Source organism: Carcharodon carcharias, chromosome 8 (genome assembly GCF_017639515.1).
Source record: "Carcharodon carcharias isolate sCarCar2 chromosome 8, sCarCar2.pri, whole genome shotgun sequence".
In the NCBI taxonomy this organism is placed as follows: domain Eukaryota; kingdom Metazoa; phylum Chordata; class Chondrichthyes; order Lamniformes; family Lamnidae; genus Carcharodon; species Carcharodon carcharias.
The window spans coordinates 125,366,516-125,438,604 of NC_054474.1; positions in this window are offsets into that span (position 1 = coordinate 125,366,516).

The following is a 72,089-nucleotide window of genomic DNA, read 5'->3' on the forward strand; positions in this document are numbered from 1 at the left end:
GCTTCGTGCCACATGCCCAAAGTATTTCAATGTTCATCTATCCGCCACTGATAACAATCTGCCTGTGTTGTCAACTCCCATGTGTTGTAATACTCACTTGTTTAAACATCTATCAGTCCATTTCACCCTGAGCTTTCTTCAGAAACATCAAAATTCAAAAGAACTGATCTTTTTCTTGTGATCTAACATTCTGCTCCATACGTGGCAATAGGAAATGTCAGTGCCTTAAGAAGTTTAAGCTTAGTCGTTCTCCTGATAGATTTATCTTTCCAAAGATTAGTTAGTCCAGTCATTGCTTGCTTGGTCATTCTGATTCTGCATTGAATTTCTTTACTATTATTCAATTGATCAATGACATTACCGCCCAGTGGGTAATATCAGCAACTACTTCTATGTCCTCACTGTCAACACTTATTTTTTCATTATTATGTGTCTCTTTTTTACTCAAATCATTTTGGTCTTTTTAACATTTAGGCCAAGATTTACACTCCTGGGTCAGATGTGCAAAGACAGAAGAATTCTCTGCTCTGGGAACCCAGCCTTTAAAAATGGCTGCCCACAAGTCGGATTTTTGTTCCGGGCAGGTGGGCTGAATTGGAAGTCAGGCCTGCCGCCTCTGGAACTGTTGGCTATGGAGGTGAGCTGCATGGAAGGCAGTGCTCCATGCTGTGTTGAATTAAATAAAAAAAAACCCAAAAACAACCCTCCGGCTCTCAGCCCTCACCCATGCCCCATCTATGCCAACCTATGCCACCCCACACACCCCCCACACCCCCATAACCCCTCATATCTCCTATGCCAACCCATGACCCTCCACCCACCCCATAGCCCCTGATTCCCTCTATGCCAACCTAAGCTCTCCACCCATTCCCATGGCCCCCTCATGTCCCCATGCTGCCACATTCCCATGGCATTTTATAGCCCCTATGCCAACTTAATGCCAATTCATGCCAACCCATGCTCCCCACCTACCAACCTCAACAACCCCAAAGGGTAACTTACCTCCCCCAAAGTGCATCTTACCTCTCCCAAAGGTGTCCGAGTTCCAGATCAAAAGGGGTACCTTACCTTTCCAAAGGGGTACCCTAGCTGAAACGGCGGGTTTGCATACAGGATCATCCACTTTTCAGCTCATTATATATGCATGCACATGATCCACATTGGATTTTGTGGCAGGGCAGGCTGCGATTCATCCGTCCCATTGTGGCCTCATCGGACCATCTTTCCAGGTGTCAAGGATGAGATCATGAGTGCCTCATATATATCAGACCATGCATCTCTTGAACCTTTCACAGTCCATTGAGAGGTGAGTTTAACTGGTGTGTTGCATCCATCATTGAGAGTTACAGATGACAGAGTCGTGAGGGTGACTGTAACACTGAGGACTAAGTAGGATGAAGAGACCTGAGCACTTGTCTTGCAGGAGTGATTGCCTGTGTAGAGAAACGGCAGGGCGGATTCACAATGTACCTGAGACTTAAAGTACATAGCCAATGAGTGATGAGTATTGTCCTTGAGGAGCCTTGCATGAATGCAGGAATGCTGCCATGAGAGCTATGAGGATTACTGTGCTACTCATTCCTCTTGAAGGCTGCCATGGGCAGTGGAATGCTGCTGGGATGTTTGCAAAGACTGCACTATCTGAATGTTTCGAGTCCGTATGACTTCTTCAGAACATACAGACTCGAAACCTTAACTCTGTTTCTCTCTCCAGACTTGCTGCTAGACCTGCTGAGTTTTTGCAGCATTCTCTGTTTTTATTTCAGATTTCCAGCATCCGCAGTATTTTGCTTTTATCTGCACTACCTGAAGTCTACTCACCAAATGCCCCGTGGCAGTTATTATCCCATGACAGAAAGGCCACATATTTCCGAGGCTGCATTGCCTTCCAAGAATGAGGCCATTGTGACGCTAGTGTAAAGACTTATTCAGAGATTAATGTGCTGCATTCACATGATGAGGATCACAACAAAAGTGGTTACGTGGAGTCAGCATGGAGGGCACAAATCAAAGAGCCTACAATTGGCTAATGTCCTCCTCCTCCTGGAACCTGATAGCTATAAGCATGTCACGTGCACACCTACCATGTCTGGCTCATGCTATGGCCTCTTCCTCTGGAGCCAAAGCTTCCTCATCCTCATCCAGATCAGCCCTCTCGGTGTCCTCCTCATTGGAGGAGATTGCAGCTCATCCATCTCCTTTTCTGGCAAGCCATTTCCCGCTTTGGAGCTCTAGGTTGTGTGCAGCACAGCAAGCTACTATGATGCATAAGACCCTCTGGGAGAATACTGTAGTGCACCGCCTGACCTGTCCAAATATCAAAAACGCATCTTCAGGATATCAATAGTCTGCTCAATCATACAAACATATGAAATAGGAGAAGAAGTAGGCCATTCAGCCCCTCAGGCCTGCTCTGCCATTTGACAAGATCAAGGCTGATCTGTTTGTGCTTCAAATTCCACATTCCCATCTACCCCCAATAACCTTTGATTCCCTTGCCTAACAAGAATCCATTTACTTACACCGTAAAAATATTCAATGAACCTACCTCCATCGCCTTCTGAGGCAGAGAGTTCCAAAGTTGCACAACCCTCTGAGAGAAAAAAAATTCTCCTCATCTGTGTCCTAAAAGGGTGACCCTTAATTTTAAAACAGTGTCCCCTATGTTTGAACTCACCCACAGGAGGAAATATCCTTTCCACATGCACCTTGTCGAGACCATTCAGGATCTTCAATCAAGTCACACTACATTCTTCTAAAGTCCAGTGGAAACAAGCCCAGTCTTACCAACCTTTCCTCATAAGACAACCCATTCATTCAATCTAATGAACCTCCTCTGACCTGCCTTCAATGCATTTACATCCTTCCTTAAAGGAGGAGACCAAAACTGTACACAATATTCGAGATGTGGTCTCACCAATGTCCTATATGAGTGAAGCATCACATCCTTATTTTTATGTTCAATTCCTTTCGTAATAAAGGATAACATTCCATTAGCCTTCTTAATCACTAACTTTTTGTGACTCATGCATGAGAACACCTAGATCCTTTTGCACCTCGGAATTTTGCAGTCTTTCTCCGTTTAAGTAACCTATGTTTTTTTTAATTCTTCCTGCCAAAGTGAACAATTTCACATTTTCCCACATTATACCCCATCTGCCATATTTTTGTCTACTCACTCAACCTATTCATATCCTTATGCAACCTCATTATGTCCTCTTCACAACCTACTTTCCTACCTATCTTTGTGTCATCACAAATTTAGCTATCATGCTTTTGCTCCCCTCATCTAAATCATTGATATAAATTGTAAAAAGTTGAGACCCCAGTACAGACCCCTGTGGGACTCCACTCATCACATCCTGCTGATCAGAAAAAGACCCTTTTATGCATACTCCCTGTTTTCTGTCAGCCAGCCAATCTTCTATCCCTGCCAGTATGTTACCGCCTACACCATGAGCTTTTATTTTCTGCAATAACCTTTGATGTGGCACCTTATCAATGCTCTCTAGAAATGCAAGTGCAATACATTTACAGGCTCCCCTTAATCCACTGTGCTTGTTACTCCTTAAAAGAACTCTAATAAATTGGTTAAACATGATTTCCCTTTTAGAAAACCATGCTGACTCTTCCTGATTACCTTGAGTTTTTCTAAGTGCCCAGCTATGATTTCCTTAAATATCAATTCTAATACCTTCCCCACAACAGATGTCAAACTAACTGGCCTATAGTTTTCCTGTTTTCTGCCTCCCCCACTTCTTGAATAGAGGGGTGAAATTTGCTACCTTCCAGTCCGATGGAATCTTTCCAGAATCTAGCGATTTTTGGAAAATTAACACCAACTACTGCCTCATTATTAGCCACCTCTTTTAAGAGCCTAGGATGAAGTCCATCAGGACCCATAGACTTGTCAGCCCGCAGCTCCATCAGTTTGCTTAGTACTGCTTCCTCCGTGATTGTAATTTCACCAAGTTCCTCTCTCCTTTCCACCTCCTGATTTACAATGAGCATGTTGCAACATGGAAAGCAATGTACTGCTTCTCAGAGGCACTTTGTTGGTGCTGAACGGGTGCCATCAGCCAGGTCTTTAATGGGTAGCTTTTGTCACTGAGGAGCCAACCTTGGAAGCACTGAGGGCCCTCAAATATTTGTGGCAGCTGGGAATGACACAATATGAACAAGTTGTGAGACCTTCCAGGTTATCTCAAACAGACCTGCACAATCTGCTTCTGGTGGTGCAGACCAGCTGCACATTTGGTGAGTGGAACCCCTTCTTGTTAATGAATTGTAGTGGCTGCTGCCAGGGAGCTCTTAAAGCCACATGAGTGTAATTTATGGCACCATGTACCTGTGGGAATCCAGAGATAGCTGCAAATCCCCCTGTTCTTGCAGCTTAGCTGGCTTCATAGAACCATAGAAAAGTTACAGCACAGAAGGAGGCCATTTGGCCCATCTTGTCCATGCCAGCCCGAGGACACCCGGGTGCCGTTCCTAATCCCACTTTCCTGTACCTGGCCCATAGACCTGCAGCTTACAGAACTTAAGGTACAGATCCAGGCTACCCGACTCACCATGAAAGTAGGGAACAGACAAACACAAACTTTTTTACGCCAGTGGTAAACTGACTTTTGACCCTCCTCCACATTTTCCCATCATGCCGGTCGTGACACTCGCCATCGATGGGACCGCAAAATCCCACCCTCAGTTTCAAACCTTTGTTTTTTTCCTGCATTGCTTACTTTGTTCATAATTTTTTCTAGCTCTTTCAGGCTTCCAGTAATGTCCAACCAAAAGAGTTAAATTCACCCCCGTAAGATATAGGACGGAAAGATACCAATGTAGCCCTATTCCTTACAATGTTTGGGCCCTTAATGAGGTGCTTAAATTATGAAATCTATATGTACTTCAATGCCTGTAATGTAGGAATGGTATATTGGTTTGTAACTGAAATATGATTCTAATTCAATATTCATTCATTTAATATACAGTCCACCGCTTGCCTTATAGAACCATAGAAAAGTTACAGCACAGAAGGAAGCCATTCAGCCCATTTTGTCCATGCCAGCCCAAGGACACCCAGGTGCCCTTTCTAATCCCATCCTCTTACACCCGGCCCATAGCCCTGCAGCTTACAGCACTTAAGGTGCAGATCCAGGTACTTTTTAAAAGAGCTTAGAGTTTCTACCTATACCACCAACTTGGTTAGCGAATTCCAGACACCCACTGCCCTCTGTGTGAAAAAGTTCTTCCTCATGTATCCCCTACACCTTCTGCCACTTATCTTGAATCTATGTCCCCTGGTTCTAGAATTCTCCACCAAGGGAAACAATTTTATCCTGTCCACTCTATCTATTCCCCTCATAATTTTGTACACCTCAATCAAGTCACCTATCAGCCTTCTGTGTCCTAAGGAAAATAACCCCAAACTATCCAATCTCTCCTTGTAGCTACACTTTCCTAACCCTGGCAACGTGCTTGTAAACCTCCTCTGCACTCTCTCCAGAGCTATTACATCCTTCCTCTAATGTGGTGACCAGAACTGCACACAATACTCCAGTTGTGGCCTCACCAGTGTTTTATACAATTCCAACATTATATCCTTCATTTTATATTTTATACCTCTGCCAATGAAGGAGAGCATTCCATATGCCTTCTTTACAACCTTGTCTACTTGAACTGCTGCCTTCAGGGACCTGTGTACTCATATGCCAGGATCTCTCACATCATCTACTGAATTTGTTTGTCTATTTTTATTACTAGCTGATTGTCATGTTTCCATGTTTTTTACTTTGAATACTTAGTCTATATATGAATTGTATGAATTTTGTGATGTAAGTTATGCTGCAATTCAACCTTTGGCTGCAAATGTGTTTCTTGAATAAGATATTATTATTATTATTATTATTAATAATTGTTCTGGATGTTCACACTTGAGAAATAGTTTTTCTTTATCTCCCCTATCAACTTAATTAATCATTAATGGAATAAGTCTTCATTCCCAGTTCATCATGGTACAATAGCTCTCCATCCATTCTTCCTTAAGCCTGTATTTGGCACTTTTACACAAGCCCTTCTTGCTTGAGGAAGTGTAAGTTGAATGTTCTGAAATCGGGTGAATCTGCATTTTCTGTTTCAGTTTGCATTTTTCTTTTATTAAAGCTGACTTATATTTTATGTTGTATGACCTGCCGGGGTAGATTTTAACTTTCGTGATTGGAGGTGATGTGACAATGGGAGGGACAGAACTGGTGGTAGCAGATTGGCCTCATTGATTCTCTCTGAGCAACTTTCCTTTCCAATGATTCCAGATTGGGCAGGTATATATAAGGTGCGTATGATCTGCTACCAATAGTGTTCCACCAAGTGGTGAAAATTAAAATCGGCTCCACAGTCTGCTCAAGTGTTCAGCCTTCCACTTCTCATACACCAGGAGAGCAGGAGAAGGCTGGAGTCAATTCAGCCAACATACCACAGGCTTCTGTTTGAGCCTGTACTACATAGTAATTCCAGGTACAATGTGTAGAGATGCACAACAGGTGTCGTCTTGGCACAAATCATGAGAGAATTATTTGGCATAGAACCTAAACCCATAACTCTGATCAATCACACCGCCACTGCACATGTGCTGGTGTGGACTGAGACCCATCATGAGATAGTAACATTGTTTTAATTCCCAATTTAATTAAATTCTAAGATAGACAACAGTATGCACACTCAACCTGGGCTTGGCTGGAGCTGTTGTGACTTGATGACAGATGAGTGCTGAGAACTCGGTGTTATCATATTGAGGGATTTACAAAATGAGGTGATGTAAAAATATGTAAGTTTGCTGAAGGGAATCATAAGGCAACAGGAATCCTTTTAAATTATATCAGGTAACAAGGAGGTTAGTGACAATTGTAAGGTTGATAATACAGTAGAGGACTAAGCTGAACATGAAAAGTGCAGAGGAAAAGAAGCAACAAAGCGGGCTAAAGAGAGAGTATGAAAATAGACTAGCAGTTAATATAATAGGGGCCCCAAAGTCTTCTATAAACATTTACATACAGTAGTAAAAGGTTAGTCAAAAGAAGAGTGGGATTGATTGGGGATTGGAAAGGAGACATTATTGTGGAGGCAGAGAGCATGGCTGATGTGCTAAATTAATACATTCATCTGTCTTCACTAGAGAACACAGTGTTGCCAATGCAGCAGTAAAAGAGGAGGTAATGGAAACATTGCATAGGATAAATATAGGTAAAGGTTAGTAGACCTCAAAGCAGAAAAGTCGCCACGTCTGGATGGGCTGCATCTGAGGCTACTGAGGGAAGTGAGGTTTTACATTGCAGAGGCTCTGGCCACAATCTTCCAATCTAATGGGACTGGTGCCAGAGAATTAATCCTGCACAAAAGTAATTGCTATTTGGAAAGTGTGGTCTAATAAATAAAAATCAGCAAGGAGTTGTTAAATACAAATTGTGTTTGACTAGCTTGACTGAATTCATTGATAAAGTGACAAAGGGCTGTTGAGGGTATTGCGGTTGATGTTGTGTACTCGGACTTAAAAAAAGCGTTTGACAAAATACCATATATTATATTTGTTTTGTTAGTAAAATTAAAGTCCATGAGATTAAAGGGACAGTAGCAATGTGGATACAAAATAGACAACGGGTCAGAAAGAGTAGTGGTGAAAACCTTTTCAGCAGACTGGAGGGAAGCATGCTCTTTATCATATACCTTAATGAACTGAACTTGGGAACAGAAGGCATAATTTCAAAGTTTACAAATGACACAAACTCAGTAATATAGTGAACAATGAGGAGGATAGTAACAGATTTCAGGAGGTGATAGACAGACTGTTGAAATGGTGCAGACATGTGACTGATGAAATGTAATGTTGAATGTGAATTGATACTCTTTGGCAGGAAGAATCTGAAGAGGCCATACAAACTAAATGACACAATTTTTAAAGAGAGTGCAGGAATGGAGAGACCTAGGGGTGTATGCACACAAATCTTTGAAGGTGGCAGCAGATGCACGGGAACACCACCACATGCAAGTTCTCCAAGTCACTCACCATCCTGACTTGGAACCATATCGCCGTTCCCTCAGTCACTGGGTCAAAATCCTGTAACTTGCTTCCTAACAGCACTATGGATGTACCTGCACCAGATAGACTGCAGAGGTTCAAGAATGTAGCTCACCACCATCATCTCAAGGGCAATGAGGAATGGCCACACCCACACAACATGAAAGAATAAAGAAAACAAGTTGAGAAGGCTGTTCAAGAAGCACATGTGATCTTTGACTGTATTAATAGAGGCATACAGTGCAAAAGCAAGGAAGTTATGTTAAATCTTTATAAAACCAATGATTAAGCCTCACTTGGAACATTGTCTTCAGTTCTGGGCACCATATTTTAGCAAGGATTTCAAGGCCTTAAAGAAGGTGCAGAAGAGGTTTACCAGAATAATGCTAAGGATGAGGTACTGACCTCTACCTCACAGAGGCTGAGCGCCAACTCTCAGACACTTCCTCCTACCTCCCCCTGGACCATGCCCCCATCAACGAACATCAAGCTATTGTTCCCAGGACTGTTACTGACCTCATCTCCACTGGAGATCTTCCCTCCACAGCTTCCAACCTCATAGGCTCCCAACCTCAAACAGCGCGCTTCTACCTCCTCCCCAAAATCCACAAACAAGACTGTCCTGGTAGATTGATCATGTCAGCCTGTTCCTGCCCCACAAAACTAATTTCTTCCTATGTTGACTCCATTCTCTCACCCCTTGTCCAGTCTCTTCCCATCTACATCTGTGATTCCTCTGATGCCCGATGTCATATCAACAATTTCCAGTTCCCTGGCTCCAACCACCTCCGCTTCACCATGGTTGTCCAATCCCTCTATACCTCCATCCCCCAGTGGGATGGCCTGAGGGGTCTCCACTTCTTCCTTGAACAAAGGTCCGAACAATCCCCATCCACCACCACTCTCCTCTGTCTGGCGGAACTAGTTCTCTCACTAAACAATTTCTCCTTTAACTTGTCTCACTTCCTCCAAATGAAAGGTGTGGCTATGGGTACCCACATGGGCCTCAGTTATGCCTGTCTCTTTATGGGGAATGTGGAACATTCCTTGTTCTAGTCCTTCGCAGGCCCCCTCCCACAACTCTTTTTTCGGACATCGATGATTGTTTCGGTGCTGCTTCATGCTCTCATCTGGACCGGGGAAAATTTATCAGTTTTGCTTCCAATTTCCACCCCATCATCATCTTCACATCGTTCATCTCTGGCACTGCCCTTCCCTTCCTTGACCTCTCTGCCTCCATTTCTGTTGATAGACTGTCCACCAATATTCACTACAAGCCCAGTGACTCCCACAGCTACCTCGACTACAGCTCCTCACACTCTGTTTCCTGTAAGGACTCCATCCCATTCTCTTAGTTCCTTTGCCTCCATCGCATCTGTTCCAATGATGCCACTTCGGCCTATCTGCAAGCATGACCAGACCGTCCTGTCACTTGCCATTTCAACAGACCATCCTGCTCTCATGCCCATATGCCCATCCTTGGCCTGCTGCAATGTTCCTGTGAAGCCCAACACAAACTGGAGGAACAGCACCTCATCTTTCAATTAGGCACTTTACAGCCTTCCGGACTTAACATTGAGTTCAACAACTTTAGACCATGAACTCTCTCCTCTATCTTCACCCCATTTTTATCCCTTAGTTCAAAATTCATTTTTATTTTTAAATTTTTACTTTTTATTTTTATCTGCTTTTTTACTTTTATTTATTTTCATTTTTATTCATTGTTTTATCCCCACCTTTTATCCTATTTTTGATCTTTCTTCCCATCATCGTCCCCTCCCCCCAACCCACCTCCACATGGGCCATCTGTCACTTGTTTGTATTGTTCTTTACAGAGTGCTTGCCCTCATCTTGCTATTATCACATTTTGTTTTCTTACCTTAATTCCACTATCAGCACCTCCTTTAGCCTTTACCACTACTATTAACACCCCCTTTGTCCTTTTGTTCATTACAGGGAAGTATAGCAAGAGCTGAACATCCACCTGAGCATACTAGTGTTCCAAAAGACATAGAACTGCTTAGCGGAAAACCCATTCCCAAACAAAAAAGAGAGGAACCGTAAGAATGAATTGCAGGGAAACATTGAACCCTTTACTATCTGAGTAACCAACAGAGAAATTCCAATGAAATTGGACCTCACATTCGCCCAAGTTAATGGAGAATCACAAGGCAACCTGACAATTCTGTCCACTGCATTTAAAACAGCATAGGCAGAATATTACAATCGGCATGCAGGTGCATGCCGACACGCCCAAATGTAAAATGACGCGCGATATCGGGGCATGTGTCTCAAAGTCTTCGCACATTTGTGCAATATTTCATTCGGTGGGTACGCGCCGGAGTCAGCTGCGCACCCGCCGATAATTAAAAGGCCTATTAAGGCCATTAACAATTTAATTAAATTCAAATCTACACCACTGCCTGTCCAACCTTACGTTTGGCAGGAAAGTGAAAAGGCCTTCACATTTTTTAGAAAACCTCATCCACAAGCGGCGTGAGGTTTCCTAAAGCAGATAAATATTAAATAAAAACTTTAGTTTGGAATTAAAAACATGTCCCAACTCATGTGACAAGCAGCATTACCATTGTTAATACACTTTAGACAATACACAATCAGGATTTGAACAGGCACTGAGTTCTGAAAGTAATGTCTCAATTTACACCTGATCTCAAAAGAAAAAGAAAAATTTAGAACTCTAACAGCCTTTTTCAATAAAGATAGATTTTGAATCCAACCTGGTCATCTAAATATTATCCACATCACAGGAAAGGACAATGCCTTTGCTGACACCATTTCCCACTTTTAACTTTAGAAATGCAGCAGGGAACTGGCATTGCCCCTGTTAGCTGTGTGTTTGACTTTCTACAGTGAAGGAGAGAATGACTGCATACCTCTACTTCTTTGTTTTCTTTTGCAAGACTAAATAAAAAATGAAATAGAATTCATTTTTTTCTCTGAGGACTGTTGGGTTCCTATGACATGAGAAAAATTGATTTCCTGCTGAATACCAAAAAGATGGCTGCTACAAGTCACATGACCACAGGCTTGGTCCTTTGTCTGGCTGCTATCTCCCAGGATTTACAAGAATAAAAGAATTCTTTTCTCAGCTGTGGAATCTCACACCTCATTTTACAGACACCTTGGACTCGCAGAACCAAGAGGCTCTCACATCAAAACTCGTTATGCCTACATAGCTGCTAACAGACTCATATAACACTTGGGACTGTCCAGGTCCACTTCAAAATGAAACTACAGGGATGTCATTTGCATCTGATAAGCTCACCTTGCTAATGGAATCAGTGAGTCTGCATTAACAATAGATTCCCAAAAGACTCTCAACATGGATGGTAACTCTTTTGACAACTAATGACTTGCAACATTGTCAGACCAGATACTAAAGCCAATGCCAGACATTGGATAAACATTCTTTTTGAAGTCATTGTGGAGAAGGAAGGTCACATGACTCAAGTGACCATTTTGAAATCTCCATATACTTTTGAAAACTGAGAAATAGTCAGTCTGCTGTTTTAACATCTAACTGGTGATCCACCAAGAAGCAGGCCCCTCCAGGCAGAACAACAGCCTATTCATCAAGCCTGTTTCTGCTGGAAGATTTTGTACCATCTCCTACAGAACAGACTCAGCTTCTGTGTACCTATTTTATCTTGCGCCAACTGAAAAGCAAATACTGCAGCTCCGGTCTTCAGCCAGCTGAACTCGAAATCCTGCATGGAAGAATTCCTAATTGGACTTTGATTTTGGACTCAGGGCATCATGTTAACTAATATCAATTTCTGTGGTTCTTGCACTGTAAAGATTCTTTTTTCTATTTCTGACCCGTGTGTGTGTGTGTGTGTGTGTATGTGTGTGTGTGTGTGTGTGTGTGTGCGTGCATGTGTGTGTGTGTGTGTGTGTGTGTGTGCATGTGTGTGTAAAGTTGCTAATACTCTTCCCCTAGGTTTTGAATGTGAAATAACTTAACCTTCTGAATTAATCCTAACTCAAGTTTGCAGTGGATTATTAATAAATTGGATAACGAAAACTGAAGGCTTGGGAAGTCACGCCACCTCATTGAAAAAAATAATTGAAAACACCTTCTGCTTATGGACAGGTGGTAAAAGGAAATCGGTACAGTTTGCCTGTCTCACTTCAGCTCATAACATTGGGAATTTTCTTCTTTACACAGCGAGTTTTTGTGATCTGGAATTCAGTGTCTGAAAGGGTTGTGGAAGCAGATTACAGAGTAACTTTAATAATGAAAATATGATAAATACTTGAAGGGACAAAATTACAGTGATAAGGGGAAAGAACAGGTGACTGAGAGTAATGGGGTTCCTCTTTCAAAGAGACACATCCATGAATGGCCTACTTCTTTTCTATGAGCCCAAAATTTCCCAAATAAATTCTAAAAGGCATTAAAGAATGTGCCACATAAAAGGTTACTGCACAAGATAAGAGCTCAGGGTCTTGGGGTGATATCACAGAATCACAGAATCTTTACAATGCAGGAGGAGGCCATTCAGCTCATCCAGTCTGTACTGGCTCTCTGAAAGAGCATCCTACCTAGTCCCACCCCCTGCCTTTTCCCCTAAATCTTGAACATTCTTTCTTTGCAGATCCAATTACCTTTTTAAGACCTTGATTGAACCTGCCTCCGCCACCCTCTCAGGAAGTTCCTTCCAGACTTCAACCACCCTCTGGGTAAAAAAGAAATCCCTCACATCACTATTACTCCTTTTGCCAATTATTTTGAATCTGTGCCCTCTAGTTCTTGATGTTCTCTTGAGTGGGGACAGTTTCTCACTATTTATCCTGCCCATACCCCTCAGGATCTTGAGTACCTCTATCAGCCTTCTTTTCTCCAAGGAAAACAATCCCAACCTTTCTCCAATCCATCCTTATAGCTACAGTTCTTTATCCCTGGAGTCATTCTTGTGAATCTCCTCTGTACTCTCTCCAATGCCTTCACATCTTTCCTCAAGTATGGCACCCAGAACTAAATGCAGTACTCCACATGAGGCCTAATTAGTGTCTTATACGAATTCAACATGACCACCTTACTCTTGTACTCGATGCTCCTATTGATAAAGCCTAAGATACTATATGCTTTATTAACTGCTCTTTCAACATGCCCTGCTATCTTCAATGACTTATGTACATATATTAGCATGGATAGAGAATTGGTTAGCTGAAAGGAAACAGAGTCAGGGTAAATGGATCATTTTCAGGTTAGCAAACCGTAATGAGTGGAGTGCCACAGTGATCACTGCTGGGGCCTGACTATTTACAATTTATATTAATGACCTGGATGAAGGGACGAACTGTATTGTAGCCAAATTTGCTGATGATACAAAGGTAGGTAGGAAAGCAAGTTGTGAGGATGATACAAAAAGTCTGCAAACGTACATAGGTGGGTTAAGTAAGAGGGCAAAAATTTGGCAGATGGAGTGTAATGTGGGAAAACATGAGGTTGCCCATTTTCACAGGAAGAGTCAAAAAACAGAATATTATTTAAATGAAGAGAGACTACAGAAGGATCTGGATGTCCTTGTACATAAATCACAAAAAGTTAGCATGCAAGCACAAAAAGTAACTAGGAAGGTGATAGAATGTTGGCCTTTATTACAAGGGGGTGGAGGATAAAAGTAGAGGAGTCTTGCCTCAACTGTACAAGATATTGCTGAGACCACATCTGCATTCGAAGCAATTCATCAGGTTCACAAGGCTGATTCCTGGAATGATGGAGTGGTCTAATGAGGAAAGATTAGGCCTGTTGGACCTATACTCATTTGAGTTTAGAAGAATGAGAGGTGATGTTATTGATATATATAAGATTCTGAGGGGACTCGACAGGGTAGGTGCTGAGAGGATATTTTGCTTTGTGGGGGAATCTAGAACTAGGGGACAAAGTCTAAAAATAAGGGGTGTCCCACTTAAGACAGGGATGAGGAGGATTTTTTATTCTCAGAGGTTCATTAGCCCTTGCAATTTTCTTCCACTTAGAGCAGTGGAGGCTGGGTCATTTAATTAAGGCTGAGTGAGACAGATTTTTGATGTACAAGGGACTCAAAGGTTATGGGGGGCAGGCAGAGAAATTGAGTTAAGGCCACAGTCAGATCAATCATGATCTTATTGAATGGCAAAGCAGGTTTGATGGGCTGAATGGCCTATTCCTGCTTCTATTTCTTATGATCTTATGATTCTTACAATTAGTTGCAAAAGTGTTCTAATATAAGCTTTCTGTCCTGACGTAACTAAAATACTGACTAAACATAATTCATAATATAAACACACAGTGAGTGAAACCGTACCATGTTAGCAGATTCATGTGCATCAAGAACATATGTAGCTTCAGACCTCGATGGTATCTGAGTCCCAGCCTGTCTGCGTGATCTTCCCAAAGGCGGCCAATTAACAGAAGCAGTTTTAAAAATCATTAAAAATGAGTGTGGTCACAGCTGTAAGACCATCATTGTGCCACGAGGCCACCTCCAACCATTTGTTGAGCTTTGGCCTCAGCAGGGGAGACCGGTTTGCAATTTAGAAAATCCTCTTAGTGTGACCATTCTTGGCATTTAATTTCCAAAGTTGGCTACCCACCCCGGTGAACCCACCTCCGGTAGGATTGCTTAGAGTGTGGCAATGGGTCAGACTGACAACCTGATGCACAAGTTTCACAAATTCCCTTCCCTCCCGCCTCCATGCAGCTGATAAGATTCCACCCAATTTATTTTGGTTTGATCTCGCTTTCGTTTCTCCCCTGTTCTTTGGGCTGCATTTTTTTCAATGGTGGAATCTCACCCAGAGGTAGATGACCCATGGGTTGCCACATTCATTTACTGGGGCTGGATGTTGCACGTTTCCTGTTCTTAATGTTATTCATGGGAAGTCTGAGCTGGGATTGGGTGGGGGAATGAATTGATTCAATGAAATGGCCCACATTGGAGTTCTGGGTTACAGATGGAGATATAGGCCTTGTTGCCTCTAAGTCCAGCTCTGGTTGGTGCTATAGGAAAATGAATCCTTTGTTTAAAGCGGAATGGCAGCTGTAGCTTTGAAATTTGTCCTCTGCTTACCATCTGCTTAGATGTGAATTGAATGGGAGGTTGAACTAATAGAACCGTTGTTGTTCAGCTGTTTGCAGACATTCTTTTGTGTGAAATTCAACTTCTGTGAGGAAGCAGAACAGGTGTCCGATCAACTGACCATTCTTCACCCACCTGATTTCCGACTTTCTTTGAGGAACTGAATGAGCTATCCTGCGGGGTCCCCTGGGGCAGCTCACCAGAACATGGGAATTGAAATGGAACGACTTGCCTTACTGGCAAAGGTCCTCAAGTAAAACCTGAGGTTTGGGAGGGCATGGTGGAAGGGAATATGGGGAGGATTGTCAGTCACATCAGTTATTCACAGTGCTGTGGTGCTAGGAAGAGCACCCTGATTCCTTCTAGAGCCACAGAAAGGCAAGGAAAGATAAACAGCTGGTAGGTGTAGCCTGTTAGTTCTGGGATTATCCGTGTAAACCTTTCTTACAACTTCTCCAGTGCCTCCATTTCCTTTATATAATATGAAGACCAGAGCTATACCCTGCACTCCAAATGTGGTCTATCCATGGTTTGGTACCAGTTTAACATCACTTCTTTGTTTTTCAATTTTATTCCTTTCTTTAGTAGCCTGGATGAGGAGTTCTTAGAATGCCTTTGAGATAATTTCTTGAAGCAGCATGTTCTGGAGCCAGCCAGAGAGCAGGTTATATTAGACTTGGTATTGTGTAATGTGACAGGATTCATTAATGACCTCAGAGTAAAAGCATCCCTAGGTAGTAGCGACCACAATATGATTAAATTTTTCATCCAGTTTGAAAGGGAGAATAGTGGGTCTAAGACTAGTATCTTAAACCTAAATAAGGGCAACTGTATGGGAATGAAGGCTGAGCTAGCTGAAGTGAACTAGGAAACTAGGTTAGAGGATAGATCAATAGAGAAGCAGTGGTTGACATTTAAGGGGATATTTCAGAGTATTCAGAATAAGTACATTCCTATTCTAAAGAAAAATTCTAAGGGGAGAACCCACCATTTATGGTTAACTAAAGAAGTTAAGGAAAGCATCAAACTCAAGGAAAAAGCAGACAACTCTGCAAAGATGAGTAGCAGGTCAGATGATTAGTCAGAATATAAAGAATGGGAGAGAATGACTAAAAGGTTAACCAGGAGAAAGAAATTAGAGTGTGAGAAGAAGCTAGCTAGAAATATAAAAACAGATAGCAAGCACTTCTACAGGTATTTAAAAAGGAAAAGTGTAAGTAAAGCAAGTGTTGGTCCTCTAGAGAGTGACGATGGGAAGTTAATAGTAGATAATAAGGAGAATGCGAAAGAAATGAACAAATATTTTGCTTCTGTGTTCACTATAGAGGATACAGAAACAGTCTAATAATAACTGAAAATCAGGAGGTGAAACAAAGAGAGAAACGTGGTGAAAGTGAAATCACTAGGGAAACAGTACTGAGAAAATTGATGGAGCTGCCAGCTAGCAATTCTCCGGGTCTCGATGGACTACGTCCTAGGGTCTTAAAAGAGGTAGCCAATGAGGTAGTCAATACACTGGTGTTAATTTTCCAGAATTCGCTAAATTCTGGAAATGTTCAATCATGCTGGAAAGTAACAGATGTAACCCCTCTATTCAAGAGAGGAGGGAGGCAGGAAACTATAGGCCAGTTAGCTTCATGTCTGTCATGGGAAAGTTATTAGAATCGATCATCAAGGAGGTTATTGCTGGGCACTTAGAAGAGCTCAAGGGAAGAGTCAACATGGTTTTATGAAAGGAAGATCATGTTTAACCAATTTATTGGATTTTTTTGAAGGAGTAACATGCGTAGTGAATAAAGGGGAGTCTTTAGACATACTGCACTTGGATTTCCAGAAGGCATTTTATAAGGTTCCACATCAAAGGTTATTATGGAAAATAAAAGCATGGTGTAGTGGGTAACTTATTAGCATGGTTAAAAGATTGGCTGCCTGGCAGAAAGCAGACAGTATGCATAAATGGGTCTTTTTAAGATTGGCAGGATGTGACGAGTGGAGTCCCAGAGGGCTATGTGCTGGGGCTTCAATATTTTACAATTTATATCAATAATTTAGATGAGGGGAGCGAAGTCATGATAGCTAAATTTGCAGATGACACAAAGATAGGTAGGAAAGTACGTTGTGAAGAGGACATGAGGAAGTTGCAGATGAATATAGATAGGTTGAGTGAGTGGGGAGAGATCTGGCAAATGAAGTTTAATGTGGTAAAATGTGAAGTTGTTCACTTTGGCAGGAAGAACAAAAAAGCAGAGTATTATTTAAATGGAGGATGGCTGCATAATTCTGAGGTGCAGAGGCATCTAGGTGTTCTAGTACGAGCCACAAAAAGTTAGTATGCAGGTCCAGCAAGTAATTAAGAAGGCTAATGGCATTCTATCCTTTATTATGAAAGGGGTTGAACATAAAAGTAAGGATGTGATACTTCAGTTATACAGAGCATTGGTGAGACTGCACCTCGAATACTGTGTGTAGTTTTGGTCTCCTTATTTAAGGAAGGATGTAAATGCATTGGAGGCAGTTCAAAGGAGATTTACTAGATTGATAACTGGAATGAGTGGGTTGCCTTATGAGAAAAGGTTGGACAGACGGGGCTTGTTTCCACTGGAGTTCAGAAGAGTGAGGAGCGATTTGATTGAAGTATACACGATCCTGAACTAGGGGGCACTGTTTTAAAATTAGGGGTCGCCCTTTTGGGACAGAGATGAGAACTTTTTTCTCACAGAGGGTTGAGCGACTTTGGAATTCTCTACCTCAGAAGGTGGTGGAGGCGGGGTCATTGTATGTGTTTAAGGCAGAAGTAGATAGATTCTTGTTAGGCAAGGGAATCAAAGGCTATTGGGTTTAGATGGGAATGTGAAAATTGAAACACAAGAAGATCAGCCATGATCTTATTGAATGGTGGGACAGGCTTGAGGGGCCAAATGGTCTACTCCTGTACCTATTTCTTATGTTCTTATATTCTTTTGAATTTCAAATCTTTGCATGAGATTTTAACAAATTCAAAACCCATCCACTTGTAGAGTTAAACTCCTCTAGAACAGTGGAGTCCACTTTGCCTATGTGCCATTCAGGAGCTGTGAAAAATGTCTCTCCTCATCCCCATTGCTGCAAGTATCTGTGATCTCTGCATTGCTGAAGCTCTGTTGTCAGTTGTCCCCAGGATTTGTTTGCATTGTTACCTGTGTGTGAACAAATCAGGTTCTCCAAAGCAGACTCACATTTAAGGAAAGGTGAAGAAACACTAGACTCAGCAAGTAAGGACCATTGGAGTCCCAACTAAATAAGAAGAATCATAGGCTGATTTTAAACAATGAAGTGGAAGACAGTGAAAGACTCCAATTATTTCATTTTTAGCCTCATGTGTGATCTTCCAACCTTTGTGATTTGCACCTCATCCAAGGATCAGACAGGCCTCTCTATTTAACAGGCCACCTAACAATAAGAGCAAGTGAGGAGGTGACTGGGTCAGCAGAGCCTTGCATAAATACAGGTATCCCTACAACAACAAACAAATGAGAGTATGAGGGAAAGATCAAAACAGAAAGAGTCCGTGTAAAAGCGACAGTGAGAGACGGAAAGATCATCAGAAGACAGATAGAAAAGAGAGTGACAGGTTGTGTTACAGTTGGAGAGACAGAGATGGTACTTGGGATAACTTTTCCCCTTTCTCTTCACCTATCTGCTGCCCACAACAAGATATATGTTTAGAGGGAGTGTTTTGCCTTTTTAAGTGTTTTTTTTAATTCATTCATGGGATGTGGACATCACTGGCTAAGCTAGCATTTATTGCCCATTCCTAATTGTCCTTGAAAAGGTGGCGGTGAGCTGCCGAGTTGAATTGCTGCAGTCCACGTGGTGTAGATATGCACACAGTGCCGTTAGGAAGGGAGTTCCAGGATTTTGACCCAGTGACAGTGAAGCAACCGAATCAGGATGGTCTGTGGCTTGAAGGGGAACTTGAAGGTGGTAGTGTTCCCATCTATCTGCTGCCCTTGTCCTTCTAATGGTAACGGTCGTGGGTTTGAAAGGTGCTGTCCAAGGAGCCTTGGTGAGTTCCTGCTGTGCATCTTGTCAATGGTACAGACTGCTGCTGCTGTGCATCAGTGGTAGAGGGAGTGAATGTTTGTGGATGGGGAGCCAATCAAGAGGACTGCATTATCCTGGATGGTGTTACTACTGGTACCCAGGCAAGGTCCTCCAATTTGTTATGATCCCGGACAAGATACAAATTGTTAACTCCCTGAATGGGTCCCCAATTCTGTTGTGCTCCTGGGTGAGGAGGAATGAGCTGGCTCCTCTTCTTTATTCACAACAAGGTATATTTTAAAAGGGATCCCTGCCCTCGTGGATATCCTTTCCCAGTGCAAATGTATTTATGTTTTAGAAGAAGCCAATTTAACCAGGCTTTCTTGAGTCAATGAGAGAATAAGATTATTAGTTATTAAAAACCTGAGAAAAAAATAATAAAAATACAACACACATACTCACAGATCAGAAATGAGAAGTTGAGTACAAAAATAAAAGTTAAATAAGATATATGAATCAGTCTTTGGCTTGTCCATGAAGAGTAGATGGCGAAATGTTACAGCTATAAAGTTGGGTGACTTTGATAGAGCTGACTTTGGTAGTTGAGGAGTTGATTTGGAGACACTTGGTTCTTCAGGTTAGCTGAAGGAGTTGTCCTATTTCCTTTTTGACTGTAGCTTTGCTGACTTACCTCTAGCCAGAGAGATAGACTTTTCCCCCAAGCTGCAGGATGTCTATTTGATGTTTTTCTGCTGTGATCTTCACAGCACACACTAGCACACCAGAACTAGAACACACAGATCAGGTTCACAGATGGCTTTTTAAACCATTTCCTTGTTTATTCCTGGAAGGGCAAAAACAAACCTGTCTTTGTCCACATTCTGAGATATAACTCAACAGGAGATGGTTTCTGCTGAGAGATGGTAATCAGTTTCCATTGTTTCCACAACCACAGGAGATTAGAATTCAATCTTTTGCATTGCATCTCTTCCTTTCAACTATCTCTGTCTGAAGTAGGCCTTGACACCTTTTTAAGTATGACATTCCATGTTCTTTCTGGACCAGTTGGTAAAGTATAATCCACATAGGAATTTTCCAGAAAGTGGTTACTTTACATTCTCAGACAACTTTTGCTTGTATGTCTTTTTTAAAAACATGCATCTTCCTTTAAAAAGTTGAATATGTAATTCGTAATTCAAGGCTGTGATCCGCTGTCTTGACAATGGTGTCAAGCTTCTTGAGTGATGTTGGTGCTGCACTCATCCAGACAAGTGGAGAATATTCCATCACACTCCTGAGTTGTGTCTTATAGATGGTGGACAGGCTTTGGGGAGTCAGGAAGTGAGTTATTTGCCACAGGATTCCCAGTAGTAGAAACAATGAAGGCTTTCAGGTAAGTTTAAATCAGAAGAAGAGATAATGTTTATTCACACAACACCCTGAAATGTAAACACAATGAAAAACACCCACACCCTCATGTAGACAAACAAAGACACACAAAGTTATGACTAGTCTCCAGTCGAGGTCCCCAGTTTGTTCAATTCCGGGGATGGGACCCCAATTTTGTTATAATCCTGGGTGAGGAGGAATGAGCTGGCTCCCCTGTGTTCAAACCCCTCGGTTGATCGCAACAAGGTTAGTTTAAAAATCCTTTCCTCGTGGATACCCTTTCCCACTCCAAATGTATTTACTTTTTAGTAGGAGCCAACTTAACCAGGCTTTCTTGAGTCAATGAAAGAATAAGTTTATTAGTTACTAAAAAGTGAGAAAAATAATAAAAACACAACACACATACACACAGATCAGAAATAAGAAGTTAAGAGCCCAAATAGAAGTTAAAAAGCAAATATACAAACCAGTCTTTGACTTGTTGGTGCAGTGTAGATGGCGGTACGTTGCAGCTGTTAGGTTGGGTGATTCCAGTAGAGCTGACTTTGGCAGATTTGCAGTCAATTGGAGACACTTGGTTATGCAGGGTAGCTGAAGAGGCTGTCCTATTTCCTTGTGATTGTGGCTTCTGCTGAGTCTTGTCTCCAGCAGAGAGAGAGAGATAGAAAGAGACTTCGCCTGCAAACTACAGGGATGAATGGTTTTCTTCTTGCTGACACACACACAGTACACCAGCACAACAGTACCCAGATCAGGTGTGGAATCATCCATGCCTGCTGGCACTGGGCGTGCTCAGTGGCATGAACGGACAATATGGTGAGAAGGCCAAAAATTGGTTTCACAACGTCATGAAACCAGTTTGTTATTGTTTGCTCAGCCCGTTGCTGGCGAGCCACATTTCCTGTCAGCAGATGTTGGGAGCCTCATTGTAATACATCTGCATATTATTATAAGACCAGCCCGCTGGAATCATCACCCCTCCCCCGCTGGATTGTTCACCCATGTCGGCGTGATTGCATGCTGGCGTGTTTCACAACAGCTTATATAAGGCGTGCACTTGATGAACTGCACTTTGAGGGGAATGCGGAGGTGAGTACACAGTACCGTTGCGCAGTGCTTGCCTGGGTCACCTGTTGGAATTCAAGGTTGAGGTGCATTGGAGATGTAGGGGCAAGGGTTGCCCTACAGTTGAGGCAATTTGGGGGTGGGGGGAAGGGCTGCGCAGCAGTTGAGGCAACTTGGGGGGGGGCGGCAAAGGCTGCCCTGCGATTAACGGTAACACACAAGCACATTCATGGTGGGTAGAGGAAAGCACCCCATATTAGGGAAGCCTTGTATAAAGTGACCATTCCTCTGCAGTTGACACAGTTCAGATGCAGCCACATTGACATGCGTGGAGTCAGGCCTCTAGCTTATCTGCCCACTCAAGCTATGCAGAGGCGTGAAAGTGACACCAAATATTCCAGAGCTCTTCAGCTCTAGGGCGCAGACTGTAAACTAATGACTATTTTAGTGGACTGCATAACAGTTGGACGACTGGGCACGTTGTACAATCTCCTTGCTAAAGCTGGCCGTGGAGCAGTCACTGGTGGAGGCGATCACAGCCCCTTGTAATGTCATTATTCAGGTTTGGACTAATCTCTCCCATGGTTCAAGCTAACAGTTCAGCCTTACAGTGCGGGTTAAGAGAATGTCTACGCCTGAGCTGAGAGCACAGCATGCAGTCAAATGGGCAAGGCTGCCACCAATCGGTTGGGTGGAGTGGGGCAGAGGCAATTGGAGTTTTGGGCAGCCAAGCAGCGCACTAAACTCTGGCCATCCAAGTGGTGCCAGCACTCTCCGGAATGCATTAAGGGGCCTTTAGCCTTAACTGAGAGAGGTTCTTAGTATGCCCAAGCAAATCCATGCGTCTCTCTTTCATCCTGCAGGAGGAGTATATTAGGAGCATGGAGCCTGGTGAACTAGTTGTATGCCTTGTGGCGTACAGAGAGTGAAGGTGAAGGAGAAGAGGGTGACTAAGGCACCTAGCTGTGCAGAGGGAGGAGCAGCACCCTCAGGAAGAAGGGGTGGCTGGGGCTCCCGCATGCGCTGATGAAGAGCCACAGTGTGCCATTGTTGGTGAGCACCTAGGTAGACTCAGGGTCTGTAGATGTCGCCTTTCATTCCTGCAGATGTCCGATAACCAGTGTCGCTGAAGACTGAGATCTGGGCAAATCCAATCGCTGAAGACTGCGCATGTCTAGGGAACTGGTTGGTCATATCTGCCAGCTTCTGCAGGACTTGGCACCACGGGGACATGGAGGGCATCCATTGCCAGCGGCCATGAAAGTGACTGTGGTGCTCAATTTTTACGCCAGTGGCTCCTTTCAGGGCTCCGCAGGTGACCTCTGTGGGATATCACAAGCCTTCACTCACAAATGTACCCATGGGGTCACAGATGCCATCTTCACAAGGGTACACAACTTTACGTATTTTTCCCAGGATCAAGGGAGCCAGGATGCAAGAGCGATTGGATTTGCCCAGATCTCAGGTTTCCTATAGGTGCAGGATGCAATTGACTGTACTCACGTGGCGTTCAGATCTCCGTCGCAACAAGGGATCAACTATGTCAACTGCAAGGGCTTCCATTAGCTGAGTGTGCAGCTGGTGTGTGACCACTACAAACGCATACTGCTGGTCTGCGCATGGTTTCCAGGGAGTGTCTACGGCTCCTATATCCTCAGTTGGTCACAGATCCTTGATGTCTTCCAGGGTCCACAGAGGCTTCATGGTTGGATCCTAAGGGACAAGGGTTAGTTGCAGAGGACGTGGCTGATGACACCTGTGCTGTAGCCTCAAACTGCAGCAGAGCGAAGTTATAATGAGGCTCATGCTGCAGCTCGCATCTTGGTGAAGCAAACCATTGGCATGCTGAAAATGAGGTTCCAGTGCTTGGACCAGTCAGGTGGAGGCCTGCAAGATAGTCCACAGAGGGTGTCACACATGTTCGTCATCTGCTGCGCCCTTTACAATCTGGCACAGCACGGGGAGATGAGCTGGCTGAGGAGGAGATGCAGGAGCTGGAGGTCTCCTCTAATGAGGAGGACGTCAACAGTGATAAGTGTGAGGAGGTCCTCAAAGGCGACGATGACAGTGACAAGTCCCTCGCACTAGCCAGACAAGGCAGGCACACTTGGGAGGCCCTCATAGCTGCTAGATTTGTGGATGATGGTGACGACATGCAGTGAGGAGACACCATAGATCCTCATATTGTATGTATGAACATTTGACTCCAGCCTGGCTAATGCCAGCGCACACATCTTCTGTGATAATGCTCCTGTCATGGAGATGCAGCGGAGGCTCTAATATTCGCTCGATTGCAGGAGGATGATGATGGCATGCAGTGAGGACACTCCATAGATCTTCACATAGCTTCACATGACTCCTGTCTGGCCAAGAGCAGCTCGCTTGCACTCTGTGATCAGGGTTATATCATAGAGATGCAGTCATGAAACTTTAAAAACATCTGATCCTTTGTCTGCCTCAGCACCTGCACCCTTCAAGAGCACAGCGTCTCTGGTCACAGATGCTGAAGAGGTGGGGGCCAGCCCCACCTTAAAGGTGCTGAGAGCAGTACAGAACTCTGTGACTGTTATAGAGTTGATTTTCCAGGCAAATTTAACATTAACATTATTTACAAGACAGCAGCAGCAACTACATGTGTGCATCAAATTCCATAACTAAAGAAGAGCTCCCTCTTCTAGAGGTTCCCTGTGCTGCTAACTCGTTAGTTTACACAGATCATGTGATCTTACAACACAAGCTTATTCTTAAAGCTACAGTCCTACGCTTATCAAAACTATAATTGCTACATTCCTCCCCAGTTAACTTTTCTGTCCATTTTGTATTTATAAGGATTTTTATCTAATGACATTACAATATTTACACAGGTCATGAAATTGCAAGTTCCGTCTTTCAGGTGGTTTCCTGATCCATGTGGAATCTCGCAGCTCCACGACTTCAGATTCTTTTGCAGGAAACACATTTTCTGGAACTGCATTTATATCAGGTTCCTCATTAGGCACAGGCAGTTCAGTGTTGTCCACTCCAACAGAGACATCGGGCATGTCCATCCTTGGTTGAGCAACTTCAACAGGAACCACAGGTTCAGCAATGGTTACAGGTGGAACATAATTTTGTTGGGTTATCTCCCTTTTTCTTAAATGATCTACATGCTTACTGTGACCTTCCACTTCCGTGTGGTACGACAATGGTCTGGTCACAGAGCTTACTTTACCAGGTAACCACTTCAGTCCTCCGCTGAAATTCCTTATATATGCTGCTTCTCCAATAGTAAATTGTCTCTCAAGACTGTGCAAATCATGAGTCGCTTTTTGGTTCCCTTGACTTTTCTCCACCATTCCCCCAAATTGGGAAGTATCAGGTTTAGTCTTGTTCGAAAATGGTGCCTCATCAGTAATTCTGCAGCTGTTGCTCCTGTTGTAATGCTTAGCAGCTCTTGGTGGAGCGCAACAAAGGTTTTCTGCAGCTCCTTGGCAAACTCCAGATCATGAATTACCTCTTCATATTTATTTACAGCATCCAGAATCTTTTTCAGATAAGGCCTCAGATAACTTGTCTCTTTGATTTTATCTTCAGCATTATCTTCCAGCAACCCATTGTGAGGGATTGGGATACTATCAAAGTAGGCACAGTTCAATAATTTGCTCATTGCCTCCTTCAAGTGTTTATAGGTGCTACCAGCCACCATTTTATCAGCTCCTTCTAACAGGTCTCACAATTGATTTGACACCAATTCTATTTGATCTTCAACAAGTTTGCAGAAGTCCTTGACAAGGCTGATTTCTTTCAGAGAAATAATAAATGCACCATTACTGCCATCTCTGAAGTCATTCTGAACATGCTCCTGTTTGAAGTTCTCCAGTACATATTTAATATGTAATACTGTATGAAGACTTTGCTTCTCCATTTCTGTCCTCATAAGTTGTTCACATCATTGTGGTGGGGGGTTATTCTGTGGTGAAATAGGAAACCAGCAAGTTTAGTTTCCAACAATTCACCCGTTAACTTTTTCATTCCCACCTTTTATTGTCTTTTCTGTACCTTCTTCCTTTTCTTGTTCTTCTTTCTAACACAGAATTTAGTCTTGGCCTTCTTTTTGACTTCACTGCTGGCCAGACTTCTCTCAGGTTTAATCTCAACTTGTCTTTGTTCAGTAGCTGAGCCACCCAAGACTTCATTATCTATTTGCATCTTGGAAGGTTCTTTGACTTTTGTTTTCAAAGCCTCTTCAGCTGATTCTTCAGCTCTTTTGTCTCCTTTTTATATTTGTTGGCTTCTTCCTGGAAACTTGAACATTGTTGCACCTTCTCTGCCAACTGGTTCTTCAGTTTGTTCAGAGTGACGTTAAATTCTTCCTGTTTCTTTTCGTAATTTTCCAGAGGCAAAACTTTGATGGGAGGGATCCTTGTAGTGTGTGAAGGTCTTTCAAGAGGTTTTCCTTTTCTTTGCGAAACTCACTCGCTTCATCTTGAATTCTGTCATTCAGCAGAATCCTCTTGAGTTTCTTCTACTGTTCTTCCATGTCATTGTTTATGACAGTCTCCATTTCTTCAGGTTGCTGAATGCTTACACACTCATTTTTCATCCAGTTGTTTTCCTTGGACTCTCTAGGCTCTTTCTGCAGTGCCTTGCCTTGCTCCTTTTCCAATTCAGGAACTCTTACTGCTTCCTTTTGAAATCTCACTGGCCAATCAAGGTTAATTTCCCTCAACCAAAATTGACCTAGAATGCTTGGTACTCTACCTTCTAATAGCATCACCGATAGCTGTACTGATTGGTGTTTATAATGAACAGTTTTTTTTTATTCATTCATGAGATACGGGCTTTGCTGGCTGGGCCAGCATTTATTGCCCATTCCTAGTTGACCTTGAAAAGTGGTGGTAAGCTGCCTTCTTGAAGCACTGCAGTCCATGTGATGTAGGTACATCCACAGTGCTGTTAGGAAGGGAGTTCCAGAGTTTTGACCCAGCGACAGTGAAGGAACGGCAATATATTTCCAAGTCAGGATGGTGAGTGACTTGGAGGGGAACTTCAGGTGCTGGTGTTGCCATCTACCTGCTGCCCTTGTCCTTCTAGACGGTAGTGGTCGTGTGTTTAGAAGGTGCTGTCAAAGGAGCCTTGGTGAATTCCTGCAGTGCATCTTATAGATGGTACACACTGTTGCTACTGTGGAGGGAGCGAATGTTTGTGGATGTGGTGCCAATCAAGCGGACTTCTTTGTCCTGGATGGTGTCCAGCTTCTTCAGTGTTGTGGGAGCTGCACTCATCCAGGCAAGTGGGGAGTATACCATCACACTCCTGACTTGTGCCTTGTAGATTGTGGACAAGTTTTGGGGAGTCAGGAGGTGAGTTACTCATCGCACTTTGACCTGCTCTTGTATTTATATTATTTATTATTTATATTTAGTTACATAGCTAGTCCAGTTCAGTTTCTGGTCAATGGTAACCCCGAGGATTTTGATAGTGGGGGATTCAGTGATGGTAATGCCATTGAACATCAAGGGGCAATGTTTGGATTCTCTCTTGTTGGGGATGGTCATTGTCTGACACTTGTGTGGCACGAATGTTACTTGCCACTTGTCAGCCCAAGCCTGGATAATGTCCAGGTCTTATTGCATGTGGACATGGACTGCTTCAGTATCTGAGGAGTGGCGAATGGTGCTGAACATTGTGCAATCATCAGTGAACATCCCCACTTCTGACCTTATGATGGAAAGAAGGTCATTGATGAAGCAGCTGAAGATGGTTGAGCCAAGGACACTACCCTGAGGAATTCCTGTAGTGATGTCCTGGAGCTGAGATGTCTGACCTCCAACAACCGCAACCATCTTCTTTTGTGCTAGGTATGACTCCAACCAGCGGAGAGTTTTCCCCCTGATTCCCATTGACTCCAGTTTTGCTAGGACTCTTTGGTGTCACACTTGGTCAAATGCTGCCTTTATGTCAAGGGCAGACACTCTCACCTCACCTCTGGAGTTCACTTCTTTTGTCCATGTTTGAACCAAGGCCGTAATGAGGTCAGTAGCTGACTGGCCCTGGCAGAACCCAAACTGGGCATCAGTGAGCATGTTATTGCTAAGCAAGTGCTGCCTGATAGCACTGTTGATGACCCCTTCCATTAAGTTACTGATGATCCAGAGTAGACTGATGGGCGGAAATTGGCTGGGTTGGATTTGTCATGCTTTTTGTGTACAGGACATACCTGGGCAATTTTCCACATAGCCGGGTAGATGCCAGTGTTGTAGCTGTATTGGAACAGCTTGGCTAGGGGTGCGGCAAGTTCTAGAGCACAAATCTTCAGTACTATTGCCAGAATATTGTCAGGGCCCATAGCCTTTGCACTATCCAATGTCTTCAGTCTTGTTTTGATATCATGTGGAGTGAATCGAATTGGTTGAAGACTAGCATCTGTGATGCTGGGGTACCTCCGGAGGAGGCCGAGATGGATCATCCACTCGGCACTTCTGTCTGAAGATTATTACGAATGCTTTAACCTTATCTTTTGCATTGCTGTGCTGGGCTTCTCTATCATTAAGGATGGGTATACTTGTGGAGCCTCCTCCTCCAGTGAGTTGTTTAATTGTGCACCACCATTCACGACTGGATGTAGCAGGACTGCAGAGCTTAGATATGATCCATTGGTTGTGGGACTGTTTAGCTAATCTGATGACACCTTTTGCCTGGACTTCTTCCCCAGTGTACATTTTCAACTTGACAGATGTTTGTTCCAAATTTAATTGTTGATCACCTTTATTTAGATATCTGAAAGTGTTCTCCTACCACAGTGGTAGAAGCACCCGTGTCTACTTCCATTTTTAATGGTTTACCATTCACTTGCACTGTGACAATAATTGGCTCCGTCTTCCCAACTTTCATGTTGAATAATGAATAAATATCAGAATTGGTTGTTTCTGGCTCTTCTGCATTATAGACTTCATTGGACTTTGTTTGTTGTCTGGGGGCCAGTTTAAGCCTCTCTTTGCAATGTTTCATTATGTGTCCACTTCTGTGACAAAAATAACACCCCATTTTTAAATTGCCAACCGTTAGGAGTATGCTTGTTTCCACGTTGATAAAAATTAGTTTTTGACTTTATTGCTAAGCTGTTTCCTCTCAGTTTTCGGTTAGTGGGGGCTGTTTCCTGCTTCACGGCAGAGTCCCAACTTTGCATGCCACTTTTCGGTCACAGGAAGAAGGGATTTGGATGGGCTGGACACTTCCTGAGTCACCTGGATGGTCCCAGGGGGCTACATCTGCTGATCCTTCTCCTAGTATGTGCCTAAGGGCCCCTGGCTGATCCCTTGAGAAGAAATGGTAGCTGCACTGACATCAGGCTGCCCCGCACCCCTCTCGCGTACACACTGTTGGAGGTAAACGGTGGCGCTGCAGTGATGGAGTGACGCCCTGGACCAAGGTCTCCATGTCAGCTGCCAACCTACCAGTGTTGACCTTGGTGTGTTGGCATGCTGGTGCTATCGCCTCAAACTGAAGGTGAATGGGCTGCTCCATTGTGCCTTTCAATCTGAGGAATGCTGTGGACATCCATTCCTGATATTCCCAAGCTTGCCTTTGCAGCTCCAGCAACTGTGGCATGATAGGGTTCAAAGGCCTCCAGCAGTCCTCCGAGTACCAGACAAGTAATTAACACCCCTGCACCTAGGAAGTCCCTGCCACCACCTGCTGTGCATCAGAAAGTGTGATGTGCTCACCAGATTGTGATCCTGAGGTTACTTTAAAGCTAAGTCCCACCGAGATGTGTGTCTCTATCCTGATAGAAGGTGTGGGTGAGCGCTGTGATGGGTCTTCAGGGAGGGTGTCTGCAAATTCCTCTTCTGAGCTTCCCTTGGGACTTGACTGGAGGCCCTTGGTCATTGACTCTCTTGGCAGCTTCCCAGATGTACCTGCGAAAGCAAGGGGAGATAATTAGTGCATGGCCATGGCCTGTGAAACAGGACACATCACTCACAGCATGGATGTCTGATGGATGTTGCACTGCTGGACCCTCACTTGGTAGAGCACTACCAACTTCACCGTCAGCACAGGAATGGTCCAGATCCTCGCCAGCCAGCTGGATGGCTCTGTTTTCAAAGTTCGTGAGGACCTTGATTTCATGCATTCCTCCACTGATCTGTGACCTCTCCCTTTTGTTGTGTGTCGTCTTGTCCTACATGAATCGAGATGGAGAGGGTGTAAGCAGGATGCCTGCCAGGCTAGATGATAAGTCTGTCTGGCATGTGTGGGTGGTGAGTTGTCCCATTAACGGGATGAGGACAATGAAGGTGTGTGTGAGAGAATGAATGGTGATGTCCCTTGAACTGGCCATGAGTGAGGGCCCTGTGGATGTGTGATGGGTTTGTCAGTGTGTGAGTTGAGAGTGTGAGAAGAGTGACTTACCCTGACGGAACAGAGGAGATTGTTCATTCTCTTGCAGCAATGTCTTCTTTTGCAGGGTGTTGGCACTGACCACCACTGCCACCGCCTCCCAAGCTGGATTACTTATGTTGCTGCCCATCCTGGAGCCAGAGTTGGGGTAGAGGACAACACAGCGGGCCTTCACTGCATCAAAAAGGTGCTCGAGAGATGCGCCATTGAACCTGGGAGCTACAGTAGTCTTCTTGCTTTTTGGGGACATGTCTTCCGTGCAGCAGTCGTGGGCTGGACTGAGAGGTGTGCACACAGCTACACTTTAAATATGGTGCCTGGCTCGATGAAGCAGCGAGGTGATGGAAATGGCATGTTTCCTGGGATTGCATAATTAATGTGCCAAGTTTGGGACGATATGGCATGAAAAGCTGCCATTGCAGCTGGTGGGTAAAATGTTATTTTACCCATCTGCTACTACACTAAGTGCAAACCTGAGACGATTCTGCCCCAGGTCTGCAGCTAGTTTTTTTAACCCATTTCCCTGTGTATTCCCAGGAGGGGAAATAGTCATGTCTTGCACCCAGAGTCTGTTTCTCTTTCATCTCAGACCATTTTACACTTTCTGAGATATAAATCAACAGGAGATGGATTTTTGGATGACTGCTGAGAAATGGGAATCAGTCTCCAGTTTTTCTGCAAACACAGGAGATTAAAAGTCCAATCTTTTGCATTTTCCATATCTTCCTTTCAAGTGTCTCTGAAGTAGGCCTTGACACCTCTTCAGATGCGACATTCCATGTTCTCTCAGGATATGTCTGTCAGCATAAACCACATAGGAATTTTCCAGAAAGTGGTCACTTTATATTACCAGCCACCTTTTGATCAGTCTTAACATGTATTTATTTTAAAAACACAAGTCTTGCTTAAAAATGGTTCAGTACAGTATGCCTGTAGGTAATTGGTAGTTGCTGTCCGCTATTGTGACAAGTAAAGGTGGATTCTAGAGAACAAAGCAAGCAGCTTAAATATTACAGAATACAAGAAGCAAATCATGTTCAGATTGAGTCCTTTAAGATGTACATGGTGCAGGCCTGGATGTGTTTTCTCTTGTGGTTCTTTGGAGATGAATGGAAGTTGGAAGTCACTGGAGTTCCAGATGAGGTTACGACCGAGTTTCTGTAGAGGAGAATATTTGCAGTTAAAATGAATTGGTCCCCCTCAGTTGACTGATTGTTTGATGGGTCTCTGTTGTCCTGGTTGGAGGAATTGTCCCTCTTGTCCTGATAATTTCCAGACTGATCTGGTTTCTCCCTGGTGCTTAGAGTAAGTAAGATCTATCTGAGGACAGTTTTGGTCATGTGACCCCTCATGATCAATACCTTCCATTGTCCACATAACTGATTCGAAGTTAGAAGCCAAGGCTACAATATGGGGTTTTATTGTTGGCTGTTCACACCTGCTTAGGATGAACTGGCTTCTGCACAACTCTCTTTGTTAAACTTCAAATTTGGAGACATGAGGCGGAATTGCAAGATGTGTTTCCCAGTGGCATAAATACAGGATGCGATTGTCCCCTCCTCCCATCAGTGGCGGGCCATGTTTCCCACTGTATAATGTTGGGGACTTAATTTCAATGTATTTGCATCTCATAATTGTGCCCGCATGTCAGAATCATTGACCTACATCAAATTTAATTCCCACATTGGCGTGACTTCAGAACAGCATGACTTGCGACTGCCTTTAAAAGGCTTGCACTGGTGAGCTAAACTTCGATGGGAACCTGGGGGTAAGTGCAAACAACCTTGCGCAATGCTCATAAGGATCACCCTTATGACATCAAAGAAGAGGCCCCACGCATGGGGGTGGGGGCAAGGCAGCACAAACTGATGGAAGTAAACAAGCACATGCCAGGGGTGGGGAGGCTGAAGGGGAGGGTGAGGGAAATGGCCACACACTTGGAAAAGCTTGTCAAAAGTGAGCATTCTTCCGCAGTTGAGACCGTTCAGCAGCAGTTCCATTGACATGCTTTGAGTTCGGCCTCTGAAGCATTTCTGACCACTCAAGCAATGCAAAAGCATGAAAGTGCCACCAAATGCTCCAGAATTTTTCACCCCTCGGGCGCAGACTGCAAATTAATGTGAGTTTTAGGGGGCTGCAGAACAATTGGCCAATGGGGCAAGTTGTAGAATCCCCTTGGGAAAGGTGGGCTTGGAACAGTCCAAGGTGCTCACAGCCCCTTGCAATGCATTTACTCAGGTTTGGACCAGTAACCCTCATGGTTCAAGCTAACAGTGCAGCCTTGCAGTGTGGGTTAGGAGAATGCCTACACCTGAGCTGAACACATAGCATGGGGTCGAGAGGCCATAACTGTCGCCAGTTGGTCAAGCGGAGCGGGGAGGAAATGTGTGGGGTTTTGGACAGCCACGAAGTGCATTAAACACTGGCCATCCAAGTGGTGGCCAGCACTCTCCAGCATGCGTGAAGAGGCCTTGAGACGCAGCCAGAGCTGGAGACTTAACCAAGAGAGGTCCTTAGGAGACATATGCTAAACCTTGTATCTCTCTCTTTGACCCTGCAGGAGGAGAACATCAGGATCATGCAGCCTGGTGATCTAGCAGTATGTCTCATGGCTTACAAGGAGCAGAGAAGAAGAAGATTGCAATGGAGGCACCTGGCTTGGCAAAGGGAGGACAATGGAGGCACCTGGCTTGGCAAAGGGAGGAGTACCACCCTCAAGTTGAAGGGCGGCAGGGCCTTCTCCAGATGCAGATGAAGATTCACAGCGAGCCATTGCTCGTTGGCATCTCACTAGACACTAGACTTAGGGACAATGATGCTTGTCATTCCTGCAGATAAACGAGAACAAGTCTAGGGAACTGGTCGTCCACATATGCCACTTTCTGCAGGATTTGGCACCATGGGACTTGGGGGGCCTCCACTGACATTGGCAGCAAAAGTGAGCGCAGCGCTCAATTTTTATGCCAGTTGCTTCTTCCAGGGCTCCACTGGTGACCTGTGCAGGATCTCGCAAACCTCCACACACGTGCATCCAGGGGGTCACAGACATTATCTTTGTGAAGGCAGAGAACTTGGTGCATTTTGACCAGGATCAGGAAAGCCATAGAGCAAGAGCGCTGGGATTTGCACAGATCTCTGGTTTTCCACAGATGCAAGGTGTCATCAACTGCCTTCATGTGGCTTAGATCTCCATGGCAACAAGCAGTCCAGTATGTCAACTGCAAGGGCTTTCACTTGCTGAATGTTCAGCTGGTCTGCAACCTTAACAAATGCATCATGCACGATACCCCAGAAGTGTCCACACTTCTACATTCTCAGCAGGCCTCAGAAGGTTGACATCTTCCAGGCTCCACAGAAGCTGCAGGGTTGGCTGCTTGCAGATAGAGGATGTGGCTGATGCTGCCTGTCCGGTGGCCTCAGACTGCAGCACAGAGCAGGTATAATGAGGCTCATGTTATGACCTGGACTTTGATGGAGCACACTATTGGCATCTTGAAAATGAGGTTCTGGCACCTAGACAGGTCTGATTGGGCACTCCAGCAATCCCCAGAGGGTGTGGTGTATCATTGTCGCTTGCTGTGCACGACACAACCTGGTGCTGCAACAGGGTGAGGACCTGGCTGAAGAGGAGATGGAAGAGCCATATGTCTCCTCCAATGAGGACATCAAAGGTGATGAGGGTGATGAGGTCCTAGAAAATGAAGATGCCGGTGGTTAAGTAATCGCACTGGTCAGACGAGGCAGGTGTGCTCATGAGGCCCTAAAAGCCACAAGAGTCATGGAGGATGATGACGAGATGCAGCGAGGACACTCCATAGATCTTCACATTGCCCCTGTGAATGTCTGACTCCTGTCTGGCTGAGGGCAGCTCGCTTGCGCTCTGTGATCAGGGTCATATCATGGAGATGCAGCGGAGATACATTCATGGCACCTGATCCTTTGGCAGCTTTTATCACCCATCCCCTTCAGGACCACTGTCACTGGACACGGATGATGAAGAGATGGGGGGGGCCAGCCCCACCTCAAATGTGCTGCCAGCACACAGAGAATGTCGGAACTCTGTGACGCCTGCCCATGACATTTTGGCAACAATGATAAGCACCGTCAAGGTGCAGCCATCAGTAATGTGTCCAGTGAGTGTGAAGCTGGACTGGAGGTTGCTCTCAGAACAAGGAGCTATAGGCAGGGAGACATTCTTGGGAGTTTATTTACAATCATGAACATTATTTACAAGTGATTAACACCAGTGCCCAGGCTGTGCAACTACATCTTCTTAACCTTCCTAGCCCTGCCACTACTTCTTGGTGCTGCCTGGACATCCACAGCAGAGGTGGAAGCAGCCTGCTGACTGCCAGACCCTGGCTGTGATGACCTTGGTGGGCCCTGGCCTGCTCATACTGCTGTGTGGCAATGACACCCTCTTCAGCTTGTGGAGCTGGAGCTGCGGGGGTCACAGGAAGAAGGGAATTGGATAGGATGGACATTCCTGGAGTCAACTGAGTGGATGGCCCCGTGGTGTGCACCTGCTGATCCTCCTCCCTGTGGGTGCCCGAAGTCCCCTGGCCGACTCCTTGAGAGGAAGAGGCAGCTGGAATGAGTTTGAGGTGCCCCGCACCCTCTCATATTGACACTCATGAATGCCAGCAAGTGCCTGAGTGATGGAATGCAGCTCCTGCAGCAGTGCAGGACCAATGTCCTGGACCAAGGTCTCCATGGTGGCCGCCATCCTACCAGGGTTGACCTCAGTATGTTGTCATGCCGACGTTATCATCTCACACTGAAGGCGAATGGACTCCTCCATTGTGCCTTGTAATCTGATGAGTGCAGCAGGCGTCCCTTCCTGATGTTCCCGAGCTTGTCTTTGCAACTCCAGCAACTGAGGTAGAACCAAGTCCAGAGGCCCATCATCTGACTTGGACTCAGCAGGTTCCTGGCCTCCATCTGCCCTCCGAGCGCCAACATCCTTAGATTTCTCTGCCTCATCCTGCTGTTGATCAGACAGTGCAATGTGCTCACCAGACTGTGACCCTAAGGTTAATTTAGAACTAGGTGCAACCAAGGTGTATGTGTCTGCGCAGGTGGAGGGTGTGGGTGAGTGCTGTGACGGGTCTTCCATTGGTGTGCCTGCAGATTCCTGTTCTGTGGTGTCCTCAGGGCTGGGGTCGATGACCTGGCTCGTGGCCGCCCTCGTCGGCTTCCTGGATGTGCCTGCGAGAAAAAAGAGAGATGCATGGCGGGGAACTGTGAAACTGGAGACATCACTCACTATGGTTGTCCGATGGATGTTGCAGTGCAGGATCCTCACTCGGTTGAGCGCCGCTGACCTCATTGTCTGCACAGGAAAGGCCCAGATCCTCACCAGCCAGCTGGATAGCTTTTTCTTTAAAGGCCATGAGGATCTTCAGCTTGGCCATGTCTCCCCCAGTCTGTGACATCTCCCTCTTGTTGTGGGCTAGCTTATACTGCATGGAGACAGATGGAGAGACTGTAAGCAAGATGCCTGTCAGGCCAGAATAGAAGGATGCCTGCCATGTGTGGAGTGTGAATTGTGCCATGGGCAGCATGAGGACACACATGATGGGCAGAAGAGATGAGGGTGTTATGAGAGAGTGAATGGTGATGTCCCTTGAGTGCAAACCCTGTGGATATGTGATGGGTTTGTGAGTGTATGAGTTGAGAGTGATAAGAAGAATGACTTACCCTGGCAGAATGGAAGAGATCATTCATCCTCTTGTGGCACTGGGTGGCTGTCCATTTTGGAGGACGTTGGCTCTTACCACTGCCGCCACCGCCTCCCATGCTGGATTGGTGAGCTTGGTGGCTGGTCTTCACCTAGAAGGGAGGTGGAGGAGTTCACAGCGGGCTTCCGCTGCGTCCAACAGGTGCCCCAGAGAGGCATCACTAAATTTGGGAGCTGCCATCTTCTTTGCTTTCGGGACAAACTGTTGCCTGGAGCAGTCCTGCTCGGTAGACATGATGTAGGCTGCGCTCTGGTGTGCTTTAAAGATGGCACCCGGAACAAGGAAGTGCTGAAATCATAGTGTGGCAGGCAAATCCGAGCCTGCCCACCAGCAATCCGGCTTGTTTCCCGTGCATGTATAATTAATGAGGCGGATGCACCTGGAAGCGGATGAAACGGCATAAAAACCCACCGTTGCAGCTGATAGGTAAAAGTCTTTTTTCATGCCCGCCACCACACTTAGTAAAATTCTGGCCATGAAGTCTGGACTTGAGTTTTGGGTAAATACCCAATTAATAGGAGGTGTAAATTCACAAGTGGTTTCGTATTGTAAATGTCTATTCAAGGGTATGCATTCCACCCAGGTTATTTACAGTTTAAGAACTTTCCAGAAGCATGTTCAGACACATATGAGTTAATCCTTTGTCTGGAAATCACAAAAGGTCACCTGACCTTCAGCAGCCATCTTGGGCAGCATTTTCACCGGTTTTTGAAATTAATTTTAAGGAGTCAACATTGACTGGAGTCCGTATCTTGAAAGTTAGGAATATGATATCCTTACTGGACATGACAGGTGTAAAAGAAAGGCAGAGAATTAGAGAGGGTGTGATGGAGAAAGGGAAAAGGAGTCTTTGAAGGAGGCAGAGAATGAGAGAGAGAGCAATAGAAAAACAGAATCACACATTGTGAGAGATAGGCAGAGATTCCCAGAGGGATTATAATGAATGGGAATACTGAGCGAGGGTTGAGAGGCACAAAGAATGTGAGAGAAAGAACATGAAAGAGATGCAGGGAGTGCGATTTGTGTGCGAGGTGGCCAAATGTGAGAGACAGAATGAGAGAGTGAAAGTTTGTTAGAAAGAAAGTCTGAGAGGAGAGACACAGCAAGAGAGGACATGAAAGGGAATTGTGATCCACATGGAGGTCAATAAACCAGAAGAACCAAATTTCCAGAACTACCCCAACTAAAAACTATGGACAATATTTCACTGTCTAAAGCTTTTACTTTAAGAATTTAGGGGAGGTGATGGCGTATTGGTATTGTACAGTGCACAGGGCTGTTACTGAGGGTTCAGATAAAGATGATTCTAGTCGATCCATGCCATCAAAACTGTTGTGTGTGGAGCTGAGGAGGTTCTGCATAAGTGTGCCCTTTTTGATGAAGATCATGCCAGTAAAAAATTGGGTTTATTGGTAGATGCTGACGGATGGGAATCGGTAGATAAATCCTTAAAGGGGAGGTGATGGCGTAGTGGTATTGTCGCTGGACTAGTAATCCAGAGACCCGGGGTAATTCTCTGGGGACCTGAGTTTGAATCTCGACACGGCAGATGGTGGAACTTGAATTCAGTAAAAAATCTGTAATTAAAAGTCTGATGATGACCATGACACCATTGTCGAATGTCATAAAAACCCATCTGGTTCATGAAGGAAATCTAACGTCCTTACCTGGTCTGGCCTTTATGTGACCTTCCACCTGCAGCAATGTGGTTGACTCTTAATTTCCCTCCAAACAAGGGATGGGCAATAAATGCTGGCCTAGTCAGTGATGCCCATGTTCCATGAATGAATTTTTAAAAATCTAAATGAAATCAACATAAGTTAGATATGCATTAACATAGTATTATAAATTACACGTTAACTAGTAGATACAAAACAGATAGATCTTCAAAGCTTCAAAGCTCTGAACTTCCTCAGATAGAATTCCAGCTCCTTTTCTTTGAGGATTTATCTACCGATTCTCATCTGACAGCATTTACCAACCAACCCAATTTTTTACAGGCACGATCTTCATCAAAAAAGGCACACTTCCGCAGAACCTCCTTAGCTCCCAACACAACAGTTTTGATGGCATGGATCCACTAGAATCATCTTTATCTGAACCCTCAGTAACAGCCCTGTGAACTGTACAGCTGATTCTGGCCAATCAGTTCCTTTAAAATTAACTGAACCAGTGACAGTTACCTTATTTTTCCTGATCTCTGCTCCCAGATCCAGCGGCCATGTTTATTTTTTTTCCAATTGTGTCACAAACTCTTCTTCTCTCAAAACTGGTCACCTAAACCCAATTTTCATGCCGCACCAAGGGTCACGTGGGCCAATTTTGCACCCTTTTGGAGGCTGGGCCAACATCCTTTCTGCCCTGAAGTTCAGCAACAGCCAGTTCTTCCTTTTTTCTCAGGAGTTTGCTGCATGAAAATGAGGGGAGTGGAGCCTTCTGGATTCAGCAGTTTTAATTCCTTAGACACTTGTATGTGTGGGGAGACTTTACTCCCCTGTCAGCCCCGCACTCAGTCCACTCCCTGTTGCTCCACTTGGACGGTGCAAACTGCAGGCCCCATCACAGAATGTAGCGTATTACAGAGTGTCTGCAAGAGTAGTGAGGGAAAGACTGAGAGACATGGAAAGGGTGTCTGCAAGACAGGTTCATTTGTATGTGTGAGAGAGAGAGGGATTGAGAAACCACAAATCTTGGTGTCTTTAAATGGTTATACTGATTTGGAAACTGAAGCATGGTCTATGATATGCTCATTCTCTGGGGCGATATCATTAGGCTTCAACTCAAGACCAGTTTTCAGTGCATGGAGTCACTGAGGGAAATGCGACTTGTGGGTTTGTGAGGTTTTCCAGGTTTGACTAGGTGCGAATATCAGATTACAGATTACTAGTGGTTAGTGAAACATCAAAAAGAAGTAATTATTTCCAATTTTCTTGGTGGATTTCACTTGTCGACATCAAATGCATCTTACCTCATTTATTTCTATGTTTTGTTAAGCCTATGTTAATTTGATGTGAACATTCAGCTCCGAACTGCTGGAATCACATTTCACATTCTAACCCAGATGATCTCCAATTGAACACTTCTGTGCATCAGCTCCAGTCCAATGTTTGCAGCTAACACAACACCCCAAGAGCCAGTATACCTGAGGAGATAGTAGTGTTGTAACAGCTACAAACCATCATGATCAAGAGGCCCCAGCGTTTACCTCAGGCTAAATCTGACCTAAATTAATAACAATAACTTTATACAAAATAATCCCAAACCATCCCAGTTCATATAGGCAAAATTTTGAAAAGTAGCAATTTCCCTCAGGAATCTTGTGGAGGAAATGGTTGAAGTTGAGCAATGATGGTGTTCTCAAGCTGATCAGGGAGCTCTGAGATCAGCATGTCAGTAATTCACCAAGCAGTATGCTGCAGGTTTCTTTTCCATGAGGGGTAACTTTAACCTAATTCAGCTGCATCAGATCAGCATGAAGTGAAATCAGAAATCAATGAAAATGTAAAATGGGCATCCAATTCAATTCTGTCAGCCTCTTTATGCCTTTGCAGGTTACCCTGTGAGATATTAATGGTGACTTTCTGACTTTGTGAGGTACACATCTGGTGGTTTACAAAGTAAATCCTGTTACTGTCTTAGCATGAACACTCTAATCCAACACTCTAGCGTTTATTCTCTTTTCATCGTGACAGTGAACGACAGGCTTCACAAGAATTCACTCACCTTAATTAAAGCTGTAAGTGGTTGTATATGAGAGATGTTTTTAACTTCAACAATCAGGCAATTAAAAGTGTAATTTTAAAACTTGAATCATTCATTGTTTCACCAGGCTTGTGGAGCAGGATTTACAATCTCCCTGTGGCCACCAACATTCTGAAACTTTATGCTACTTTCCTTAGTTCAAAAGACTGGGCTGTATGGACACAAGGAGAACAATGAGATGGTCTGTTCAATATGAAGCTTGCTGTCTGTCTTCCAAGTGACAAAGATCTGTTGCTCTTCAGTAATGAATTGAGCAATGAATGCATTTAAATTGCAGTATTACTCTAACAGGCAGGTTTAAAAGTACAACCAAGAAGAAAACGTTTCAAGCCGCACCTAATCAGTGTCACAAGATCTGCACAACAGTCCTCAATAAATATGAAAGAACCCAAGTGAGTCTGTCAAGGTTACACTGGGTGTCTATCTTGATTAGGTGCTAGTACTCTTGGTTTGGAGTCAGAAGGTTGCAGGTTCAAATCTCACTCCAGAAACTTGGGGTCATAACCTCCGACTAGTGTCGGAAAGTGCTGGCCGGCAGGGATTAGAAGAACTAAATACTTAACTGGTCTTGAAAATTACATTGACACTTCCGTTCACTGGAGCTGCTTTGGGCCTGCATCGATAGATCCTCGCAGGCCCCAGCGAAGTGCTGCTCCGGCGAATTCAAGGAGGCCACGCCTCCTTTCTTACGGCACTTGCTGCTGTGAAGCAGGTAAGTTTAAAGGGCCAGGGAAATTGACAGACCAGGGAGCAGTTAAGTGTCTAAGGTAAATGGATAGGATTTGGGGGATGGGGGTGTCCGTTGGGGGGAGGTTGGTGGGGTAGGTGGGTCGTTCGGAGCTCTGGTGAGGTGGGGTGAATGTCTGTGGGAGTGGCCTCTGAGGTACGGGGGGAGTGGGAGTGCGGGGTCTGAGGTTGGGGGCATATGTCAGTTGGGGGTATGGGGGTCTGTGGTTGGAGGTCTGGGGGCCTCATGGTGGGGTCTGAGGTCTGGGAGGGTCTGGGGGGAGTCTGAGGTCCAGGATGGAGGTGGGGGTCCTGTGGGGTTGGTCTGGGTCTTTACAATAGTTACTCAGAAATTAGAAGAGGTTTTAATTCTTCTAACTTTTTCTGAGTAACTATTAGTATAATCCAGGTGGAATCACTCAAAGTTTGCAATTTAAACCGCATTTTCAAATGGTTACCAGCGCAGCGTAATTGTCCAGAGGAAGTGTGTACTTCTTGGCAATTGCCATGCAAACCCTTAGTGGGAACTTCCCAGGTGGATTCCTCAGTGCATCTTTGGGTTACCCCCCAAATCCAATGCTGGGGAGCTCGGAGGTAATGGGCCTTGATCCCATAATATAGGTTGACACTTCTGTGCAGTAGGGAGGGAGTGCTGTCACTGGAAGAGGTGTTGTAATTTGGAGGAGACATTAAAATGTGCTATTTTGCTGTTGCAAATTGGCTGCTCCTAAATTTTCCTAAATTACAACAGTAATTGCATTTCTAAAGTGCTTAACTGATTGTGAAGAGCTTTTGGTATGTCCTGAGGTTGTGGAAATCGTTATATGAAGGCAAATTTTTTCCTTATTTGGAGTAGTACAAAGGGAAGGTGGGATGTACAAATACTTTCTTTGACACTTTCTTTCTCAAAAGTCTTTGACCGCTTCCTAGACCACTTTACATGTCAACACCATCCACAAGCTCTGAGGTAATTCCCTAATCCCACCAAATTTGAATTAACCAAAATGCTCAACATGGATTTAATTCCTCAATTTTGATCAATGTAGAATTTGGGTGCCAAATTCCTCTCCCTGTCTACTCCAAGTGACGGAAGTGATAGAACCTATTGCTACTTTGAGGGATAAGATTCTGAAGTTTGACCTTGGCATCAGGATGCAAGTTAAATAGCCTAAAACAAAATTCTAGTGTGAACCTGGGCTTTTCTCAATTGGTCCATCTCTCTAAAGCCAAAGATCATCTCATCAGCTATGTGAAGTAGTGAGACACAGCCATTGGGTTGTGGCTGCTGCAAAGACTCACAATTTCCATTCCTCTATTATGACAAGTTATGTTCATGTACAGAAGCTGACAAAATCCCACAGTGGTCATGTCCCATTGTGGTAATGTCACTGAACTAGTAATCCAGAGGTCCAGGCTAACGGAATTTAAACTCAATTAATAAAAATCTGGAATATAAAGCTAATCTCAGTAATGGTGATCATGAAACTATCATTGATTGTTGTAAAAACCCATCAGGTTCACTAATGTCTGTTAGGGAAGGAAATGTGTCGTCCTTACCTGGTCTGGCCTTCATATGACTCCAGACCCACTCTTGTTGACTCTTAACTGCCTCTGAAATAGCCTACCAAGCCACTCATTTTGAAGGCAGTTAGGGTTAGCCAACAAACCTTGGCCTTGCCAGTGACGCTCACATCCCATGAAAGAATAAAGAAAAAGAAAAGAAGGTGAATGAATTCTATCTGAGGTAAAATGAAACCTAGAGATCATTTTTACCTGGATTCCATAAAGCATCATTGTAGCATTTGGAATAAAATCAGATCATGCTGGAAAGACTCAGCTTTGGTTACTTCTCAGAGATTTGTTGTGTTGATTTTAGTGCTCAATAAATGCAAGTCATTTCCCTTTTCCCGTGTATCTATCAAGTGCTGTCCTTGCCCTGAGGCTGCTTGATAGTACAGCATAGAGAAGGCTGTGTTCTTGAGGGTGGACTTTTGGATGCACAGCTAAGTACCTCACTCTCTGCAGTTGTGTATTGTAATGTCACTGGCCCACTAGCTATGAGTATCTGTTCCCCAGTCAATGGGTAGAAGACAAGGGGCACTGAGCCTGTGATTTATTTTCTTACACTGATTGATAGTGTGCAAAATAATGCTGGTAACTCAGAAATCTATGCTTCTATCTAACCCCATAACTCGCCTTGAAGTAGGCTTTACTTTGCATCTAGCCCAATCTATACTTGGCCTCAGAGCAAACATTATCTTGTATCTAACCCATGTTACACCCATGTATAAACATTCAATAAAATCCCACTGACTGGTATTTGCAAGGTGCAGGCTAGACATAGATGAGGTGCCATAGATACAGCAGGTCATTGCTACTTGCATGTGAAAGATTAACTGCTTCACTCACTGCCAAGCAGTCAATCATGGGGCCTACAGCTGTTATGGTTGGGTTATGAGTTTATTATTTGTGCTGAGGTATTTCATGGGTGACGACACAATGCCTTTCCCTTGGGTCTGACAACAACCTAAAGCTGTTGGAGACAAGGGAGCATTACTTAATTCAACTACACGCCCTTCCCATAGGCACTGATGATTGTAATAGGCAAATTACATTGTGCAAGTAAAGGAAATGCTAATGGTTCATGGTGGTGGATGGGGTGGGAAGGGAGATGCAGGGTGTAATTGGTTTAAAAATAAATCAAACAATTGTGTCCTCACTTATAACATCAGTGAGTGTGCAGCTGTAACCAAGGCAACTCCCTTGTCATTACCTCAGCTAAGAATTATGGAGTGTTAGCAGCACAAAAATAAAATGTCACTGGTGCGCTGTTAACACACAAAAATGTCAGATGCATTAAATAAGTTTCACAGTGACAAAGGCTGCTTTTCTTTCCTATTAGCACTGATATTTGGATATAGTACGTCTATAGTGCTTGCGAGGCAGAGGAATTATTGCTGTGAACCCAGTTTCTGCATTTCTTTCTAAGTGGTGCTCAGTTGATAGCATTCTTGCACCAGGGTCAGAAAGGTTATGGGTTGAAGTCCCACTCCAGAGACTTGAGTACACCAATTAGGCAGACACTTCAGTGCAGTACTGAGGGTGTGCTGCACCGCTAGATGTACTGGCTTTCAGATGAGACGTGAAACCAGTGATGGGCAACCTAGGCTAGTGAGTGGGCTGCATGAATGGCCCTCCTTCATCTCAGTGGGCCACAAGATTGAAATCGGACATGTGCACTCACCATGACCCTATGAATAAGAATTTGCGGGGCATGCTGATTGAACCATAGCAGCGCTTTGATTGGACGCAGAGGGAGTGCACGGCTCTCACTGTCAATGTTGTGTGCTGCACATGGGATTGCATCACATGCGTATTTTACTTCAGCAATGCTGGTAGGAAAACAAATACATGGACAGAAACCAGTGGAATCTGGCATCCCTGCATATGGGCAACGGTCAACAAAATGTCTCATGGGCCACACTCAGAACCCTGATGGGCTGCATGTGGCCCACAGGCCGCAGCTTCCTATCACTGTTTTTCCTGTTTTCCCACTCAGGTGGATGTAAAAGATCCCATAACATTATCTTTTGAAGAAGAGCAAGAGATTTCTCCTTATGTCATGGTCAAGATTTATCCCTCAATTCAACAACACTAAATCAGATTATCTGATCATTATCGCACTGCTGTTTCTTGGACCTGCTTCCAGCATTACGACAGTGACTGTGCTTCAAAAGTACCTTATTAAGCGTAAAGCGCTTTGGGGCATCCTAAGGATGTGAGAGATGCCATAAAAATAAAGGTTAGTTTTTGGCAAAGAAAAGCAGAACAGCGGGATTTGATAGCAGTTGCTAGGGATGCAATGGTTTGCCGGTTTGCAGCTGTGCACCCGTGCTGCTCACAAGAAGCAGACAGCTTGAATCCCCTTACACTATTCCATTAGCACAGGCACTGCTACACTGGAGGATGCATGTTTAATATTTAATATTCAATAGCACAGTCATGAGCCTGGGCGTGTTGCAGGTTTGGGTTACTTCCCAAGCAAGAAGTGTGGACTTCAGCTGTTCAGTCCTGTGGAGAGTATCTCAGCACTTTACTTGCTGTCTTTCTTCAGCTCTGCAGAATATACAACCTTGGATGGGACATGTGAAGTTCCAGTGGCATTCCCACTGTGCCGATATTTTTACTGATGTTGAATGTAAATGCCAGCTGAGGAAATCTTGCCAGAAAAACCAAAGACCACACAAGACCCTCAACCTGATGTACCTGGGATCCAATGTTAAATCTGCAGACGCTGATTCTCAGCAAGCATTGATCTCATTAGTCACCAAAGGATTCACTGTGGATAATTAGCTAATAAATTGGCTGTCTTCTTCCATATTCTATATTGGTTTGCCAACCAAGAAAGTCTCATTTAGATTTCTCTGCTTATCACTGCCTCAGAAAGCTATACTTCCCCATGAAGGAGATATATCAACTGCTGGCTGATGATCTGCAACCCATCAACCAACACAACATTCAAAATCACCATCGCCTTCAATTTCTTGACTGCACCCTTCCAGGCAGCAGTACTTCATAGCAAAAATGGTTCAGTGGAAGAACAGGCTGGCCACTCCAAAGGCCACACAAGAACTTCCAGAGCCACAGCTCCTGCACATCATGATCCATTGCTCTTGCCATGTTCTCACCAACTTCATCATGACATCTCATCTACATCAGCAGTAGGCCAGAGATACAGCCAGGGTTAAATGGTGTGTTCTCTGTGTTTCCACTGGGAAGAAAATACAGTGGGAACAATTTTCTAAAGAAAGCGTCAGTGATCTCCTTTACACAATCGTGAACTTCTGCGTGACTGATAAGACTGCTGCCTGGAAGGGTGCAGTCAAGAAAGGACGAGGAATGGACACAATGTATGATGAACCTTTCCTAGCTTTCACTATGTTACGACCGGTTCCTGGATGAGGTCCCCCAATTTGTTAAATTCCCAAATGGGACTCCAATTTTGTTATGCTTCCGGGTGAGGAGAAATGAGCTGGCTCCCCTTCTTTATTCAACTCCCTTGGTCGGTCATAACAAGGTTAATATAAAAAATCCTTTCCCCATGGTTACCTTTTCCCAGTCCAAATGCAGTTACTTTTTAGAAGGACCCAATTTAACCAGGCTTTCTTGAGTTAATGAAAGAGTAAGTTTATTAGTTACTAAAGCCTGAGAAAAATAATAAGAACGCAACACACATACACACTGATCAGAAATGAAAAATTAAGAGTCCAAATAAAAGTCAAAAAATACAAATCAGTCCGTGGCTTGTCGGTGAGGTGAAGATGGTGGTATGTTATGGCCGTTAAGTTGGATGATTCCAGTAGAGCTGACTGGCAGATTCATATCAGTTGGAGACACTTGGTTCTGCAGGGTAGTTGAAGAGGCTGTCCTATTTCCTTGTGATTGTGGCTTCTGCTGAGCCTTGTCTCCAGCAGAGAGAGAGAGGGAGAGACTTTGCCTGCAAACTAAAGCGGTGACTATTTTTTCTTCTTGTTGACACACACACAGTGCACCAGCTCAACAGTATCCAAATCAGGTCTCCAGCTTTTTAACCCATTCCTCTGTATTCCTGGAGGAGAAGTCTTACACCCAGAGTCCACATTCTTTCATCTTAGTCTGTTTTACACATTCTGAGATATAAACCAACAGGAGATGAATTTTTGGATGTTTGTTTTAGCATGTCTGCTGAGACATGCAAATCAGCCTTTTGTTTCCGTAGCTACAGCAGATTAAAGTTCAGTCTTTTGCATCTTTCCTATCTCCCTTTCAAGCGTCTCTGTTTGAAGAAGGCCATTACACCTTTCAGGCACGACATTCCATGTCCTCTCAGGACCAGTCAGTCAACTATAATACATACAGATATTTCCCAGAATGTTTTCACTGTACATTATCAGCCACCTTTTGCTCAGTGTTCTTGCTTGTATTTCTTTTAAACACACAGGTCTTTCATAAAAAGTTCAATAGGCCTGTAATTAATTTGTGGCTGTAATCTGCTTTTTGTGACACTTATCCTGCACCATGAATGAAATGAAACTTATTCTCATTTCATTACAAAAGGGGGAAAAAATATAAAACAAAAAACACAAACTCTCATCCATTCTTCAACATTGATCAATATTATCTCTTCAGTTCTAACTGGGTCTCTTTAAATTAAGGACAGATTGTCTGTACTTACATTCGATTTCCCAGCAACGTGGGTGATTTTTGAGTGGTACGGTTGGAGAAACAAACTCCAATTGAATAACCTGGCATCCTGTGTCTTAGGGCAGAATTTTATGCTGATTGGGCAGGCACTTGAAATCGTGAGAGATGATGTTCAGTGAGTGTCCCGGCATCATCCTGTGCTCACATGATATTTCAGTTGGCGAACACATGCAAAAGTCTGAAGCGTGCCCACTGACAATTAAGAGGCCAATTAAGGTTATTAAAGGTGCAATTGTCACTTATTTTTCGTGGTCCATCCAACTTTATAGTTGAAGGACGGGCAAATCGGCCAGGCAGACTTTGCATTTTTCATGAAACCTCATCCAAGGACGGGATGAAAGAAAAATAAAAATCTATGGACTGCATTTTTATCATGTATATGTTCAAGTGACTGATTGTGATGCTTAGACATTTTATTCCAGATTTTAAATCTTTATTTAATGCGTTTGAGGTCTTTAGCCCCCTGAGTCAGCTTCCTGCCTTCAGGGAGCTTTCTGTCAACGCTCGCCCACACTCGCACTGATGTCAGTGTCCACCCTCTTCCCGGCCCCACCCCAGCAGCGCTGAGCTTCTCAATGTACGCTTCACACTGGCTGACTTAAATTTTCCCACAAAGGTTAAAAAGTGTTGTGGTCAGTATAGATTGTGGTCTCTCTGTATCCATTTCGGACATATAACTCAAAGTGTTTGAGAGCCGAGGGTTTCCTTCTCCACTGTGGGGTATAATTTCCGATGCTTGTTTAGTTTTTTTGTGAAGTGTCTGATTGGTTTCTCTATCCCTGATTCATCTTCCTGGAGGAGGACAGCCCTTACTCCGATGTCACTTGCATCAATGGCTACTTTAAATGCTTGGTTAAAGTCCAGAGCTGCAAGCACAGATTTGCCTGTTAAAATGGCTTTCAACTTGTTGATAACTGTCTGGCATTTCTCAGTCCCTACTACCTTTGTTTTTTGCTGTTGTAGGTCTGTCAGCTCCTATGCTGAAGTTTGTAATGAAATTGTGGTAGAACCCACACATCTGCAAGAACCCCATGATTTCCTATTTCGTTGTGGGAATGGGGAATTGTGCTACTGCTTGTATCTTTGCAGCTCTGGGCAGTACTTGTCCTTGACCTACCACGTGTCCTAGGTAGGTCACCCGAGCGTTAGCGAATTCGCTGTTTGCAAGATTGGCCACTAGGTCAGCTGACTGTACTTTGTTGAAGAGGGCTTCCAGTTGCTCTAAGTGATTTTCCCAGGTTTCACTACACACTAGGAGGTTGTCTAGGTACACTATGCAATTGGATAAGCCGCCACTACCTGGTTCATCAGCCTTTGAAAGGTGGCTGGGACATTTCGGAGTCCAAATAGCATCACTCGATGCTGGTGTAACCCATCCAGAGTTACGAAGGCAGAGATTTCCTTCGCGTGGGCAGTCAAGGGAACCTGCCAGTATCCCTTGAGTAAATCTATCTTTGTAATATAGGCTGCTTTACCAACCCTATTTATTCAGTCTTCCAGCCAGGGTATTGGATAGGAGTAGGTTCGGGTCACTGCATTAACTTTTCAGTAGTCAATGTCGAACCTGGTGGAGCCGTCTGGCTTGGGCACGAGCACAACTGGGAAGTTCCAGCTACTGCTACTAGATTCCGTTAGCTGTGCTCTGGCATGTAATTAATTTCCTTGTGCTCTCCACAAGTATTACCTGCCTTGGGGTAGGTTACCTTCCCTTTCCCCTGTACAAATTTGATTCCTATGGTGGGAGTGGCTTGTAACTTAAGTTTAAGCTTTGGTACAGTGTCTGAACTCACTTCTGGTACCTCCTCTTTAGTGGACACTGCCTTGACACTGGGGGTTTGTTGAGGTTTAGTCTGGAAACTTTCTCATTTGATTTACCAGTGGGTAACTCCGCATAGATTTTACTGGTGTGCCCCTGGTGGTTTTCACAAGGTTTGCTTACTTTAGGGTAGCTTCTTCTCTCTTCCTCTTTTGTTTTAGGAGGGGGCCTTTCCCTAACCTGTCCCATGTGCCTGGGGACACTACTAGCCTCAGGTGGAGGTTCTGCTCCTGCCATACTCCCTTGTTGCTCTTCGGCTAAGTGGGGCATCACCCTCACAGGTCTCTGGCCTATTTGGGAATTTCCCTGTTTCCCATTTAAATTTGTCACGAAGCTATCAATCAAACAGAACATTGGTTCATTAACACCCTCCAATATCTTGGGAATTCACATCCCCCTAAACTGTTCCACGTCTCCTGGAACGGCCTCCAATTGGACATTCGGCTCCTGACATACTCCTTTGTGGCTCTTCAACCAGGTGAGACATGTCCCTCACTGTTTGCTTTTCTGTTTGAGAACTTGCCTCATCCTCAGCCTATTCCTTTCCTCCTTTATAACCTTTACAGGTCCCTCATGGACCTCTTTTATTACTACTGGTCTAGCTTTGATCCTTTTAACTTACTCAGTTTCTACCTTGTTTCTTTGTACTTCTGCAGGCCTGTCTTTGGCCCTTTTAATTTCTGGTAGCTCTGCAGCTGGGTGTGGCATCTCTCTCATTGTCTCCTTAATTGGCTCTGGAACTCCCCTGGTCCCGTCTAATTCTGCAAAACATGTATGTGCTAACTCAATTTTTGGGTCAGTCACTTTGCCTGTTTTAAATTCCACCATTCCTTTCTGGACCCTCGGTAACTATACAGACTAACCTTGGCCCTTTCAAATTAAAGAAGCTGTTTCTTAACCACTCCAACCCTCACTGGTCCTATCGCCTCATCTTGGGCCTCTGAACACTCTACAGCTCTCTGCAGACTTTAGCTGCGTATTCCCTGTCTCTTTGATTGCAAGTACCCCTTGCCTAGCTACTTCAGCTCTTAGAGACTCTATTGTCCCCTTTAATGCCACTGAACCATTCTGGGTTCCTTGTATTCCTACAGATCCCAGCTGGTTTCCTCCAGCCCTTTCAGCTTCTTTTGATGCAAGTGATTTTTTCTGACTTTTCAGGAGTGTCTGTCCTTTTGCCTGCCTCAGTTGCCTTTGTCTTCCTTTTCAGCTCACGTGGTCTTCTTTAGAAATCTTCCTCCCTTTCCCTTTTCCTTTCCTGTCTTTCTTTCTGGTCACTTTGAAAATCTTCCTCTTTCCTTTTGACTTTCCCTTTCCCTTTCCTTTTCTCTTTCCTGAAATTCTCCCTATTGTCATCGTGCCCTTTCCTGAGTCCCTTTCTGTTTCCTCCTGCTCTCTTTCTCTTCTTCTCTCATATTCTAATTCATTTCATCTCTGTTCTAGCTCTTTTCTCAGCAATTCTACTTCTTTTCGTAATCTTGTCTTATGTCCGCAACCTAATGTTCCGGTCACCCACTGTAATATTACACGTCTCATCTCATTTGAGGGAATCTCTAGTCCTAAGGGTGAAATCGTCCAGTCCAGTTGACAGTGGGCGTCATGGCGATTGTGAGCGGAAAATATGCTGAGAAGGCCAGAAATCAGTTTCATGCCGTCGGGAAACCAGTTTGCGATGGTGCGCTCCACCTGTCAATGGTGGGCTGTGCTTCCCATTGCCACATGTCGAGAGCCTAATTTCAATTCTTTAGCATCTCATTATAAGCCCTGCTCACCTGGATAGGCCCCCATGTAAGGCGTACACCTGGCGACCTGGACAGACTGAAGGAATTCCACAAGCACATGCTGGGAGTGGGGGAGAGGGGGATGCGGGGAGAGGGAAGCATCCACACACTTAGAAAAGCTTGTCAAAAGTGAGCATTCTTCCCCAGCTGAGACCGTTCAGCAGCAGCTCCATTGACATGCTTGGAATCGTCTCTGAAGCTTTTCTGCCCACTCAAGCGATGCATAAACATGAATGTGCCACCAAATGCTCCAGAGCTTTTCACCGCTTGGGCACCGACTGCAAATTAATGGGCATTTTAGGGGGCAGCAGAGCAATTGGCCAATTGGGCAAGTTTTACAATCCTCTTGCTAAAGCTGGCCATGGCGCAGTCACTGCTGGAGATGCCCACAGCCCCTTGCAATGTCTTTATTAAGATTGTGTCCAGTATCCATCATGGTTGAAGCTAACAGTGCAGCCTTGCAGTGCAGGTTAGGAGAATGCCTGCACCTGAGCTGAGAGTACAGCATGCAGCCCAGTGGCTGAAGCTGCCATCAATCGGTCAAGTGGAGTGGGCTGGAGGTGGGTGGGTGGGGTTTCAGACACCCAATGAGCGCACTACACATTGGCCACCACTCTCCTGCATGCGTGAAAGGGCTTTCAGAGTTAACCAAGAGAGGTTCTTAGGACACATATGTTAAACTGTGTCTCTCTCTTTGATCCTGCAGGAGGAGAACATTAGTATCATGGAGCGTGGTGATTCAGCAGTATGACTCATGGCTTACAGAAGCAGAGAAGAAGAGAGCAGTGGAGGGGCCTGACTTGGCGAACAGAGGAGCACCTCCCTCAAGATGAAGGGGCAGCAGGGCCTGCTGCGCACACAGCCGAAGATTCACAATAAGCCATCACTCTTAAGCACCTCGCTAGACCCAGGATCTATAGATGGCGCTTGTCATTCCTGCAGATGACTGAGAACCAGTATCGCCGAAGATTGCAACATGTCTAGGGAACTGGTCGGTCATATCTGCCACCTGCTGCAGGATTTGACGCCACAGAGTCATGCAGGGCATCCACTACCAGTGGCTTGAAAGTGACCACAGCGCTAATTCTTTATGCTAGTGGCTCCTTCCAGGGCTCCGCAGGCGACCTATGTGGGATCTTACAAGCCTCCATACACTAATGTGTCCAGGAGGTTGCTATCTTCACAAAGGCACAGAACTTTGTACATTTCAACCAGGATCAGGAAAACCAGGAAGCAAGGGCATTGAGATTTGTGGAGATATCTGGTTTTCCACAGGTACATCAACTGCACTCATGTGGTGTTTAGGTCTCCATGGCAACAAGCGGTCAACTATGCCGACAGCAAGGGCTTCCATTCACTGAATGTTCAGTTGGTGTGCAACCGCCATAAACGCATCCTACAGGTCTGCGCACAATTCCCAGGGAACGCCCATGTCCTACATCCTTAGCAGGTCTCAGATCCCTGACATCTTCCAGGGTCTAGAGACGCTACAGGGTTGGCTCCTCGGGGACGAGGGTTACCCACAGAGGCCGTGATTGATGATGCCTGTGCGGCAGCCTCAGACTTCAGCAGAGCGACAGTATAACAAGGCTCATGTCGCGACTTGGTATGTGGTGGAGCAAACTATAGGCACTTTGAAAATGAGGTCCCGGTGCCTTGACAGGTCCAGTGGAGCACTGCAAAAAAGTCCACCAAGGGTGTCACACATCATTGTAGCTGCCAGTACATGTAAATGCACCACACTGTGAGCCTGACTGACAATCTTAAACTGGTTGTCAGCACAACTTTTAGCACATTGAAGATTATTTAGCAAATGCTGCCCAATCGCAGAATTGCACCTAATGTTGGACACTGTACAGTGTCCAACACTGGAAGCTACACATATTAATACACAGGGCCTTGTCCTTTGCAGACAGAATATGTACACACATTGCACCTGTTTCAGCTAAACAAAATAAATGACAGCCATTCACTGCTTTATTCCTCAGGGCAATGCTTTGACCAATCAGAGTCAAGTTGCCTGGTGTAAATTCCAAACAATACTTGGCAGTTAACTGCCAGTCACCATTAGCTAGTGCATTCTCCATGGCAATGTCTCTATCAATCAGAGTCCACTTGCCAACCAATCGGCACTCTCTTCTCATACCGTTTAAATTTGTTGCTTCCCTTGACATTGGTATTCTTGTGATTTTCCTGATGAGTGCAAGATGAAAAGTTTCGACAAAATATCTTTTTTCAACAATACTCAAGTTCTGTACTACCAAATGACTATTTACAATAATGAATATCATGTACATGCGATTAACATCCATGCCCAGGCTGTGCAACTACATCTTCTTAACCTGCCTAAAACCACTGCTACGTCTTGGTGCTCCCCTGGCATCCACAGTGTAGGTGGAGGCAGCATGCTGACTGCTACACATTGTCTGTGATGACACTGGTGGGTGTCCTCCAGAGGGCTGAGACCTTGAGGGACCCGGCCTGCTTTGGGTGTACTGCTGTGAGCCAGCTGCACCCTCCTTGGCCTGTTGAGCTGGAGCTGTGAGGGTCAGAGGAAGAGGGGATTTGGATCAGCCAGACATTCCTGGAGTCACCTGGGTGTATGGCCCCGGGGTGTGCATCTGCTGATCCTGCTCCCTATGGGTGCCCGAGGGACCCAGGCTGACTCCTTGAGCAGAAGGGGAACTGGAATGAGATCAAACTGCGCCGCACCCCTCTCACGTTGATAATGTTGGAGGCCAACTATGGTGTAGGTGATGGAGTTCAGCCCGTGCAGCAGTGCAGGACTGATGTCCTGGTCTGAGGTCTCCAGGGTAGCCGCCATCCTACCAGTACTGACCTCAGCGCGTTGACATGCCGGCACTATCACCTCAGCCTGAAGGAGAACAGACTCCTCTATCATGCCTTGCAATCTGAGAAGTGCAGTGGGCATCCCTTCCTGATGTTCCCGAACTTGCCTTTGAAGATTCAGCAACTGAGGTATGACCGAGTCGAGAGACTGGTCATCTGACACGGACTCAGTAGATTTCTGGCCTCCAGCCGTCCTCGAGTGCTGGTAACCTGGGAAGCCCCTGCCTCCACCTGCTGTAGATCAGACAGTGCAATTTGTTCACCAGATTGTGACCTCGAGACTACTCGAGAACTTCATCCCACCGAGGTGTGTCTCTGCACTGGTGGAGGGTGTGAGTGAGTGCTGTGACAGGTCTTCAATTAGGGCATCATCAGATTCTTCTTCCAAGGTGTCTTTGGGGCTTGATCGAGGACCTGGGTCGTGGACCCCCTCGGCTGCTTCCCAGATGTGCCTGCGAAAGCAAGGAGAGATAATTAGTGCATGGCAGGGGACTGTGGAACAGGGTAACTGACTCACAGCATGGTTGTCTGATGGATGTTGCATTGCTGGATCCTCACTTGTTTGAGCACCACCAATCTCACCATCAGCACAGGAATAGTCCAGATCATTGTCAGAGTCTGGATGACTCTATTTTCAAAGTTTGAAGACTTTGATGTTGGGCATTCCTCAATCAGTCTGTGACCTCCCTTTTTGTTGTGTGCCAGTTTGTCCTGCATAAATACAGATGGAGAGAGTGTAAGCAGGATGCCTGCCAAGTCAGACGATAAGGATGCCTGGCATTTGTAGGTGGTGAGTGGTGCCATGACAGGATGAGGACACAATCTGCAGGGCAAATGAAGGTCTATGTGACAGAATGAATGGTGATGTCCCTTGAACTGGCAGTGAGTGAGATCCCTGTGCATGTGTGATGTGTTTGTCAGTGTGTGAGTTGAGAGTGATGAGGAGAGTGACTTACCCTGGCAGGATGAAGGAGATCATTCATCTTCTTACGGCACTGGGTGGCTGTACTTTTTTGCTGCGCATTGGCGCTGACCACCGCTGCCACTGCCTCGCATGCTGGATTGGTGACCTTGCTTACTGGTCTTCTCCCAAAGCGGGGTAGAGTGCCTCCACAATTTCCAGTAGGCACTCGAGGGAGGTGTCGCTACATTTGGGGCAGCATGTTTCCTCCCTTGGGCAGCCATAACTTTCCAGCAGCTTTCGATCCCTTAGAGAGTGCTAGCTCTGTGCAGGGGTGGCCTTTAAATATGGCACCCGGATTACTGAAGGCTGGAAGTGATGCTGGGCGGGTGAATCAGAGGCCAGCCCGCCAGCGATCCAGCATGTTTCCTGTAAATGCATCAGTAATGAGGTGGGACATACTGGGAAGGGGATGATATGGCGCGAAAACCCACCTTTGCCCGGTGGGTTAAACGATTTTTTTCTTGCCTGCTACCACACTTAGTGCAAATCTGGGATGATTCTGCTGTAAGTGTCTAGCTATCTCTTTAAATCTTCAAGGAACAGAATCTTTAAATCCTCAAAAGTAACTTGCCCTTCTGCTAGAAAAGCACTGGCATCAAATGTGGCCATTTTTACACTTTAGTAGTACAGACTTAAGAAATCCTTTTTGTAGCTTTTAAAATTGACTTCAAAGGAACAATTTACTTTCCCCACTCTAATTCTTTCATTTTGTCGGTGGGAACAATCTCGGCATGAGCCCCCAATTTGTTACAACTGGTCCCGGACAAGGTCCCCAATTTGTTAAATTCTTGAATGGGACCCCGATTTGTTATGCTCCTGGCTGAGGAGGAATGTGCGGGCTCCCCTTCTTTATAACCCCCTCAGTTGGTTGCAACAAGGTTAATATAAAAATCTTTTCCTCGTGGATACATTTTCCCAATCCAAATGTATTTACTTTTTAGAAGGAGCCAATTCAACCAGGCTTTCTTGAGTGAAAGAAAGAGCAAATTTATTAGTTGCTAAAACCCATGAAAAATAATAAAAATGCAACACACATACACAGGTCAGAAATGAGAAATTAAGAGTCTATATAAATGTTTTAAAAATATATAAGTCAGTCCTTGGCTTGTCAGTGAGGTGTAGATGGTGGTATGCTACAGCGGTTAAGTTGGGTGATTCCAGCAGAGCTGAGTTGGCAGAGTCAGTTGGAGACACTTGTTTCTGCAAGAACCAAGAAGACGCTGTCCTATTTCATTTTGATTGTGGCTTCTGCTGAGCCTTGCCTCTAGCAACAGAGAGAGAGAGAGAAAGAGAGGGAGAGACTTTGCCTGCAACTGCTGGGGTGACTGTTTTTTCTTCTTGCTGATACACACACAGTATACCAGCACACTAGTAACTACATCAGGTCTGTGGCTAGCTTTGTAACCCATTTCCCTGTATATTCCTGGAAGGGAAGTCTTACACCCAGGGTCCATGTTCTTTCATCTTAGACCATTTTACGCATTTTGAGATATCAATCAACAGGAGATGGATTTTTGGATGACTGCTGAGACATGCAAATCAGTCCTTTGTCTCCGCAACCGCAGGCATTTAAAGTTCAGTCTTTTGCATCTTTCCCATCTCCCTTTCAAGTGTCTATGTTTGAAGAAGGCCTTTACACCTTTGAGATGCAACATTCCATTTCCTCTCAGGACCAGTTGGTCAACTATAATCCACATAAGTATTTTCCAGAATGTGGTCACTGTACATTATCAGCCATATTTTGCTCAGTGTCTTGCTAGTATTTCTTTAAAAAAAAGACACAGATCATCCTTAAAAAGCTCAATATGCCCACAAGTAATTTGTGGTTGTAATCTGCTTTTCATGACAGCTATCCTTCACTTGCTAGCTCACCTCCACGCTCTCTCTCCTAAAGCATCTCCATTCTGCCTACTATCTTAGGATCTTAGAATTGTAAAGTCATACAATTGAAGGAGGCCATTCAGCCAATTGTGCCTTTGCTGGCTGTAATAGCTTTCCAATTAATCTCACTCTCATATTAGATAAAATCAAAATAATGTGGGTGCTGGAAATCTGAAATAAAAACAGAAAATGCTGGAAAGACTGAACAGCTCTAGCAGCATCTGTGGAGAGAAAAACAGTTAACGTTTTGTGTCCTATGACTATTCTTCAGTGTCACATGGACTTGAAACGTTAACTCTGTTTCTCTCTCCACAGATGCTGCCAGACCTGCTGGGCAGAATTTTATATTTGTTGGGTGGGTGGGCCTGACTCAATCGGCGGTGGGCGCGTAGTTGATCTCTGCTGGTGAAACAGGCCGTGCTGCCATTTTGCACGGGCAGGCCAATTAAGGCCCACCCAGCACGTTTCAGACTCCCATGTACAGCGGGAAATTCAAATGTGCGGCGGGCGTGTACAGGCCACCCGTTCCAGTGGGGAACTGACAGTCTGTATAAAGAAAGGCCAAGCAGCCTCCTTTAGGCTGTTCACCATGGCCAATGACCAGGCTCCAGAGGAGGTCAGGGCAGAGGAGGAGGGGTAAGGCTGCAGGGTAGGCCAATGTGCCCCTTGGTTTTCTGATGCCTGCCTTGCTGCCCTCTTTGAAGAGGTGTCAAATCGTCGGGAGGTGTTGTTTCCCAAGGATGGGAGGAGGAGGGCCCCCCACATCACCAGGTAGGCGTGGCAGGAGGTGGCAGAGGTAGTAAGCTCTCAGGGTGCTGTGCGGTGCACAGGAACACAGTGCCGCAAACGCTTCAATGATTTGTTGCGCTCTGGAAGGGTGAGTACCATGTTGGCCTTGGCCATTTCACCCAGCAGGTAGCCTTAGCCTCTGAGGACCTCCCCACAACCCCCCCCCCCACCCCCCAGCCCCACCCATGTCTTGCTGTTGTTACTGCATTGGGCATTTGGCGCACACTGGGTGGGAAAACAGATAGTGACCATGCTGACATCAGCCTTAGTGGTTGAGGAGAAGATGGGTTTTCCCTGCAGCATATATTGGTGTTGGTTGTATTTGAGTAGTCTGGGGGCAACCTGCAGGGGAGGCAGCTAGACACATACTCAGAACTCCAACACATGTCTTATTGATGGTGATGAGATGGTGGAAGGGGAGCCTCAAGGTGTCGTGGCCAAGAGCCATCTGCTGGCCTCAGCGCTGCACCTAGTTGCGCCTCCTTGCTATGGGCGCTAAGACCCGTGTGTTATTCAAAGTGATGGACGCCAAACGTGTCCAAGGTGGCCGTTGGGGGAGGGGGTTGGGAGCAGCTGTACTATCTTCTGGTGACTGATCACCAGTAGTGTGGACAGGAGCCACTGGAGGCCTCAGATGGGCCGCTGTGGTTGGGATGCGGTGTGTGCGTACAGGGTACATGAGCAATCAGCTCCAATAAATGCTCTTCTCTGTTCTGCAGGCAAAATCAGAGCACAATAGCCAGGAGCACTTGCGGACTGGTGGTGGGCACGCCGTGCTGCAGCACATAACCACATTTGAAGAGCAGGCCATGGAGCTGGGAAGGAGGTAAGCGGCCAGGTCGGCAGGTGTCGCTGAGGGTGGGGTGCAGTGGCCAGGTATTTGAGGCCCACAGTCCCATCTACTCTGTCTCCCCACCATCCAAAGCACTGATGATTACTGCAATTGTTAATGCAGCAATACTGCTCATTCACAGTTAAACGTGTGGGTCATACACAAAGGTCCCCCGGCCCCTTGAGGATGCGCATCTCTAGCACCTTCCAAAGTCGCCTTATCCCATTCATGACCACTATCCCCATGGCCTAACATGCCATGGCATCGCTGCTGCACATCCAAAGACATTGCATCTTAGGAGGGTTTGTACCTCCACCACCCTTTCAGCCAGTGCGTCCCACATTACTCTGTCCAAAAGGTCCTCAGCACCTCACCTGTCAACCTCATGGCACTCAACTTAAATAAGTGCCACCATGTTAGTCATCCCTGCGCCAAGGGGAAATGTTGCCTTGTGTCCACCCGTTCTATGCCCCTCATAATGGTGTGAAGGTCAATAATCCCTGGCCTGTCAATCTCCTGTGCTCCACAGCAAATGTTGCAAGTGTATGCAATGTTTCCTCATCAATCCAACTCTCCAGGCCAGCATGCATCCAGGTCAGGAACCTCTGCACTCTCCCCACTCCAATGCCATTCCTCCCATGAAGCGCAGGTCACAACTAAACGCAGAAGTGTAAATGTGGCCTTGACAGCGTTTTCTGCACTTGCAACATGACCTCCCTTTTCTTACATTCTATTCCTCAGCTAATAAAGGCAAGTCTGGCTTTGGTCTTGTTAAATGCCTTATGTTCCTGTTCTGCTACCTTAACGGGTCTGCCCAGCAATGTCCCTGTAATCGTCATGACTTCCCACGGTCCTACCATTACTCATGTATTCCAGTACCTTGTTTGCCTTGCCCAAGTGCTTAACCGCACACTTATCCACATAACATGGCCAGTGGTTGTGTGTCACCTCTCATTTTGCAGAGTAAAAACACCATGTTAAGGAATATGAGTGACATGAACTCATCTTTTCCTTTATATGAGTGCATGCAACCCATGCAGAACTGCAAGAGTATTGTCCCTTTAAACAAAAAAATTCTTCATGAGAGGGAGAGCCTCTTGTGGCAGGCAATATGAATTTACAGAGTGAGTGTGAGTTATGATAGTGCTTCACTGTCTGCAGAGGTTTTCCTTTATAAATGTGAGTTCCTTTGACACCCAAGTATGGCATAGAAAGAGCATGACTGATGAGGGGATGAACGCAGCCCTTCGCACTGGTGCCTTACGTGCATCAGGAACATAGCTTTGTCTCACCTTGGCTACCCTTGTGAGGTGACTGAACCTCTTGCACTGTGTGACAGTTCTTAAGGAAGTAGTTATTGCGCTGACTCCTGCCTCACTCCTGCCTCAGTTCCCAGCAGTCATTTCCTTCAAGCCCATGCTTTGGCCAGCAAAACCTCCACAGATGTATGACAATGTTTGGGCACCCTTCCTGCTGCTAACTCACCTGAAGCAACCGCTCCTTTAGAAATTGTTTGTTCCTGCTGTCCAAAAGATATATATCCTTACATTAGCGCTTTGTGATGGCCTGAAATTGTGAAAGACATTACATAAAGGCAAATTTTTTAACCCTTTTATATATATGATGCACTGTGAACTAGCCAATAGTTGGAGAATTCAGTCCTAGTGGTCAACACAAAAAATGCCTTTGTACATGTTTCCCTGCAAATATTCAAAGACTGCAGGAGGAGGGGATTTGAATGAGAAAATAAAACATTGGCCATGAAACAGTTAAACAGTTAAACAGTTAAAAGAAGTGACTTCTGAAATTAGGAGAAAGAAACCCGCAGTTAGTGAGGAGACAAACCACAGATGTTAAATCTCATATGTCTTGAAACCACAGTTAACTAATGTTTAATCCAAATCAACGAGACATGGCTTTAACCCATTGCTGACCTGGCTCTTCACTCCCTGCAGCTGATGGAGCAATCCCTGCTGATTACAGACTCAGCTCTCTAAAAAGTCACTTGGCCCGTTAACTGAAGATCTCATGGGCATTTTTTCAGGAAGAACAGGGGCTGTTCTCAATGGCGTCCTAGCCAAAATTTATCCCTTGATCAACATCACTAAAAAAGATTATCTGGTCGTTATCAACTTGCTACTTGTGGAAGCTTGCTGTTCATAAAGGTCTTTGGACACCCTGAGGTCATGAAAAGTACTAACAAATGTTTTTCTTCTTTAGAGGGACTCAAGCTAAGTATTGATTGTCATGAGCTCCACTAAAGCCTTTTGGAACATCTTTAATCAACAGAGGATGGCTACATTAGAAAGAGTTCAGAGAAAACATTGATTCTAGAGACCAATGTTACATTTATAGAAGAAACTGACAGACTGAGCTTGCTTTTGTTGAAGCAAATTGAGAGAAAATGCAAGAAAGTTGATCAACATTGGGCTATTGTTTGGGTTTTGTCTAGTGGTTGATGGGCATCATTACATTTGTGATATTTATCAGCTGAATATTTATTTCTGAACGTTGTGTGAGCATGTGCAAGTGATGCACTATTTGAATGCTCGGGCCTTAGCTCTTGAGCAGGCTGGAAATGAAAGAAAGATTTCTATTTCTATAGCACATTCCATGAGTTCAGGGTGTCCCAAAGAACTTTACAGCCAGAGAAGTACTTTTGAAGTGTAGTCACTATTATAATGAAGAAAACATGGCAGCTGATTTGTATACAGCAAGCAGCCAAACTGCACCGCTGCTGTACAATATCTACACGAATGACCGACCTATAGATGGTGTCACACACTGTTTTATATATGTTGATGACGTATGTGTCACTGCCCAAAGCACTGATTTTAACACCGTGGAGAAAACGCTTTCTGAGGCCTTAGAGGGACTAACATCCTACTATGAAGAAAACCACCTTCGCGCAAACCCATCAAAGACGCAAGTTTGTGCATTCCGCCTCAGAAACTGTGAAGCCAAATGCCAGCTTAAAGTAACCTGGTGTGGAGCAACACTGACGCATAGCGAGCACCCTATCTATTTAGGAGTCACCCTTGACAGATGCCTCAACTTCAAGAACCACATTGAAAAGACAAAGGCAAAAGTGAGCGCACAAAACAACATTCTGAATAAGCTCACTAACACAAAATGGGGAGCAAGCTTGAAAACATTGAGAACCAGTGTATTTGCTCTTTGCTATTCCACTGCTGAATACGCCTGCCCTGCATGGGAAAGATCTACTCATACTAAGAAGATGGATGCCATTCTGAATGCAAGCTGCCAACTTATCACATGTTGTTTAAAACCAACAAACACCAACAGCCTATATATCCTGGCGGGTATCGCTCCCCCTGATATAAGAATGGTAGCCTGCAAGAAAGAGTGACTCTGTCAAAGATCAGATGAGAGACATCCTCCACATGGTCACACACTTACACCTAGCCACCTAAAGTCAAGGAAGAGCTTCATGAACAATGTTATTCCATTACAATCAACCCCATCTGAAGCCCACATCGCCTTGTGGAAAGACCGGCTCGCCAGTCTCGAACAACCCCCAGCGATGGAAATTCTACTGGATGAAAGCCTTCCCCCAGAAGCTAATTGCAACTGGGCAATCTGGAAGTGCCTTAACAGACTTAGGACTGGTGTAGGTCATTCAAAGGTGTCACTAAGCAAATGGGGATATTCAACCAGCCCGTCAACCTGTGAATGTGGAACTGAGCCACAGACTATGCAACATCTCCTGCAATGCCTATCGCTAGAGGAACCCTGCACTGTTCCAGATCTTGCCGAATTCAACAACAATGTGCAAAAATGTGTCCAGTTCTGGCTGGGCCATGTATAGACTGTCCTTGGACACGATTAGAAGAAGCCAAACTCAGCAATGAGATAATCTGTTTAGTGCTTTGGCTGAGGGATAAACATTGAGCAGGACGCTTGTGAGAACTCCCCTGCTCTTCTTCAAATTATGCCATAAAATCATCCATCTAAGGAAGCAGACAGGTCCTCAGTGTCAGGAATATATAATAATTATATTGAAATTTATTGTAAAATAGTGGTGTCTGTGTCTATGTATGTGTGTGTCATAATTGGATTAAAGGTAGCTGGAGGCTTTGATATAACAAAAGATAAGCTAGGTTTGAAATGTTAAGTATGTAAACATGGGGGAAGTTCATAATATAAGGTGTAAAAGGATATTTGCAATTTTAAATAAACCAGATTCTTTTCAAAGGAAGGGTGAAATGTGTCAACTACCCAGATGAAGTTCAGAAACAGTGTGTTTATTTTTCCCAAAGATTACTGGTAAAATTGGTACTATGAGAATTTTTTATAATCAGGGAGGTAAAGTCCAAAGACATGTTGAAATATTGGGAATTTGCATTCAAAGGGGAAAATATGTATGAAGGAGAGAAGGCTGTGTGTAAAGGCAAGCACTGTAAGATCTAACAAGTGTGAAATGCCTACTGCATCTAAACCTCAAGCTGCTGTCTACAAAGAACTGAAGTTAAGGAAACTCACTTTGAATTGGTTTGTTCAGGTTTCTTTGCCTGGGTCTTTTAAAACCTATGTGTTTTACTGTTGCCTTAACGGGGGGTGTAACTGGGAGTCAGATTAATTATGGGATTTAGAAATTATTATAGTATTAATTTGTAGACATATGTATGTGCTTAAAATCATTTCTCTTATTAATAAATGGTTAATCTAGTTTTGTAAAAACCTATAAGGCTTGGTGGTCTTATTACTACTGAATTCAAAGCCCGCATCTGGAAACATACAAATTGCAAAAATAGTTGTGGCAGTTGTCTCAAGTTTGCCTCTGGGATTTGAACTACTCAGCATTTACTATTGGCTGTACCATAATACTCAGCTCATTGGAGTATCAGCCTAGATTTGATGTTAGAGTCTGTGCAGTTGTACTTGAACATTCTGAGTCAGAGTAGAGAGCTTTAATCACTGAGCCATGGCTGATGCTATACTGAATATAGTAATTGTACTCATCCTCAAACCTGTGACACAAACTTTTACACTCTGTTTCTAGCAGATGGAGTGTTGGATAAATTGGCTTGTGATTATTATCATTAAACACGCTGAGACTCTCTAGAACAGACATGACAGAAAAAAGTCTTGAAATAACTCTCTGCAATATAGAGTAAATGGATATCTTAAATTTTTCTATCAAATGCCTGTTTTGGGAGAGGTTGTAACTCATTTAAAATAAGTCGTTTAATTCTTGTGTCAAAACAGCAGATGTATGAATGTAAATGTTTATTTTATCAATTAACATCACTAATTCCTGGCTAATATATTCCTGTTCTGAAATCCTTTTAGCAATAGTATTTAAAGAAGAATGCAAAGTTTTAAACAGGTCAAAACAGCCCAGTACAGTACATTTGATGGACAATGTTTAACTTGAACTGAGGCAAGAGCCGTTGAAAAGAAATCTGTATGAAAAGAGAAGTCCAGTGCAACGTCCTCCTCCCAAAAGCAATGGAGCAAAACTCTAGAATCACAATCTGACATTACAATCTACATTACTGAACTCCAGCCGAGAAAATTCCTCAAATGGCAATCCTGCGTGTTTCACAATCGTATTGCATTTCTGAATGAGAGCATGTCATTCAACATATTAAAAAAAATGCAAGACTCAGAAGGAATTTTCAGTAGCTGAGACGCTGAGCAGAAAAAAAACAACCACAGGCAGAAAGCGATATGGTTCAGATGTCCTGAGATCATCTGCTTGATTCAGGATGGCTGGACAAGGAGCTCCAGGCGGCACTGAGCCACTGAAACTTCGATTTAAATCTAAGTCAGATATGGTCCAAGCACCATGCTGAAGAAGCATTCTTGTGTTGATGCCAAGGACACTCAGTAAGATGTTTCACCAGACAATCCTTTCATCAATCGCTCTCTGTCACTGGTTTCACTGTGAGTGATGTACTGCCTTAGGTGCTTAACTGTTCTGAGAACTTTGAGGAATAAGCAGAACAGAAATAGGCCATTCAGGCCCCCCAAACAAAAACAAAAAATGCTGGAAAAACTCAGCAGGTCTGACAGCAAGTGTGGAGAGAGAAACAGAGTTGACGTTTCGAGTCTGTATGACCCTTCTTCAGGCCCTCAAACCTGTTCTGCCCTTAAATAAAATTGTGGTTGATCTGTTTCTTAACTCCAACTATCTCCTGGGATTCCATTACCTTTAACACCCTTCCCTAACAAAAATCCAGTAAATGTACAGAATCAAATGAGGACCATTATAAGAGGTGTATGAATGGAGCTTGGTATACAGAAGGCTTTCTGACATTCACAAGTCCAGTCACCCTGAACCATGCAGATGACCTCCGAGCAGTTGAACCATTCCCTTCTGCCTGTGGCTGCAGTTTTTCTCTGTTCTGTCTCAATTGGTGAGAATTCCTTCTGAGCCTTACAACTATATTCTTTGTTAAATGTGGCCTTCTCAGCAGAGTTTAATTGAATTCTCATCTAATATATTGCACTTTCACTGCATTGGGATCAGGAGTTGAAACCCTCTCTCTATCTTAAGGATGCTGAAGTGAGTAGCAGCAGATAAAAATAAAAAACTGCGGATGCTGGAAATCCAAAACAAAAACAGAATTACGTGGAAAAACTCAGCAGGTCTGGCAGCATCAGCGGGGAAGAAAAGAGTTGACATTTTGAGTCCTCATGACCCTTCTGCAGAACTGAGCGAATATAAGGAGAGTGGTGAAATATAAGCTGGTTTAAGGTGGGGGGTGGGGGGGGGAGAGAAGTTGGGGGGTGGTGGTGTGGTTGTAGGGACAAGCAAGCAGTGATGGGAGCAGATAATTAAAAGATGTCACAGGCAAAAGAACACAGAGGTGTTGAAGGTAGTGATATTATCTAAACGAATGTGCTACTTAAGAATGGATGGTAGGGCACTCAATGTATAGCTCTAGTGGGGGTGGGGGGGGGGGGCATAAAAGATTTAAAAGTAATGGAAATAGGTGGGAAAAGAAAAATCTATATAAATTATTGGAAAAAACAAAAGGAAGGGGGAAGAAACAGAAAGGGGATGGGGATGGAGGAAGGAGTTCAAGATCTAAAGTTGTTGAATTCAGTATTCAGTCCGGAAGGCTGTAAAGTGCCTAGTCGGAAGATGAGGTGCTGTTCCTTCAGGTTTCGTTGGGCTTCACTGGAACAATGCAGCAAGCCAAGCACAGACATGTGGGCAAGAGAGCAGGGTGGAGTATTAAAATGCCAAGCGACAGGGAGGTTTGGGTCATTCTTGCGGATAGACCGTAGGTGTTCTGCAAAATGGTCGCCCAGTTAACGTTTGGTCTCTCCAATGTAGAGGAGACCGCATTGGGAGCAACGAATGCAGTAGACTAAGTTGGGGGAAATGCAAGTGAAATGCTGCTTCACTTGAAAGGAGTGTTTGGGCCCTTGGACGGTGAGGAGAGAGGAAGTGAAGGGGCAGGTGTTGCATCTTTTGCATGGGCATGGGGAGGTGCCATAGGTGGGGGTTGAGGAGTAGAGGGTGATGGAGGAGTGGACCAGGGTGTCCTGGAGGGAACGATCCCTATGGAATGCTGCCGGGGGGGTGAAGGGAAGATGTGTTTGGTGGTGGCATCATGCTGGAGTTGACGGAAATGGCGGAGGATGATCCTTTGAATGTGGAGGCTGGTGGGATGATAAGTGAGGACAAGGGGGACCCTATCATGTTTCTGGGAGGGAGGAGAAGGGGTGAGGGCGGATGCGCGGGAGATGGGCTGGACACGGTTGAGGGCCCTGTCAACGACTGTGGGTGGAATACCTCAGTTAAGGAAGAAGGAGGACATGTCAGAGGAACTGTTTTTAAGGTAACATCATCAGAACAGATGCGACGGAGGCAAAGGAACTGAGAGAATGAGATGGAAACGGGGTGTGAGGAGCTGTAGTCGAGGTAGCTGTGGGAGTCGGTAGGCTTGCAATGGATATTGGTGGACAGTCTATCACCAGAGATTGAGACAGAGAGGTCAAGGAAGGGAAGGGAAGTGTCAGAGATGGACCATGTGAAAATGATGGAGGGGTGGAGATTGGAAGACAAATTAATAAATTTTTCCTTGCCCACATGTCTGTCATTGACTTGCTGCATTGTTCCAGTGAAGCCCAATGCAAACTGGAGGAACAGCACCTCATCTTCCGACTAGGCACTTTACAACCTTCCAGACTGAATATTGAATTCAACAACTTTAGATCTTGAACTCCCTCCTCCATCCCCACCCCCTTTCTGTTTCTTCCTCCTTCCTTTTGTTTTTTCCAATAATTTATATAGATTTCTCTTTTCCCACTTATTTCCATTATTTTTAAATCTTTGATGCCCCGCTAGTCTTTCCACCCCACCCCCACCAGAGCTGTACCTTGAGTGCCCTACCATCCATTCTTAATTAGCGCATTCATTTAGATAATATCACTACCTTCAACACCTCTGTGTTCTTTTGTTCTTTTGTCTGTGACATCTTTTAATTATCTGCTCCTATCACTGCTTGCTTGTCCCTGCAACCACGCCACCCCCACCCAACTTCTCTCCACGCCGCCCCCACACCTCCCCCCCCCCACCCCCCACCCACCTTAAACCAGCTTAAATTTCACCCCTCTCCTCATATTCGTTCAGTTCTGTGGAAGGGTCATGAGGACTCGAAACATCAACTCTTTTCTTCTCCGCCAATGCTGCCAGACCTGTTGAGTTTTTCCAGGTAATTCTGTTTTTGAGTAGCAGTAGTGCCAGTTTCACCCTTGCTCACCAGAGATGTGGTGTGATTCGTCTAGGAAGAGTGTCCTCTGCAGTCACCGTTGCCGTGAAGCAGTCTGGGAAGAGTGTCCTCTGCAGTCACCGTCGCCGAATGAAAAAAAATGTGACATCACAGGAAAACTGTAAGTTCATTGGTTGGTAAGTAACTGCTAGTTTGAGCTACATATTTGAAGTTGATTTCAGATAAAAGGTGACTACTGGGGCCCAGGATTGGAGGTCTAACACTTCAGCTTCAACTCAGCTGAGAGACCGAGTTTCAGTTGATTTTAAAAAGAGTATTTTGAATCTCTATTCTAACTTGCTTTCAGATTAAAGGTAAATAGGAGAAATATTTTATGGACTGATAAACTAAAGACCAGTAGGAAATTTTAAAACAAATTGAAAAACTAATTAAATAAAACAGAGATGCAGGGCCAGGCGATGTATTGTAGTTGCATGATGTGGGAGCTGGTGGACCCCACTGTGGTTCCTAGTGACCACATCTGGAGCAAATGTTGGTTGCTTGAGGAACTCCGGCTCAGAGTTGATGAGCTGGTGCCTGAGCTTCGGACACTTGCACACATCAGTGAGGGGGGTAGTTACGTGGATGCTGTGTTTCAGGAGACAGTCACACCCCTTAGATTAACTACCTTAAATTCAGCCAGTGGTCAAGGACAGGGTATGACTATGAGTGAGGCAGGTAGAGGGATCCAGGAAGTAGCACTGCAGGAGCCTCAGCCCTTGCCCTTATCCAACAGGTTTGAGATTCTTGCTCCCTGTATGGATGAGAGCGGGGACTGTAGGGAGGATGAGCTAACTGACCATAGCACCGTGGTACAGGGAGCCATTCAAGTGGGGGGAGAAAAGGGAATGCAGCTGTAATCGGAGTAGTATAGTTAGGGGAATAGATACTGTTCTCTGTAGCCAGGATGGAAAGTCCCGAAGGCTGTGTTGCCTACCTGGTGCCAGGGTTAAGGATATCTCATTTGGGCTGCAGAGGAACTTGGAATGGAAGGAGAAAGATCCAGTTGTCGTGGTCTATGTAGGTACCAACAATATAGGTAGAATGAGGAAATAGGTTCTGCTGAGGAAATATGAGCAACTAGGGGCTAAATTAAAAAAGCTGAACCAAAAAGGTAATAATCTCCGGATTACTACCTGAACCACGAGCTAATTGGCACGGGGTCAATAAGATTAAAGAGGTAAATGCGTGGCTCAAATATTGATGCGGGAGAATTGGGCTCGAATTCATGGGTCATTGGCACCAGTACTGGGGAAAGATAGAGCTATTCCATTCGGACGGGCTCCACTTGAGTCATGCTGGGACCAGTGTCCTGGTGAATCGCATAACAAGAGCTGTAGATAGGGCTTTAAGCTAAATGGTGGGGGGGAGGGTTCAATTGCATGGAAATATAAAAAATCAAAGTTTAAGGAGAGGGTAAGAGTGCAGGTTAGTGACGAGGCTGATCGTTACCAAAAATTGAAAGGTAGGGTCAGAGTGTGTGAACGCCATACTGCACCAAGGAATCATATAAGAGTAGGGAAAATTGACAATAGGCCAAATTTAAAGGCTTTGTATCTGAATGCACGTAGCATTCAGAATAAGACTAATGAGTTAACAGCGCAAATAAAGATAAATAGGTATGATTTGGTGGCGATTACTGAGACGTGGTTACAGGGAGAAGAGGTTTGGGAGTCGAATATCCAAGGGTACTCAGTGCTTCGGAAGGATAGACAGGAAGGAAAAGGAGTTGATGTAGCTTTGTTAGTAACGGAAGAGATCAGTGCTATAGTGAGGAAGGATATAGGCACTGGAGAGTAAAACATAGAGTCAATCTGGGTAGAAATAAGAAATAGCAAGGGAAGGAAGTCCCTGGTGGGAGTAATCTATAGGTCCCCAAACAGTAGTTCAGCAGTAGGGCACAGTATAAACCAGGAAATACTGGGAGCATGTAAGAAAAGCACGGCAATAATCACGGGTGATTTAATGTGCATATAGACTGGACTAATCAAGTGGCAAGGGTAGCCTCGAGGGAGAGTTCATAGAGTGTATTAGAGATTGTTTCTTGGAGCAATATGTTGTGGAACCAACCAGGGAGCAGGCTATTCTGGATTTGGCTTTGTGTAATGAAATGGGATTAATTAATGGTCTCATAATAGAGGATCCTCTAGGGAAGAGTGATCAGAGCACATGCTAGAATTTCAAGTTCATTTTGAGAGTAAGAAATTTGAGTCCCACACTAGTGTTCTGGAGTTAAACAAAGATAACTACATAGACATGAGGGCAGATTTGGATCTAGTGGACTGGGCAGGAAGTCTACAAGGTAGGACAGTTGATGAACAGTGGCAGATATTTAAGGAGATATTCAATCCTTCCCACGTAAAATATATTCCAAAGAGGAAGAAAGATGGTAAGAGGGGGAAAAAACATCCATGGCTAAGCAAGGAAGTTAAAGATAACATAAGGGCAAAAACTAAGGTTTACCAAATTGCAAAGGTCAGTGGCAGGCTGGAAGATTGGGAAACTTTTAAAGATCAACAAAGGATTACTAAAAAAGTAATAAAAAGAGCAAAGGTAAATTATGAAAGAAAACTAGGGCAAAATGTAAAAGCTGATAGCAAAAGCATCTACAAGTATATAAAAGGAAAGAGAGTAGCTAAAATGAATGTTGGTCCCTTGGAGGATGAGACTGGAGAATTAATAGGGGGAACGCAGAAACGGCAGAGATGCTTAATCAATATTTTGCCTCAGTTTTCACGGTGGAGGACAATAGTACCATCCCAATAGTAATAGGTAGTGCAGAGGGTATAGAGAAGGAGGAACTTAGAACAATCACCCTCACTAGAGAAAAAGTACTGAGCAAACTATTGGGATTAAAGGATGACAAGTCCCTAGGACCTGATGGCCGACATCCCAGGGTCTTAAAGGAAGTGGCAGTGGAGATAGTGGATGCATTGGCAATAATATTCCAAAATTCCCTGGATTCTGGAAAGATTCCACTGGATTGGAAAAAGGTTAATATAACGCCCTTATTCAAAAAGGGGTGAAGCATAAAGTAGGAGATTATAGACCAGTTAGTTTAACGTCTGTCACTGGGAAATTGTTGGAATCTATTATTAAGGAAGTACTAACGGGCATTTGGAAAGTCAAAATGCAATCCATCCGAGTCAGCAGGATTTTATGAAGAGTAAATCGTGTTTGACTAATTTGCTAGAATTCTTTGAAGATGTGACAAGCAAAGTGGATAATGGGGATCCTGTAGATGTAGTATATCTGGACTTCCAGAAGGCCTTTGATAAGGTGCCGCACAAAAGATTAATACACAAGATAAGAGCACAAGGAGTTAGGGGTAATATATTAGCTTGGATAGAGGATTGGCTAACCAACAGAAAGCAGAGAGTTGGAATAAATGGGTCCTTTTCTGGATGGCAAGCTGTAACTAGTGGAGTGCCACAGGGTTCGGTCCTTGGGCCCCAACTATTTACAATCTATATTAATGACTTGGATTCAGGGAAAGAAGGTACTGTAGCTAAATTTGCAGATGACACCAAAATAGGTGGGAAAGTAAGTTGCAATGAAGAAATAAGAAATTTACAAATGGATATGGACAGTTTAGGTGAATGGGCCAAAATTTGGCAAATGGAGTTTAACGTGGATAAGTATGAGGTTATCCATTTTGGTCGGTAGAATAAAAAGGTGACATTATTTAAATGGAGAGAAACTTCAGAATGCTTCAGTGCAGAGGGATCTGGGTGTCCTCGTGCATGAATCGCTGAAAGCTAGTACGCAGGTACAGCAAGTAATAAGGAAGGCAATTGGAATTTTGGCATTTATTGCTAAAGGAATAGGGTATAAAAATAGGGAAGCGTTGTTGCAATTTTACAAGGCATTAGTGAGACCGCACATGGAGTGCTATGCACAATTTTGGTCCCCTTACTTCAGGAAGGATGTAGTTGCATTGGAGGTGGTTCAGATGAGGTTCACTAGATTGATTCCAGAGATGTGGGGCTTGTCTTATGATGAGGGATTGAGCAGTTTAGGCCCATACTCACTAGAGTTTAGAAGGATGAGAGGAGATCTAATTGAGGTAAATAAGATGCTAAAAGGGATAGACAAAGTAGACGTGGAGAGGATGTTTCCCCTTGTGGGGCATTCTAAAATGAGAGGCCATAGTTTTTGGCTAAGGGGTGGTAGATTTAAATCAGAGATGAGGAGGAATTACTTTTCTCAAAGGGTCGTGAATCTGTGGAATTCACTACCTCAGAGTGCAGTGGATGCCGGGACGCTGAATAAATTTAAGGAGAAGATAGACAGATTTTTAATTAGTAACAGGTTGAAAGGTTATGGGGAGAGGGTGGGAAATTGGAATTGAGGCCGAAATGAGATCAGCCATTATTATATTGAATGGCGAGGTAGGCTCGAGGGGCTGAATTACCTGCTCCTGCTCCTAGTTCTTATGTTCTTATGTATAGCTCATGCTGATTGGCATTGGCTTTTTTGCACTGTGGGACTCAAACTATGGGCACACACTACCATAGACTCACTTTAAAGTAACACTGTACCATTGTTATGAGGCTGTGCCCCTTTATTTTTGAAAACATGATTTTTTAACTTTCAACTGACTGGAACATTTGCAATTTGAACAGAGATAGAGCAAAGTGCTTAAAAAATACAAGCCACATTCCAAGGTGGATGTGGGAAACCAATAAATCACCCTCAGGGGAGAGTGAAGAGAAAGACATTTCTTATAATCCAGAGATCCACCAAAACTCGTAACTTTCTCAGGGAGAGACATTAAAAATGCAAAGACTGATTATTGAAACAATGGCTGCCACAGACAGACACACCCAAAACCTATCGGAAATACACAAAGGGTGAAGTATTTCAAAGCAAGGCTGGCAGGCACTAGAGAGAGATCGCAAGTGATGCAGGCGGTGTCCAGAAAGCTGTCAGCAGAGGAAACAAGATCAGGGCTGCTCGTTCTCTCTCTCTCTCTCTTTTGGAATAAGCACGTCACCTGGTTTGAGGAGCTAACTCTACCAGAAACCTACCGACGAACCGAAATCTTGTAATAATTGTAATATCTACATCTGACTGCATCCGAGAAACCAGCTAACCTAAAATGGCTGCAATGTTTAAAATCTATGCCTCAAAGGAAATCAAAGGACACTTAATGGTATATTCTTTTACCTTTTTTATTATTTCTGATACATATGTTTGTGTGTGTGAGCGCTTGTGTGTGTGTGCACCCTCATGACTGCATGACAACCGAATGCTAGATGTCGTACTTTTATTATTTTTCTTGGGCTTAGGGGTTCATAAAATTGCTCTTTCTTTGAGTCAAGAAAACTTTGTTTGATTGGCTCTTTATTACTCACAACTTAGGTAGTTAAATACATTCTGATTTGAAAAAGGTATACCCTTGTGAAAAATAAGCTTAAACCTTTGTTGTGACCAGCCAAGAAGGTTGAATAGATGGGAGCCAGTTCACCCCTTCTCAACTGGTCATAATACCATACACTACAGTAACACACCATAGCTCTAATAGTACCCTAATATAGTAACTGTATTGTTATTATGCTATTACTGTACTATTGCTATGATCATAATGTAGTGTTTCAGCACTATTACTGAACGTTACTGTGCTATTTTATGGTTACTTTACAATTGTTGTCCTGTTACTGTGCTATAACTGGACCGTTGCTGCATCATTTCTTTTGTGTTGTTTAGGGGATCAGGAGAAGAATCAAGTCACTCTCAGGAAGAGATCAGTTTTTCTGTTTGACAGAAAGGGAGACAGGAGCTCTTGGAAGTACTGTGTGAGCTGCTAAAAATGCTGAAATCCTGTAAAGCTGTGTGCCTAGCTCAGAGACGCTCAGTTTTCCCAGGAGTGACTAAACCACAAACCAGGATGTTAGTGGTTGTCTGGTGGAAAAGGAACTCTACACCATCAGGACTTTTTTTTT